The sequence below is a fragment of the Falco cherrug genome, chromosome Z (genome assembly GCF_023634085.1).
Source record: "Falco cherrug isolate bFalChe1 chromosome Z, bFalChe1.pri, whole genome shotgun sequence".
Taxonomy (NCBI): domain Eukaryota; kingdom Metazoa; phylum Chordata; class Aves; order Falconiformes; family Falconidae; genus Falco; species Falco cherrug.
In genome coordinates this window covers 56,620,146-56,692,234 of record NC_073720.1, presented here as the reverse complement: position 1 = coordinate 56,692,234, position 72,089 = coordinate 56,620,146, and the positions used below count along the sequence as shown (strand labels likewise).

The 72,089-nt window shown below is 38.5% G+C and overlaps 1 protein-coding gene and 1 long non-coding RNA gene across 3 annotated transcripts; one reads left to right on the top strand and one right to left on the bottom strand.

Moving 5' to 3' along the window:
- Positions 1-41,646: 41,646 nt before the first annotated feature.
- LOC114018019 (uncharacterized) lies at positions 41,647-49,174 on the bottom strand. The gene is made up of 4 exons (XR_003563389.2): positions 49,141-49,174; positions 48,912-49,030; positions 46,211-46,322; positions 41,647-44,933 (listed from the first exon to the last, which is right to left on the bottom strand). It is a non-coding gene; the product is annotated as an uncharacterized LOC114018019 (long non-coding RNA).
- A 7,533-nt stretch (positions 49,175-56,707) lies between these two features.
- RIOK2 (RIO kinase 2) lies at positions 56,708-71,489 on the top strand. Of its 2 annotated transcripts, none has more exons than XM_005446855.4 (10): positions 56,708-57,124; positions 57,940-58,078; positions 58,995-59,111; positions 60,058-60,233; positions 61,892-61,980; positions 63,596-63,787; positions 64,192-64,284; positions 65,199-65,735; positions 66,710-66,794; positions 71,167-71,489. In XM_005446855.4, exons 1-10 carry the CDS (start codon positions 57,059-57,061, stop codon positions 71,326-71,328), a joined length of 1,656 nt encoding a protein of 551 aa, XP_005446912.2. In that variant the 5' UTR covers positions 56,708-57,058; the 3' UTR covers positions 71,329-71,489. The 2 variants fall into 2 exon arrangements, with proteins under 2 accessions (XP_005446912.2, XP_027671974.2); XM_027816173.2 differs by having other exon boundaries at positions 56,710-57,124; positions 65,199-65,726.
- Positions 71,490-72,089: the final 600 nt, after the last annotated feature.

Below are 72,089 nucleotides of genomic sequence, written 5' to 3'. Positions count from 1 at the left end.
GCAAAATGCTCTGCTGAGATGATGTATTAGTTCTAAAATGCCGAAACCTGAATGCTGGGCCAAAGCAGCAGACTTTAATATCACTTTAAAAGTAAATTGGAAAGGATTGTTCTTCAGAGAACATTGTGAAAATAATGAATAAAACAGATGCGAAATTGGAAAGGAGTACCACATTTTTTGTTTGTTTGTTTTCTCTTTGCTTCTTAAAAAGAGTTTGGAAAAATGGAACTTCAGCTGAAGACTAATTTAAATCAGCAACATTTCCTTGCCAAAAAGGGTAGGAAAATTAGAATATAGACCTTTGTATGCCTCTGTCTCAGTCATTGTAACCATTCTACCAGGTTCAAGTGCTAGGAAAAGTAGGAGAAAGAGAGGCTAGCATAATTTTTTTATTTATTTATTTTTTAAAGAAGTTTTATGTTTGTACATTTATGCTCTCTGATAGCTCATAGAGCTGGCAATTAGAGCACTCTGCCTTGCCCAGATTTCTTTCTTGAGCTTAGTCTCTTGTAAAATGACTCCTAGTCATTAGACTAGTGAAGTACAGGAAAAGAAAGAAGCGGGGAAAGATATTATTTTTTTTATTTATTTTCATTACTAAAATGTCTATTATAAAAAGAATCAAACAAATATATTTTTGACAAGGATCAAGATTGCTCCATGCAAGTCAGTAGACATTGCAAGACATCTAAAAGATCCTGTAGGAAAATTCAGTTAAAAGTCTGGGGACTAAAAGCAGACAGGGAGTAACTTGAGTGACCTGAAACTTATTGATACAGTGCACAGCTACACTTGTCAAAATGTACTGTGGGAAGTAAATTAATTTTTAAAATTCACTTTATAAGCATATTTTTGGTCATTTTTGCTTTGGTAGTTCAGAACTTATTTTCTCTCTGGTTTTGACCAGGTCTCTCTTTCTGTTCCGCCTTCCTTTTAATATTGTTTCTTCATTTTTAGCTTTGCCCCTTTCTATTCAAGAACTCTTAACAGTTAAATAGTTGTGTATTTTTATCATCCAAATGTTAAGGTTTGTTGAGTTTTTATTACTGTATTTATAAAATAAATTTCCCAGATCAGTTACAAGCATGGGGTTGTTTACATTTATTTGCTATTAGATATCAGATGTGACCACAGCAAGCTTTTCCTACTAGTCTGGAACTGATAAAGAGCTTTTATGAGAAGACAGAAGACATGGTCATACTCAAGTGTGAGAGCTAAACTGTATAAAAAATTCTCCTTTTCTCTTACCTAGAATTAAAGTCTTCTAATATCTTTTTTAAATATCTTACCTATAAATAGTAATTGAACACCTTAAAGAAGTAAAAATAAGCCCATTTATGTAGAAAGCACAAAAATGTAATATTTTCAGATCAACTTTTCTACACCAAGAAGTAAGACCTCAAACAAATAGAAGTACTACTTTCATCACCCAGAATGTGATTAGGACATCATGTGGGACAAAACTGCCTATTTAGCAGTATATGGGTAGAGGTAAAATATCTTCTCAAAGTGATGGTATCCTCTCATAACACAGTCTAACAAACTGAAGTGTGATTGACCCTTCTTGTTCCAGAACGCACTTGCTGGCATAGTTATTCCATGGATGTTCTTATTATAACCTCCATTTACACCTACATTGAAAGCTTGAATGTTCTTTTATTGTTAATGTGATTTCATATATTAAATATTTTGATACATGCAAATAACTTTTCTGAGACAGATATTGGTTAGAAATATATATCATGAATACTAAAATCTTTTAGGGGTAAATAAAAATTAAACAGTTGGTGATTCACCTTCTGTATTAACAAATTAACAGTGACTGTATAGAATTAAAATATGCTTCACTGTCTTCAGCCTATTCTTACAAACAGACCTGTCAAATAATTATTTGAGTCTTTTTGGATAGTATTCAGGTCTTTTATTGCTGAGTAGAGATCAACATCAGAGATCAGAATAGAGATCAGAGATTATCTAAAACTTTGAGAGATAGGTAATTTTGTCTGAGTAAACTGCGGCACGGATTAAGATAAATTAATTGTAACTTTTTGAACTTTAGACATTTGAAAAGTCACTATGATTTTTTTAATTAATTGACGTGGCTTCCAGAGTTACTGAAGTTCTATTTAACTGAAATAGTCTGGACCTGCAGAAAAGCTACCTAAATTGAGTTGTAATCAAAATAAAATTAAAAAAATAAATTCTAGACATATATATATATTTGTCATACATGCAAGTAATTCCTTTTGTTCCAAAATTACAGCTGGCTTTTTTTTTCCCCTCCACATTGATATAAGTTTTCAAAAAACAAAACATATTCATAACCACATTTGTTTGTATTTTAATGGATTTTAATTGTCTTTCAAAAAAGGTAATAAGAATACCAAGAATTCTACAACTTTGCCATGCAACTGAATAAAAAGCCAGAAGTGTGTGTGTGCAGCAGGTGACCTTACCAGTGACAATATCCAGACTGGCTTTCTTTGGACTGTCAGCCCTTGTCATCTTCTTTTACATTGTCACCAGAGCTTTTTGATTCCAAAAGACTGAACAAAAATTTGTCAAACTTCAGCAGACCTGTTGTGTTTGTGGTCTTCACATGAGCTCATTAAATGTTTTTATTCATTTCTTATGAGCTGTAACAGCTCTATTGAGAATTGAAATTTTTGTCAAATTTATCAGACATTTCTGACATTATACTGACAGCTGTGCTGACAGAAAATAATGTGTTTTTCTGGTAACTGAGGTTAAGTTAACTTGGACAGGCCATGAAGGAGGCACACACTACATTGCCTGCCCAGTGTCTCTTTTTTTTTTTTTTTTTTCACTAGACAATTACAAATTGTGTACTTGGCCTCAGTTACTAGAAAATTTACTAGAAAAGTGACTGTGCTGTTTAGACTTCAGTTGATGAGTCTGTTTATTCTGCAGCACTTTGGATGCAATGCCAGGGTTATTGCTTTTCTAATAACTTATGTCAGTCAACAGACATAGCCCGAAGACATGAGAGAAATAGTGGCAAGTATGGAGGAGTTGTCTCAGAAGACTACTTCTTACTAGTTATTCCTCCAGTTTTCAGGAGCCTACTTTACAGCTGTCATGAGTTGCAGTTGCAATTTGCCAGACCTTCTGCTACATTTGAAATTATTATCTAAGGCAGAACACATTTTTAATAGCCCCAGGACCACAGCAGCCCAGAATGGAGAGGCTTCCTTGCTTGTGTCTTTTCAGAAACACTGCTGTTCATTTGGCAGTTGAAGTGAGAGGAACTGATACAATAAATTGCCTGCAGACTGTCCCAGTTATCCATATTGTAGTATAAATCCTAGGTCTGTGCACTAAAATGGAACACTGTCAGTTTAGGAAAGATTCATTATAGGCAGTGACAAACTATTATGATCACCCTGTACTTCCCATTATTGCCTGGTGCTTCTTATAAAAAAAACTGTCTCTGTAACTATTTGATAAAAGTTGGTTGAATAGAAAATATTTGTCATTGGTGCTGTTCTCAGACGGAGCTCTTTCTGAGGAGCTCCGCGAAAGGTGACTTAGTCATCCCATGGCAGGGGGTTAAGGAGGGAATGAGGAAAACAGATTTCCACAACACAGATAAAAATCTTACAGTGGTTTAATTCAGAAAATTCTGTGCCTTTGTGCTTTTAGTAAGAATATAAAATTTGACACAGAACGAGGCAAAAGTCAATGGAAAAAAATATGTGGTCATGTAAGTTAAGACTTTCAGAGTGTGTATGTAAAAGGAGAGTAGAAAGCTGAGCTTCTGGCATCATTTATTTCCAATTGTTTAAATATATGGCTTTGACTTTCATTAGAAGTAGTTTTGTACTGCAGAACCTGGAAAAAGAGACAATAGTAAGTGTCCTTTAGCCTTGTTCCAACCCAGCCTAAAGCAGTTCAGTAAAAGTATCCCAACAAGCACCTAGTGATCTGTTAAGTTTTTGATGTTGAAGCCTGCTGTTAAGAAATATACTGTAGTATAAAGAAGCCTGTTGAATTTTCTCTTATCATGTCTGGATCCTAAGGACCTGGCTCTTCTGAATATTAGCAATTTTATTCATTTTTTTTTCAGTTTTTAGTGTTACTTTTCTCATGACTGCCTTATTTTTTAAAATTATGACAACAGTCATAGTGAATGCATTTTGCTATTATTTTTTTTCAAATAAATGAAGATAACTTTTCTTGATTCTGTGAGGTGATCTTGAAAAAAGACCTTTTCAAAATCAATGCATGTTCCCAGTTCAGCAGTCAGTTGCACGAGATGAACAGATCTACAGCTGTTTCCCAAAGATCATTTGGTCAAATTTATAAAAGACGTTGTGTAACCAAAATTCAGTGCTTCCAGACCTCAACCTAATGTCTCTTCTATGACCATCTATTATATCCTAATAGATATATAATATTATAAGGTAGCAATGAAGAAGGGGTTATCAGGACTCTTTTTTGTAGACAAGTTTTGTAGGATTTAAAAAAAACAGCAGAGTGAATTTCTTTAGTGCCAGCTGCCAATGAATGCAATTTAGCATAATGTGCAACCAGAGTAGCACTACTCTGCTGCTACTGCTCAGTGAAACTTGACTTGAAACCTTAGAAAGGATAATGCAGTATGTAGAGAAGACAGAGAATTCTTAAAATGCATAATAATATTGACATAAGTCAGGCTTTGCTAGTGAAAAAGGAAGTAATGACAAACTTTAGCCTAAACTACTTCCCACTGTATAAAGCAAAGCAATTGCCACCTACATCTAGAACAAATTATTTCTATTTTGGACTGTTTTTCTTTAAAACACATGCATATGTAGTGAGTACACTCACATGCAAACATGGATGTGGCATGTCATGCATTGGTGTATCCCTAAAGAAGACAACAATGCAGGAAATGGTTATGTTCATGTAAAACATACACTGGGAAGCAGTACAAAAAAAGAATGGTAGCAGAAAACATGTCAGATCCATCAACCCAGGAGAAGGCAAGGCTGCTACATCTCCATACCCCAGATAAAACCAGTGGTGAGGCTAAAGATGTATTCCCATGCACAGGGGACAAACATATACACCACGTACATACATGACAAAATGTGCCAGGGACAACATTTCTTTCTGAACAGTGAAACATCTTATCATTTGCTGTCACCTTAAGGACATACTGATTGGAAAACTGGATCCTTATGAATTTATTTGTTGTTTTGGTGTTGAAAAGTTGTGAATTATGCAATAAAAATAAACTGAATTGTAAACTGAATGAAGAAAACATGCAAATGAGTCACATATGCTACCTTCAGCTGCCAGTGGAGCAGGAGAGAGGATATTTTCTGTTGACATAGCTTGCACTGACAAGGGAAACTGTAGATGAACCTTAAATAAATCAAACTTTTAGATTAATCCCAAAGCTGAACAGAAACTTGAACATATTACAATTGTGTTGTTTCAAGTTGTAAGAAGCAGTGAGTGTAACGGTGCATTTAAATGCTAGAGACCATTTCTGAGGGGAAATACAGAAGAAGATTTGATGATACTTTTGATTCAGATTAGGCGATACTTTAGGGAAAGTCCTTCTAGCTTTACTAGGGTTTTCTGCTGTGATATACAGACATGTAGAATATACTGTATGGCACAGAACAAACCTTTGGAATTATGTTGTATTTCTATTCCTTTTAATGTTTACTGCAGTATCTCATAATATATATTTTAAGTTATTTATTACTTATTATACTGTGCAACAGTCTCAGTAACTGAATGATCATCTGATACCAAGTACTGATCCGTATCCAACTACTGAATTGATCATCATATGGGAAACTCACTGTTGCGTTTTCTCTGCTCATGTTATAATTTAGGTGTCATCATCCTAAATACACTTTATGTAAAAATAGAAACTTAATTTCCTTTATCTTTTACTGACTTTCGTAGAACCTGATCTTATTGCAATATTTTAAAGGGGGTTTTGCCTTTCTACTTTCTGTTTCACTGACTTGCTACCATAAAACTGTATAGAAAGGCAGTCTGGCAGAAAACTGTTAGAATATATCTTGGTATTCATGTGAATAAGCAGCATGGAGAGTTCTTTCCAGATTTCAGAGGACAGGTGTATTTATAAAGCCATAGACAACAACACGTCCTCAGTTATTTTACAAATTGGTATAATCTATCAACACGTACTGTCATACTGTCGGTCACAAATTGGAAAACAGATGCTGTTGTTGTGTATAAAGACATAAGTCAGGTTTAATAAGAAACATTTGTCTCTTCTAACTTAAAATGTTTAGCCTATGATTGCATAGCTAAAAGAATAATTAGCACAATGCAAATATTTTATTGGAAACATACTGTGAAGTTGAAAAATTGTTAAGTAAGTGGGACTGTGCTAGCCTGTTAAACGCTGTCATGAACTTTATTGAGCCCTTATGTCCTCAGAAAAAAATGTTCCTCATTCAACTCCTGGATTCATTATACTGCCAGCCATTTCAGCAATGGTAATGCAACCTTACGATTTCCAGTGTGAATGCAAAACAAAGCACAGGTAGTCAGTCCTATGTGCTGCTAAAGCAGCAATATTTTACCATTTATGCTTGCAATATCCATAATAAAATGCCTTTTTCCACATTTGGTTTCCCATGTTATTCTAAAAGTAAGAAAAAGTTCATTATGAATATGTACAATTTATTCTTTGCTAATGTAAATTAGGAAGCTGTTGCATAAATAAGTGTGGAAACTGTCTGATGATAATGAATTGCAGGAGAAAGCTCATGGTGAAGAGCTCTCTATGGTAACCTAATATCATATTAATTATGCCAGAGCTCTTTTTGTTTGTTCATTTGCTTTAGTTTTGCTGTGAAGTTGTGGGGGTGTTTTAAGAAAACAAAGAGGGCCATAATCTAAGAAACACTGGCTTGAAGAACAAAAGCAAGACAAAAAGATAAGGCATTGAGAATGAATGTCAGAATGAAAGCAAGATTTGGAGTACATGGCTGTAAATTCTAAATGGATATCTATGTACTGCTATGATTCAAGTGAGATTAAGCAAGTGTCCTTTCTCTCATTTGCAAAAGGTGTTTTCCCTGGATGAGGTTTTACATCAGCTCTCTCTTTTCTGTTGGTTGTTTCTTTTCACAATTTGTTTTTAATGTGTGTTATTCAATTTGCATTGTGATGCACGTAGCGGCATGCTCTGAAATATTAAATAATACTTTCAGGGCTTTTCTCCACACACAGGCAATCAGTTAGAAGACTCTGTATGTACAATTTTGTTATAAAAATACCTTGCAGGTCACTGGTGAAGGCAATTGATAGACCTTAGGGACCAAGGATATATTACCCAGCAACAGCTGAGGAACCTGAGGGTGTGTAAGTCCATAGGACCTGATGAGATACTTCCGTGGATCCTGAGGGAATTGGAATGGAACCTGATGGAAGCTAGGACTGACAAAATCCAAGAAATATTTTTGCTCCTTGGTTAAAGTTGTCCTGTATGCTAGTCTTAACCTATAGGATTTCTTCACAGCTGACCCAGGTATTGTCTAGCCATCTGAAAAATGAAGCTAAGGCATATGACAGTGATGTTGGTGCAGAAATGTGTATCAACTAGAGCTTATCATTGCTGTAATCTTAATCACTGTGAACAAACCCAAGCTGTTGACTGTTGGCTTGCTGCCTTTCACCTGCAGAATATGGCAAATGACCACCTGGGCAGTGCTACTGCCCTGGCATTAGGATGTCTCCTTCTCTGTCTGCAAGCTAGAGAACACTTGTGTCCAAACTGTTGCAGCTCTTCCACCTGCAAGAGGGAGAAGATGTAGGGTTTACAGCAGAAAACCATGAGATCTGAGGAGGTTCCAAGACCAGGAGTCAATCCTCACAGATCAAGGACTGAACTGTTCTTGTTCAACCCAAGAAACTGCAGAATTCACTTCACTGGTTTCGTAGTCGACCAGCTTGCAGATATGTGGCTAACAGAAGGCCAGTCTGTTATTTAACTTGAAATTTAGACAAAACATGTATATCCATAGTGAAGAACAGGAGAGAGTCTGAAAAACAGAGGATGTTACAGACAGTGAAACATGGCCTTGGAGGAAGGAATAGACACCATAAATACATCAAGCTGGGGCACAACACTGAGAAGCTCAAGGAGAACCAAGTAATTAATGGGACCATTAACAGAAAATTACTTGAACTATGTGTCAGCTATCCTAATTAGCACATTAAGAGATCTACCCTCGAGCAAAGTAAGCCCCCTACTAAGACCCCTCCTCGAAGAACATGCACAGTGAAAAAAAGAACACTGCATGTTCTCCTTCAAATGGACACGAGACTCTAGGAATCAATGAGAATCAAGTGTGAGTAAATGTAACTGTAAACAATTGTTCAATGGGTATAAAGTGTTCTACCATGTGTTAGGGGGTGAGATATCTTTGTGGATTTACTACCTACCATGTGTTAGGGGGTGAGATATCTTTGTGGATTTACTACCTAGCACCCATCTCTGAGCAGACATGCAATAAATGAGATCTCTGCCCTGTGTGAGATTGGCTTTTTCCACACCAGGTAATTAACTCCATTTGTCAGACATTTTAATTTTTCTGATTTATATAAATATCTAGTCTTTTAAAAAAAAAAAAAAAACAACAACAAACCAACAACTTTGGCCCAGATGAAGACAGTCATTCACTACTTGCATTTTTCAAATTACTTGTAATTTTAAAATAGAAACACTATTTTTAGACATATCCATAATATCAAGTAAAGAGTCTTTTTCACTCACCTTTCTGTAAACTCCTCTCATATACCTTTTTTTTCTTTTTTTCTTTCCTGTTGAATGGTATTCCTGAGAAAGCTTCTGGTCTCCCAGTTTGCTGGAGTGCTGATGCAGTACCTTAGAGATTCAGACAGCATTTCATTAGTGTATACATTACACTAAACTTATATCTTCTTTTAAGTGAATGACAGTTCTGACACGTATTTTTTTTCAGGATCATTCTTCAGTTATATTATCCACAGCTGAACAAGCCTGAAAACGCTTGAGAGTGTTTCCCAGTGCAGAGACTAATGGCAAATGTTGAGGCTGATGACAGCTTCTTGGAACAGCACAGACTAGTGGAATGAAGGATTGATGAGCTGGTAAGAAGAGTTTCGCATAATTCAGCAGCAGGAAAGAGGAGTGGGCAGGGAGTACTGAAGCCAAGCCACTTGCTTGCAGCTGAGATCGGATGGCTCTTCCTTAGCCCAGATCCAAGCAAAGAAAGTGCTTGTAAATGTTAACTTATCTACGGTGTCTGTCTGTTTTGAATGGCGTTGCACAGGTGTGACAAGAAAATTGTCAATTGTCAATCCCCTGCTCATTTAGAGAAAGCTTTAAAACGTTGGGTTTTTTTTAATTTTTCATTAAAATGTTTTGATATACAAAGCCTTCATAAGGAAATTTCCAAAGGCTTTTTGCATCTTATGTCATGTTCTTGTCTGAAAACAGCTAGCACCTTTTCTACTCTGATTTAGGAAAATGTACTTAATCAGGTATGTCACGCTGAAAAGGTCTATTATTTCCTTGCAAGAAATGAATGAAAATCAAACATGTTTTTAAACACCTGGAGCTTAGATCTCATCACATGGCTCAGGAAAGATTTAATTTAGGTTGTTCTGGAGACTTTGTTATGGCTGAGTTCTCCTAAACAACTTGCTGCACAGCCATGGATTTGGTGGAACTTCCTAATTATATAGGTTTGAATTTTGTAATTTCCTGTTAAGTCCCAAACTACTGCTTACAATATGGCCAACTACTTAAAAGTCCTAACGCTAATGATTCTTCACAGGTATTCAGTGACTGTGCAAGTGAAGGTGTTAAAAAGACAGCTGATAATTCACTGATCAGTAAGGCTGCATTGCCTTGGAGATTTGGTGCTGAACTTTGGGCATCTTCCTGTTCATGTGGTAGTCTCATGCCCTTGGTTTCTTGTTTTGCATGACCACATTGAGATCTCTATTTGCACCTGCTGAGCAGGGCTCACAGGTGTTGTGTATAGTTTCTGGCATTCCCTCTGTACTCCAGTGCAACTGGGAATGATTCAGCCATCAACAAAAATCTACTCCTCACACAAGCCACCAGTAGGTGGCAATTTGATGCCCATAAAACCAGGATATATGCAGAAATCTGAGCAGTATTACCAACTAGAAGATGGTATCATCTAGAAGTTGATAATGCTGGTCTGGACAACACAACTGACACACAGTTAACTCCTCTCTTTCCCTACTCAGGCACAATATCTGAGGTTCATCCCCATAACAGTCTCTTTCATCATCCTTCCTTATCTCCACGGGCAGGAAGGGAAAGAAAATGGTCTCTTATGGTCCTACTTTTAGAAGATTTGACACTTTCTGACATTATGACTAACTAAGGTAGCTGTAGGCTTCACATCCACAACCTTGCCCACTCTCCTGTCTCTTTAATCAGCACATCCCACTTTGCAATAGTTTGGTGGTAGAAAGATGGAATGCTACCATATAACCAGTTTTCTCTTTGCAGGAGACCTATGAGGTTATCCTTTTCTTTTTACAGGGAATCCACTCTGTAGAGGAGCAGGTGTTTTTCTCTTAAATGTCTGGGTTATGTTTACTGGGTGGAGCAGGGAAGTGAGGGAACCATGCCCCCATTTTCTTTCCAGCTGAAGGAGGTGTGGTCTAGGTTTCTTTTGCGTTAAACTGGGTTTGTACATGGAAGTAAATTATTAAACCAGAGTGGACTGGTACTGGGGGACAAAAAATCAGAACTTGCCAAAGAGTCTGTATTTGAAGCTCAGGGAAGCAGAACTTTTTTCTGCTGTCCCCTCAATGAGCTGGAGAAATCACTGAAGAGCTGCAAGTAAACTTATATTTGCTCTCAGCACTAAAGAAAGAAGAAATGTGGGGCTTTTTTTCTTTCTTTCTTTTGGGAGTTAAATTAGATAATCCTACCTGAAGAGGGCTAAGAAAACCTGTACTACCAAGCCATAATAAAGATATTTCTGGTGTGTGAAGGTCTCTTCATTGTAAATTATTTGTTCTGTCTCTCACCTTCAGTTTGTCATTGACTTAGAAAATGCTCAGTCATTTTAACCCTGGATCTTTTCTTTCTTCCCTGACTAATAATGATTCTAATAAAGCTGCTGAGTTAGCATCATTTGTTGCCTGGCTTGTGACAATCCAGTGGGATATTGACAGTCAGTTGATGTATTCCCTAATGCTGTCCCTGAAAGGCAGGCAGTGTGGCAGTTGGGCAGCTACCAGATAAAGTATGGTATGTAGCAGAAAGCATCTCCAACAGGCTGCAGAGTAGGAAATGCTCGTCAAGTCTCTGGGGAGATGCTGCATGCTGGTCAGAGAGACATACATGTGCAAAGGCAAAAAAATTTTTTTCATTCTGTCTAGAACTTGGAAGGTCTTTGTGGTTATACAGTTTGCCAATTCAGTATGGGGAACCACAAAGTATTACAAAATATATAGATGAAACTATCAAAGAGAAGAGGCACACTGAGAATAGCTTTTTTACAGTCCTTGGGTTCAGATTAAGAACAAACTTCTCATTCCTTCGCTTATTTTTGGTGGTGTTTGTAGCTAGGGAAAACACACTGGAAGACTGACTACCTAGCATGCCGCCTGTCAGCCATGTGTGTAACTTGCAGCTGACAAGCCCTAGGCTGTGGTATTTTACAGAGGTTGGTAGCAGGAAAAATGTCTTCTCTGAACTGGCACATGCTTTTATGTTGGGAGACATCCCTGGAAGAAAATCCCATTTATCCAAAGGTAGTACAGACCATGTCTATGACAGAGCCAAGATAGTTCAAAAATGTCTTTGAAATGCAGCATTTATTTCGAACGGAAAATTTAGCAAGCCTTCCCTGCTTTGTACTACTTGGAATAGCATAATATACGCCCCAGAGAAATATGGGTGTTGATTATATTTAGATGAAAGGTATATTAAAAGGGAGACGGGGTAAGTCTACCTCTTCCCCTTTAACTTTTTACAGGTGCTTTTAAAGCATATTTTTAAGGATATATTTCCCAGGGATGTTCCATCACTTAGATATGAACACCTTCAAGTTCATAAGTCCATGGGACCTGATGACATGCATCCACAGGTCCCGAGGAAACTAGTGGATGAAATGGCTAAGTCATTGTTCATCACATTTGAGAAGTCATGGCAGTCTGGTGAAGTTGCCATGGACTGGAAAAGGAGAAATGTAACCTCTGTTTTTAAAAAGGGAAATAAGGAAGACCTGGAAAACTACAGTGAATCAGTCTCACCTCTGTGCCCAGCAAGATCATGGAGCAGATTCTCCTGGAAATTATTTTAAGTGCATGGAAAATAAAGAGGTGATTGGTGACATCCAACATGGCTTCACTAAGGGTAAATCATGCCTGACAAGTTTGGTGGCCTTCTACAATGGGGTTACAGTGTTGTTGGATAAGGGAAGAGTGACTGACATCATCTACCTGCACTAGTACAAAGCTTTTGACACTGTCCCACATGACATCCTTGTCTCTAAACTGGGGAGACGTGGATTTGACAGGTGGACCATTCAGTGGATAAGGAATAGGTTGGATGGCCATACTCGAAGAGTTGTGATCAATGGCTCAATGTCCAAGTAGAGACCAGTAATGACTGGCATTCCTCAGGGATCCACACTGGGACTACTGCTGTTCAACATCTTTTTTGGCAACACAGACAGTGAGAATCAAGTGCACCATCTTGCACCATCAGCAAGGTTCCTGATGACACCAAGCTGTGTGCTATCGTCAACACACTGGAGGGAAGGAACGCTATCCAGAGAGACCTTGACAGGCTTGAGAAGCAGGCCCATGCAAACCTCATGAAGTTCAATAAGACCAAGTGCAAGGTTCTGCACTTGTATCAGGGCAACGCCCAATATCAGTACAAGCTGGGCAGAGAATGGATTGAGAGCAGCCTTGAGGACCTGCTGGTTGATGAGGAGCTCAACATGACCTGACGATATGCTTGCAGCCCAGAAGGCCAACTGTATTCTGGGCTGCATTAAAATAAGCATGGCCAGCAGGTTGAGGAAGGTGATTCTCCCACTCTTCTCTGCTCTTGTAAGACCCGATCTGGAGTAGTATCCAGTTCTGCAGTCCTCAAGATAAGAGGGACATGGACCTGTTGGAACGAGTCCAGAGGAGGGTCACAAAGATGATCAGAGGGTCAGAGCACCTTTCCTACAAAAACACGATGAGAGAGTTGGGGTTGTTCAGCCTGGAGAAGTGAAAGTTTGGGGGAGACCTTATAGCAGCCTTCCAGTACGTAAAGGGGGCTTTACTGTGAGGGAAATTCTTTACTGTGGTAGTGAGATACTGGAACAGGTTTCCCAGAGACTCTGTGGATGTCCCATTCCTGCAAGTATTCAAGGCCAAGCTGGATGGTGTTTTGAGAAGCCAGGTCTAGTGGAAGGTACCCCTGCCTATGGCAGGGATGTAGAACTAGATGATCTTTAATGTCCCTTCCAACCCAAACCATTCTATGATTCCATGATTTTTGTTGGGTGGTTAGTATACGTAGGTTTCTTATATTCAAAGTCTCTTGATCTGTATCCCAGAAGGGATGTTTACTATAGAGGATGCAAACTGGACTAGCAGCCACCCTCATACAGTGAAAATGTTGAAATGCAGCACCATAGATAGACTTGGCAAGAAAGGGAAGAATTCTGTCAAAGATAGATGAGAACATGCAGAAAAAATATGTAGTAAAGTTCAAGTAGAGTGGAGGGCAAATGTAGTTCTGAGGTAAGAAATGTATCTTTTCTGAAAGAATGTTACAAAGAGAGGACTATAAAATGGGACCCTTCTGTTTAATTTGCACTCAATGTAGTAGATGTTCTGTGGCTTGATTTTATATTATGAACTAACAATTTCAGCCAACAAATTTGAAAAGGACATGATGATACTTTTTGTTATGTTCATACACTTGCTTCATTTCCTTCTTCCATATATAGCCATGATTATACTCTGCTGTACTTCTAAGGCCTTAGCCCTCCCTTGAATAATCAGACAAGGGAATGATTCCCAAATGGCTAATGTACGTTATTCAATTGATCAGACCCCAAACCATTGCCTTCCAAAGCAAATGATTTATTTATTAAGCTTGTAATCAGAGTCAATGAAACAAACATCAAAAATTAGTTCCTTTTTCCTGGACTTAACATCTGTTAGTATGAGCAAGAGTGGGGCGCTAACTCATTAAGAAGAAACTAGTAGTGCTGCATTTTATGTCAGATTAATTTCACTAAGTTAATATTTCACTATAAGTTCTGATTTTACCCTTTAAAACTCCAAGACAAAATATGCAAACCCAAATCTGCGGTGAAGTTTCATAATATGCCTCCTGACCGGTCCAATAAAGTTGCTATATATGTATAAGAGGACATTCGCTTAATTTAAGAGGGTTTGAGCTAAACAGTTATGACACAAACCTGATTTTATTTCTGTCACTGCACAACTAAGGGCTAAGGTCAGTGTACTGGGTCTGGCTGTGGTAGGATTAACTTTCTTCCTAGCAGCCTGTATGCCGCTGTGCTCTGCATTTGTGACTAAACCAGTGTTGATAGCACACTATGTGTTCTGGCTATTGCTGATCAGTGCTTGCACAGAGTCAAGGCACATTCTCTTCCCCTGGCTCTTTGTTACCTGCCCAAGGCTGGGGGTGGGCAAGAGGTTGGGAGGGTACATAGCTGGGACAGCTGACCCCAAGTGACTGAAGGGCTATCCCATACCACATTGTGCTCAGCCATAAAAGCTTAGGAAAAGGAAGGGAGGACATTCATAGTTTAGGCTTTGTCTTCCCAATCAACCATTATGCCTGTAGTGAATTAATTTCTCCTTCGAGTTTCTTTGAGTGCAGAGCTTTTGCTTCCCTTATTAAACTGCAGCTTTCTCAACCCACCAGTCTTTTCACCTTCCTTCTATTTTCTCCCCATTCCTTGGGAGAGGGGAGTGAGCAAGATGGTTGGTTGGCTGCTAGCTAGGGTTATTCCATTACAGTCAGATACCAAGATTTTTTTTTAGTACAGAGTTTAACCTATTCGAATATCATCAGATACTAACTGAACCAGAACTTGGATTCTGACAACCTTTGAATGCTTCCTTATCAGGAAAGCAATGGAACAGTGGGCTAGGAGTTCTGATCCAAACTCATTTTAATATATGGGCATGCAGATTCTTCTGTCCCATGTACTCACCTTGTCAGCTGAAAGTTTTGCTTAGTATTTAAATGATCTGTTTTAAGGAGCTTGCTCCCAGTGTTTACGGCAGCCAATGGCACTCAAAAGCCTCCTGTGGACCAACACTGTTCATTTTAATATGCTGCTAACTGGCTGAAATTATCTACATTTTAGCATAAAAAGGTGTAGGATTTAGGAAGATTAATGGCATATCAAGGCCTTTATATCATCATCTGTAAGAAGACGAGGGGAAAAAGGCTTAAGGACATCTCAGGGAACATAACTTGTTATCTGGAATACAAATGCATGTCACTGTAGATTCAGGCCAGAAAATTAGTTTCTTGTGGTGAAACTTGTAAATTACCAGTATTGCAAGAAGATGGTCTCAGACAATTTCCTTACAAAACACTTTTCTCCCTTTCAGTAGACTGATTTAAGTAAGACAAGTGAGAAAGAAGTGACAGAGAATAAACGACCTAAATAAATAAAAGCCTTTTTATCTCCCATGGAACTTCCAAGAACTAAGTGCTGTATCAAATATGCTACACATTTTTCATCTCAGGTGTTCCTGCATAATGGAAATATATCAAGTCTATATCTCTTCCAAAAAAAGGGCAAATTAATTGGAATTTCATTTCTCCCAAGGGTAAAAAAACCAAACAGCTTGATCCATGCAAAGTTTAGCAGCAGCTGTATGTTATATGCAAACACCCTGCCCCATTCCTCCTCTGCCTCCATTTTACAAATAAACTTGCCAATTACCATCCTCAACAATGTCTTTGACAGATGAGGCAGATCTTCCTATGTTTAGTGCTGTCCGAAGTAACAGGCATGTGTCTTTTGCAGTCACATGTTTAAATTACAGTTGTCCAACGACAGCTTATATAGCATACATCTGAATATTTAATACAAGTAAAGGGAAAGACTGTTATTTGAGAGCAAGATATGTGTAATGATCACCTAAAAGAATGTTAAGATTCACATAATTTATACTTCACATAGACCTTTTTTTTTTTTTTAATTTATAGTATATATTGTGAAGGATGGAATAATTTTATATTGAAAAACTAATTTTGCTTCCAATTTGATTAAAAACAGTCTGGCAACCCAAAACACTTTATCTCCTCCACTACTCTTCCTTATGAATTTTGGTATCTTTTGCTTCTAGTAAGAACAAAGCCAAATTTTAGTGCTCTAAAATCCTATATGAAATGGAACTTCTATCCTTAGCACAGCTGCTTTTGTCACCCAAATGTGTAGGTATTTTATCACAAGCCATAACATCAATGCAAAGCCTGAGTACAAGTAGTTTAATTTATATCTCTGCAAAGTAAACAAAAGCACTTGAAGACTCAGTTCAGTAAGAGCACAGAAGCATCTGCCTCGCTGTAGCGCAGCTTTAAAAATATTTTTATTAGTGTCAAAACCAGTGCAGTATATTCTTTAACAAGCATTTCAACTAAAGTGGTTATTTCATTGGTTATTTTATTTTACACACCATTCCCTCCAGATCTGCTGAAACACTTGAGCAATTATGAAACCCAGTGGCAGACACACTAAGCAGTGCAGCACTATCCTGAGCACTTTCTCAGCCACCAAGGTGCACAAGGAACAATAATGCATTGCAAGGAGAGCCAAAAAACCCACCTGAATATTGCAGTTTGTACAAGAAGCCAAGGACACAGGCAGAAGAGCAGCGGTCTCTTGGCATAACGATAAAATTTAAGGAGCAAAACTAAGGTTTTATGTTTTGAACCTTGTCAGAGGTTTATGTATACCATCTGAACCAAAGCCTGTTGGGCACTGCAGAAAGACTTGTATTGACAAGCTGTCAATACTTTGCCTGAAGCCTTTTACTGCGTGGAGTGCAGTCTGACTCTCTCTTTGCTGCCAGCATATGAGCTCAAATACAAAAAGTAAGGGACAATACATCAGAGCAAAAAACTTGCGGATTTCCAGAAGACAAAAGGCAAAATATAAGGAACACACTGACCACACTCCTCAGCAGAACTATATCCCACAGATACATTGCACAGAAGGAGCAGGGCAACATACTGTGGAAGTGCTTATTTATCCTGTTTCCCTCCTTTCCTCCTCCTTTTTTTTTTTTTTTTTTTTTTTTTAAAGTTTATACCATGCATAAAATAAGAGGAATGCTTCCTTTCTAGCCACCATCACTGTAACACAAGCACATGTCAGACTTCAAGTCTACAGGAGGACTTACAAGAATGCAAGTTACAAGCTCTCTTGAAAGGAGGACAATCCTCTGTCAGAAGCTTTTAGGCATGCATCTACTTGACCACATCAGACTCATGCTCAAATTCTCAGCGTCTTCAGTGACATACTGCCTATAGCACACATACCACCATCTTTCCTCAGAGAGACTACACACTTGTTGCATTCATTCACCATCAGGAAGAGCATTTACAGGATGCAGCAGTAGATGAAAAGTCAAAATGCCCAACTTACGCACAGTGGCTTCCCAGCTGTAGAGCTTGCCTTTGACAGAGTGCCAAGGGGCTACGCATGGAAGATGGCTTCTTTTCTATCCAAGGGAAGCTGAATAGGCTTTTCACCAATGAGCATCTTCATGTGGGACAGGATCAGAGGGCAGAAAAGGGATACAGACTCTTTTTTCTCTCTCCCTGGGCCACACCAAAATGGTTGCAGGATCTCAGGCACAGTAATCAGGAGCCTGCTTCTAAGACCTCCCACAGCCCACTCCTGGTCCCTGTGCCTAGACAGCATCCCCAGAATCTTCTCCACATACCTTGCTTTCCCCAGCCTTTTCTAACACCTCTTTGTTTCAAGTTTTTCCTCAGAAAAGGAAAAGAGAGGGAGCACAAGTACTGCATTGCCCTGTCCCCACAGGCAGCCTTGTCACCCTCACCTGGCTGGGCCACTGAGGATTTGCAGGTAGGCCACCAACTGATCCCCTCCTCCTGCTTTGGCTTGTCCTGCCCTGCCATGGAGCTCTGCCCAGCCACAGACTCACACCCAGGTGTTATTTCTTGCTTGGGCTGGGTCTTTCTGGCCTAGCAGCAGTCAGTGAATACAACTAGAGATACCTGCAGAGTACCCCATGGGGAGGGCAGTTCTAAATTCCCCTAGTTCCAGCACCTCCCCCTCATGCAGGGTTCCCTTTAAGGAAGCTTTCTTTCCTTGAACAGAATTGTCGTTGCTCTCAGCATAAATGTGGGAGAGAGGATACATACATTAACCTTTGAAGGTATGAAATTGCAGTGACAATTCACATAAAAATGCTTAGACAAGAAAGGACAGAAAGAACAACAGGGTTTTTCTTTGGCTTGAAAGATCCACCATACTGTCAGCACAGTGAGTTTTGAATGTCTTTCAGGAAAGTCTTCCACTGACAGCCAACCAGCATTCACAGAAGCTTGAAAAATTTCCATTAATATTCTTTGTTGACACAAGTGATTTTCAACAGGCAGCTGGGCTAAGTGGACAAGGTGAATACAGCATTAATTTCTTGTTCTCCTGTTCTTTCAGAAAAAAGTGCAACTGAAGAGCATATCCAGATCATATGCATTCCAGTCATACCCAGGTCACAGTTCTTCTCTACATTTCTGTGACCTGAAAGTCCAATGAAAACAGACAGCATGTAAATCCAGACTCTAAAACTTAAGCATATTTTCTCTTTCAATGTAGCATACGACACAGAAGTATTCTAGAAGCAATTATTTTCTTGACACTTCTGTACTCAAGTCTAATAAATGGATTCAATTTGAAAAGCTAATCAAATTTGGTAGATCTATGGGGAAAACATGAGAATTGATAATGGAATATTAGTAATAGCAAGGATCTGTCCTCCCACGTAACTAAGACAAAGGAATCCAGGCTCAAAATCTCTTTTCAAAGGAATTGAGCCACAAAACCTTTTTTACTATGACTGAGGGAATGTGAATCTACATACTGTAATACTTTTGGGAGGATCACCCACATTGTCTCTCTGGAATGTGGTCTAATATATCCTTACTGTTGCTCACATGCAGTTTACACTCTTGAAGAAAGAAATTACAGGAAATACAAGAGAAAACGACCACCCATAGTTACATTATCCCTCTTTCTGCCATCACAAAATTGTTCTCAGCCATTGGACTGACTACCTTATCCAGACAGGCAGACAGACAGCAGGTCAGATAACTAGGAGCCAGATAATAGGCTTAATTATATTGTTTAGTACTAAAAGCACAAGTGAAGGGTTCTTTCATTGCTACCACAAATCACCATCACAATCTGAATTAAATTTGTAGGTTTACTGCAGGCCAAATCTATAGCATGCTCTTCAACTCATGCATCCTGTTAACAGCTCCAAGACTTTGAATCTTCTCAAAGATACCAGCTGTATTTAATTTTTCCTCTGGAGAGTTCCAGCTCTCAAGCTGAAGTAATTTATTAGCTTGGGCATGGATTCGAATAATAATAACAACAGCTACATTGTTACATAGAGAGTACACTTGAATCTGAACATATCTGACCCCTCTACTGCTTTTGTATTGAGGTATATTTTCCCCAGTACAGAATAGTTAGCATGTAAGTCTCAGTACTCCTCTCCTATTAGATGGGTTAGCATAATCTATTTTATTCACCCTGTAACTAGTGCATTCAAAGGCAGAACTGCTGTGCTAAGAAATCAATCCCAACAGCTAAATAAATAAGGAGATGCTGAAAAAACCCCAAATTGTATTGTTTTCTATTAGATGAGATAGCATAGCTGGCGTAGGGAACAGCATTTTATCTTACTCAGAATTTGAGTAGTCCCCTTCTTTCTTACACATATATACAATATTTTTTAAAAAATGTAAAACAAGCTGAACATTATTTAGACACTAGTTCTAACTTCAGTAAGCCATAAATTCTCTCTGTCTATTAGCCATCAAAATTCATGCCTTCCTAATAGTATGTATTCTCAAATTTCGTAGACACTAACAAGAAAGATAGCCGTTGTCTTTCTGAATGAATGGCTTCCCCTTGGAATTCTTTTTCAGCAAGGTCTTTGACTCATTTTCATCACTTCTTCCTGCTAAAAAAAATGGTTTATTCATTTATTACATTTGTGGGGGTTTTGTTAATTTATTACTAATGAAATACATCGTGATTAACTATTAGGATGTTAGGCAATAGCAACAAAGAGCAAAATGCATCTCCAATGCTCTGCAGCATGTACAGGCATTTGAAATGCATACATAACCATTTCATAGAATGTTACAGTGTTCTAGCACCAAAATACAAAAAAAAAAAAAAAAAAAAAGATGGTGAAGGAAAGGCCTGAAAAAATGAAGGGAGAAAGAGAAAAAGAGAGAAAGAGTGATGGGTGATTTTTCCCTCACATCCCTAAAATTTCTTAATACATTACTCATTCAGTTGTCAATATCATTGTTAATTGTTTATGGCTATACGAATGAGATTCCTAGTAGTAAACACACTAGTCCATACATGATGAACATTCTCAACCAGAAGGGATATGATGAACACCTATTTTATGCAGCAGGGGTTCCCAGTGAACACTGTAAAATTACTAACACTGCCATTTTCATCATTCATAACTCTCTTAGATACTGCCTATCAGGGCCAATAATTTCCATGGTGGGCCCTTGCGTGAAGGTTACTAATTTAATCTTTTGATGCATTTGTGACCTATAAAAGAATGATCCTGTCTCCAAAATTATTTTCTGGTCTGCTTGTTGGATTTTGGGGAGGTTGGTTTTATATGATTTGTTTTCATAAGATGTTATATTCACAGTTTAGTAGTGGGAAAACCTGACAGACAGAGGTAGTATCTTCTCTTTGGACACAAAAAAAGAATTCGGATGCATGTTGATAAGACAGCTCAAGATCTTAACCTCTTAACTTATACTATGTTGAGACAGGCTTCTAATTGAATATGAGAATAAAAGAACCTTGAAATAAAGTAGTTTTTTCCTTTTTGGGTGGTTATTTTTTTGGCATTTCACCTTAGCTACAGCTACTGAGAATTTAGGTATAGTCATGCAAGAGTTAGGAGCAACAAAAGTGTTAACAATACAGCATTTCACCTTGTACTCCATTCTGCTCTTATAAAAGAAAAATCTCCACCTGCCAAAATGTTGGGTGTTGTATCAAGGTACTTGGTAGAATGTCAGCAATAACAATGCATTTCCATAAGAGTAGAAGCTTTGGTTAGACCTTTAACACAAACAAAAATGTGAATATCATTCCTGGACTTGCTTCAGAAAAAAATAAGCATGCTTCAAAACAAAAACCCAGTTTGTCTTTCTGTGAAATGCATGCAAGCTTTTTATGAATTTCTTCAAAGAAAACAATTTTTGTGTTTTGAAAATTAATGTTTTATAAAATAAATACTTAGTGATCAAACACATTTCCAACTTATAGAATCATAAAATCATAGAATTGTTTACTTTGGAAAAGACCTTTAAAATCATCGAGTCCACCTGTAAACCTAACACAAACAAGTACATATTAAACCTTGTCCCTAAGCACCACATCTATATGTCTTTTAAATACCTCCAGGGGCGGTGGCTCAACCAACTCCCTGGGCAGCCTGTTCCAGTGCTTGACAATTCTCTCGACTCGACCCCACCCCCCGACTCGACCCCACCCCCCGACTCGACCCCACCCCCCGACTCGTGAAGAAATCTTTCCTAATATCAAATCTAAACCTCCCCTGGTGCAACTTGAGTTTGTTTCCTCTAGTCTGATCGTTTCTTACTTGGGAAAAGAGACCGACACCCACCTCACTACAACCTTTCTTTCAGGTAGCTGTAGAGAGTGATAAGGTTGCCCTTGAGTCTCCTTTTCTCCAGTTCCCTCAGCTGCTCCTCATAGGACTTGTTTTCTAGACACTGCACCAGCTTCATTGCTCTTCTGTGGACACACTCTCACATCTCAGTGTAGTGAGGGGCCCAAAACCAAACACAGTATTTGAGGTGTGCTGTCACCAGGGCTGAGTACAAAGGGGTGATCGCTTCCTTGGTCCTGCTGACCATACTGTTTTGGACACAAGCCAGGATGCTATTTGTCTTCTTGGCCACATGGGCACACTGATGGCTCATGTACAAGCATCTGTGAAGCAACACCCCCAGGTCCTTTTCTACTGGGCATCTTTCCAGCTATGCTTCCCCAAGCCCATAGCATTGCATGGTGTTGTTACAACCCAAGTACAGGACCTTGCACTTAGCCTTACTGAATCTCATACAATTGGCCTCAGCCTATCAATCCAGCCTGTCCAGATCCCTCTGCAGACCCATCCTACCCTCAGGCAGATCAACACAGATATACCCAACACAGTGTCACCTGCAAACTCACTGAGGGTGCTCTCAGCCCCCTCATCCAGACCATTGATAAAGATATTAAACAAAACTGGTCCCAACACCACTTGTGACTTGCAGCCAACTGGATTTAACTCCAGTCACCACAACTCTTTGGCTTGGCCATGCAGCCACTTTTTTTACCCAGCAAACAGTACAGCCATCCAAGCCATGAGCAGCCAGATTGTCCAGGAGAATGCTGTGGGAAATGGTGTCAAAGGCTTTACTAAGGTCCAGGTAAAAAACATCCACAGCCTTTCCCTCATCCAGTAGGTGGGTCAGCTGTCATAGAAGGAGATCAGGTTTTTCAAGCAGGACCTGCCTTTCATAAACCCATGCTGGCTGGGCCTGATTACCTGGCTGTCCTGTACATGTCATATGATGGCACTCAGGATGATCTGGTCCATAACCTTCCCCAGCACTAAGGTCACATTGACAGGCCTGTAGTTCCCTGAATCCCCATTCCAGGAGGTACCCTGAGAACAACGGTCTTACTATTAAAGACTGAAGCAAAGAAGGCATGAAGTATCTCAGCCTTTTCCTCATCCTTTGTCACTATGTTTCCCCTTGATTCTGATAAAGGATGGGATTCTCCTTCACCCTCCTTTTGCTGTCAGTTTATGGAAACATTTTTGATTGTCTTCTACAGCAGTAGCCAAATCAAGTGCCATTTAGGCTTTGGCCCTTCTAATTTTCCCCTTGCATAACCTCATGGCATCTTCGTAAGCCCTCCAGAGCTGCCAGACCCTTCTTCTAGAGGTCATAAACTCTCTTTTTATCCTGAGTTCCAGCCAAAGCTCTCTGTTCAGTCAGGCTGGCCTTCTTCCCCACTGGCTCATCTTCCAGTGCACAGGGCCTTTAACATTTCTTTTTTGAAGAATTTCCAGCCTTCCTGGACTCCTTTGTCCTTCAGGACTGCTTCCCAAGGGACTTTGCCAACCAGGCCTCTAAACATGCTAAAGTCTGCCCTCAGGAAGTCCAAGGAAGCAGTTCTGCTAACACTCCTCCTTACTTACCTGACAATCAAGTATATTTTTTGAGTATCATGTTTGAAAGGAATTGCTGTTCAACATCTGGTCACCATCATACCCGCCAGTACCCTTCCTCTAACGCAGGGGTCCTCAAACTACAGCCCACGGGCTGGATACAGCCCCCCAGGGTCCTCAATCCAGCCCCCGGTATTTACAGACCCCTCGCCGGGGGTTCGGGGGGAAACCAAGCAGATGCAGATGGCTGCCTTCCACTGCATCCGCGCTGGCCCCCTGGTTAAAAAGTTTGAGGACCCCTGCTCTAACCCCACCTACTATGCAGTTACACAGCTGGCAAATCTGCAGATTCTGTAAAAAACTGTCATCATATTTTCACCTAAAAAATTATGAACCGACTTCCACTAGTCTCTTTGACCTTTAGATGAAACAGACCTGATAGTCAGTATTCTGAATTTACATACTACCCTGTCACAATTTAGTCTGATATTAAAAACTTATGTATTTTCCAGTATCCTCTTCCATTCAGCTACCAACATATTTTCATCCATGGGAACATCTGGCAAATCACACACACACACACAAAATACAAGAGTGCCTTAACTGGAAATACTTTAAATGTTAGGTAAATCCCTGCAAAATGAGATCAAGAGATTATGAACAAAGAGGAACTCAATATTAGCTAGTTAGTGAAGTAATCCATTCATGGTATATATAAGATTAACATATAGCTGAATTATTGCACAAGGGAAGAAAACAGTATTTGAGATAAACTACAGCTACTGAATTCAAACAGTTTATGACATTATCACTTTCTTTTTCTTTGCTCAGGACTGATGGAACTAGAAGTCATTAACATCATCAAAGAACCAATCCATCCTAATGATTTAACGAGTAGTTTTCATTCTTTTTTGACTCTGTGGAATCAAGGTGCTTGTGGTTAAGAAACTTGAGCCTATTTGTAACATACTTGGTTTTTCCTATTTAAGATCCCTTATAAGCTCTTCAAGAGCCCACAGATCACTAGTTTCCATAAGATTTATATTTATCTACTAAAAAAATATAAAAGAATTAATGATGCTATTATGCTTAATATATACATTTTTATTTTACTTTGCCTGTTCTCCAAGCATGACTTGATTGCTAAAACTTAGAGCTGAACAACTCAACATATTAGCTATTAAAAGTCAAAAAAATAGAACACACACTGACATCACCTGTTTGAATTGCCATATACCCATCACAACATATTATGCGATTTACTTATGATGTGTTTGTACCCTCAGTCAGTTACTTTCAATCTGAATCTGAAGCCTTACTACAAATTTTTTTGTTTTAAACCATGTGTTGCAGTGCAGCGCTTTTGAAAAGTCTATGGATTTCAAACATTGTACATAAAAATTGGATGGACATCCTTTTGTTTCATGTGGTCTCATCTACATAAATACCAATGCTTTTATTAGGATGCTCATGCAACAATGAAATGAGAAAGCCAAAGGAAACTGACAAACACAAACCACGTTATAGATCAAGTTTTTCAACATGTTTCCAATCTTGACTATGAGGACAACTAAATGCTTTTGTACTGAATGACACTTACAAACAGTATTATATGCATTTCTTAGGCTAGGCTTATTCTGGTTGGTTCACCCTGGCTGGCTGCCAGACCCCCACCCAGCTACTCTCTCACTCCCCCTCCTCAACAGGACAAGGCAACAAAATAAGACGGAAAAGCTTGTGAGTTGAGATAAAGACAAAGACAGGGAGATCACTTACCAATTACTGTCATGTGCAAAACAGGCTCCATTTGCGTAAAATTAATTTTGGTAATTGACTAGGAGGTAAAAAGCAATACCACCTTCCCACCCCACACCCACCCTTCTTCCTAGGCTCAACACCACTTCTTCACTCCCAGCTCTTCTACCTCCTCCTCCCTCACCACATCCACGTGGTGCAGGGGCACAGGGAATAGGGGTTGCTGTCAGTTCATAACAGTTCCTCTCCATTGCTTCTTCCTTCTCACATGTTTCTGCTGCTTCATCAGGTCCCTTCCACAGGTTACAGTCCTTCATTAACCAATGCACATCCTCCACAAGCTGTAGATACCTGCTCTAGTATGGTCCTCTTCACCGGCTATGGGGCAATACCTGGTCTCCTCCATGGACTGCAGTGGGATTGCTTCTCCAACACCTGCAGCACATTCACCTCCTCTCTCTCCTCTCACTTTAGCACTTGCAGGGCTTTTTCGCACATTTTTTTAACCCACTTGTCTCTCTCAGAGCTGCTGCTTAGTGTTTCTTTACCCTTTCTGAAGGATAACATTCTCACACAAGTGCTCCATTTGTGGGTGAGGGGCTCAGCTGTGCTCTGCAGTGGGTCTGCTGGACCTGCCTGGAACCAGTGGTGTCCAGCAGCCCAGAGCAGCCCTGGCCTCTCCTCACAGAGGCTGCCACCCGCTGCCAGCACCTGCAAACCCATTACATTCATACGTATTATTTGTTTCTTTATGGTAGAGAGAGTGAAAATAATGAGTAAAATCTGATTGTCAAAACTCACAACAGACTTGGAAAAACCCTGCATTGAAATTTACTAAAAATATTTTCCAAAACATTTGTAAATGTTTCAACATAAGGATGTCTAGGATCATTAGGATTTCTGAATTTTATTTTAAATAAGGGATTTTACAGTATTATTAGTTATTTTTACTAATTAATTGCTATCACTAAAATTCTTTGGAATCAAATTTAAAGTGAATAGTATTCTGGTCCTGAATCTTATGACAACAGTCACCAGTCATCAGTTAAATTACAGCAGGCACTCTTAAAATGTCACAGAGCTGCCCTGAAATCTGATTAATCCAATTGGCAGTCTCTTTCATTCCAGCACTCACCAAAAATGACTTTAAAACACCTTGGCAGACCATGAAGTTCTGACAGTCTTAATTCTGACAAAAAAATATTGCTAAATATAAGTATAGCCAATTTCTGGATTATTAGTATTATCAAAATTCTAATAATAATTTGAACTGATTTTATTATAATGTTATTACATAAAATATAAGGTAACTTCAACCACCACTCAATCATTTCACCAATAAAAAATTTTGACTGTCAAGATGCAAGTGAAGTGTGAAATGGCTGAATCTGAAGTGAGACATCTCCAAAAACGCTCCAGTAACTGCAAAATAAACACTTTTTTCAGAGAGTAAGCAATCTTTCTAAAAGTCTTTTACAGATACTAAACAAGATAAAAAGGAATTCTGCCTCATTAATGATTAAAAGTCTTCATTAAATGACTAAAAGACTTTGAAGTGAAGTCTCGAGTGATCAGAAACTGCTTACATTGTTCAAAGAAAAATGAAACTTGACCAGCCAGTAGATTCTTCTCTTCCCATTATGTCTATATATATCTAAAACCTGTGTAGATACTTCCAACAAAGGTATTTTCATGAACACCACAGGTTTCAGGAGATTTTAGTGACAAACTTCTGTTAACATCGAGGGTTTTAATTGTACCAGCACATGATTATTTTTTTTTTGTTTAGGAAAACTGAGATTACATGAGCCAACAATGTGCCCATGCAGCAAAGAAGGCTAATGGTATGCTGGGCTGCATTAGGAGCAGTGCTGCCAGAACATCATGGGAGGTGATACTTTGCTTCTACTCAACGCTAGTGAGCACAAGAGAGACGTAATGGAAAGAGTCCAATGAAGGGCCACAGAAATAATGAAGAGACTGGAGCCTGTCTCCTATGAGGAAAGACTGAGAGCACTGGGACTGTTCAGCCTGGAGAAGAGAAGGGTCAGGGGGGATCTCATCAATGTACATAAATACCTGAAGGGAGGGTGCAAAGAGGACAGAGCCAGGCCTTTCTCAGTGATGTCCAGTGACAGGACAACACCCAATGGGCACAAACTGAAACACAAGAGGGTCTCTCTGAACATAGGAAACACTTCTTTCACTGTGAGGGTGACTAAGCACTGGCACAGGTTGCCCAAAGAAGTTGTAGGCTCTCCTGCCTCAGAGAAATTCAAAAGTCATCTGGACATGGTCCTGGACAGCCAGCTTTGGGTGGCCCTGCTCAAGCAGTGAGGTTGGACCAGGTGACCACTGGAGGTCATGTCCAATCTCAACCATTCTGTGATTCTGTGAGATGTGAAACAAAGTAGATAGACTAGAAAAAACCAAGTCCAATTTGGCAGGAACTTTGGATAACCCTATACTTTCAAAGAGAGCACAACAACTCCTTACCATAAGTCATCAGCTCCACGCCAGTTTTGCAACTCAGGCAATGAACAATAGAAAGTGGATTTGTAGGTGATTTTATGGCTTTGTCCTATCACTGCCTATGACTAGAGCCAATTTACATTCATGAACAACAGAAGAAGGATCAATAGTAAGAGGGGCTCGTGTTTGGTGTGGTTTTTAATTTTGTCACCGGTAACAATTTACTGAGATCATAGAGAAGGGAACTGAGGGACAGGTGGTTCTGATTTTTAAGCAGCACAAAGTAACACCAAAACACTGGATAGTATTACTTACAAAATGTCTGGCTGTTCACACCAATATCAAGACCACAACAGAACATTCACATGTGATACTGCACATAGTGTTACAAGCAGCACCTAGTTCAGGTACAGTCTCAAAGAACACTTAAAAAGTTTAATACCCTTTACCCAGGATCTTTATTGCATTGTTGTTATATGTTACCAGTACATAAGCATAAATGGTTCTTACTCTCAATATCCACAGCAACAGCAGGCACAGAAGACTTAATTCTTTCAGACAAGAAATTAGTAACTGCTACTTCTCCTTAGCTAAATGCTCTAATTTTAACAGATTTGTTTTAAAGGAAAAGTCTAAATGGATGTGTGTCTGTTGAGAAGCCTGACCTCAAATTTCTTTTTTTTTTTTGAGTCTGTTATTGCAGAGGTGGAACTGAACGGTTTGTTACTTCCAACCTTACTGAATTCCACCAGTTTACAAGGTAAATACTTTGACTTTTTTCTTTCTGGATGAAAAACATTACTCTGTTTATGACGTGTAAACAGTCTGCAAGACTCCTTCAGATCAGTGGGAGTGAGATATTTAACTTCCCTTCCCCACAAGTCTGTCTTGTATGAACTTAAAGCTGCCTTTTATTCCCAGTTCTTTTTTTCTTTTCAAAATTTCCAGGCATAAACATCTGCTGAAACAAAATGTGACAGAATATTCAAAGGCTGTGATTTTGCAGGTTCAAGTTATGATGTAGGTAATGCTAATGTCAATTCAAAATAATTTAATTAATTTTGACTAATAGCAAAAAGTTTTACCTCTCAGATCTCAGACCACATTTATACTCAAGACACCTTTGAAACAACATTTATGTATTCTTAAAAAGAGATATTTTACTTAGTTGAAAGAAATCTTAGTGTACACCAATAAAAGCAGACTAAATGTGACACTATGGATTTGTGAAGTTTGCTTGGGATTCACAGTTACTGTCACTGGAATTTAAAATATATGTGGTATTTCACAACTAGTACAAAAGATAAAAGACCATGCGCTATACTGGGAAAATTTGCATTTATTATTTATTTTAGAAAATAGCTTTGTCTGTTTTTTCATCATTCCTATTGATACATTTTACACAAACAACAGCAGAGAATCATGAGGTAAGAATTGAGACCAAATATTTAGGCATGTCTCCAAATAAAACCAATTAGCCTTGATTTTGTTCTTATGTCATGTATGAAATGCTGGCTCACATGGGAATGAGATCCATTATACTGACATAAAAAGAGAGGGGAAAGTCCTTTAATTTTGAAGAAATTAACAACAGTGTGTCATGTTTCTACTTGCTTAAAATCTTTGTAGGACACTGACTTTAATCAGAATGTTTTGTCTGAAATTTTCAGATACTTTTAAGACATACAGCTGAGTGACAGAAAAAAACACTCAATCTGTAAGATCACTACTTATAATATACAAAAAGAAAGCCTAAATATAGACTTGAGTACCAACAACCAGATGTCTTGAATCAAGAAATTTCTCAAATTTGTACATCAGTTTTCAGCTTGATCAGTGTAAAACAGCTCCTAGCTGGTACAAAAGTACAGATATATGAGCTTGCTTTAACTACTGGCAGTCAGAATAACAGTGACAGAATTACTAAGCACTCCTTCGTTTCGGAGCTCATTCTTAGCCAGAAAGAAAAATACTTTTTTTACTAATATATTGAACCATTTGTGATATTAATATATTAATGTGGGAAAAGCATCAATTTTAGCTGTAGTTTCAAACTGAACATGGGTGTAGGGAAGAGGAAATAGATATTCTTTGTGTTTTTATGATAAGATTAATCACCTAAACTAGAAAAAAAACCCAAACTGTAACTAACCCAAACAGTTTTAGAAATCTTTGAAAATGCAGCAGATAAACCAGTCTGTCTGGATGAATCTTTACATGAATTTGTACACGTGCTTTCATGTCACCACTATCATCATCAGGCTGTTAGCAACAGGTCAAAGTTTTGATATGGACAGCTACTGATTGAATTCATTGAGATGCTTCCTTTTCAACTTACATACTCTCTTGTGTTAAGAAGAGCCAGTTAACGGCATGCCATTTGACACCTAGAAAGTAGTCCTTTGGTAAACATATAAGACACCATGCCAAATGAATGAATGAATGAATGAGGGAATGAGTGAATGAATAAATGAACCAACAAACAAATGAATAAATAAATACTAGTACATTTGGACAGTACTTTGCTATGAGTTTATTTTCAAGGCCATGTTACTTGATCAAATATTAAAATCTTGGCTAGGTTGAAGGATCTGAATAAGGATAATCACCATATTCTAGGAGCCCCCTCCCCCTCCACATTATGAGTTTTTCCAAAAAGTATTAGATCCTTTTGAATTTCCTCTCCATTATGGTGCCAATCATAAGGCAGTAATAAATATTTAATCTCAGCTACCTACTATCAGTGCATCTATAAGCCAAGGCACTGTATGTCCTTGTTTACTAGCACCATAAATAACAGAGCATAGCGCTCTAGGGAAGGTGGATGGTTGTTTTCAGGATATATTTTCAAAGAACAGATTACAGATAATCATATGTGCATTTATCTTTATTAATTATTCATTAATCATTATTCATTTTTATGTCCCCTCTTGGTTTAGCCAGCAAAGCACTACAGTTCTGAAGACAGCCTCATTGCAAGTTAGCTGCGAGCAAACTAAAAGCTTACACTCCATCTTTTAAGAAACAGACACATCATTCATTGTTTTAACCTAAATATCTCCTAATTCAAAGTGTTCTACTGCACCAGAGTTTCATCTCAAACTGCAAAATGCACAAAACTGAAATAGGAATGTGTCCAAAATATACACACCTTTCTGAGACTTAATAAAAGAAAATATCAACACACCTGTAAGCACACAAAAACTAGCCATAAAAAAATCACTTGTTACAGAAATCTGAAAGAGACAAGCAAAAGAATCAGTAAAATTTTGTAAGATTATCGTAACAGTCCAAAGCTAGTTTACTGCAGAGAACAGACCTTCCAGGTAATGTTGAAAAGGAATGAAAAGAAGCAAAGTGGAAAGGTACATTTAAAGTATGGCTGCCTTTTTATTTCATGCAAAGAAAAGGCTTTCTTAAAAGCCATTATTACTAGAAATGAGCAAAGAAAAGGGAAGAATTCCTTTATATCAATCCCACAGATGGTTGTGCCATGGAATCTCCACAAGTTCCAAGTCTGACTGACAGCAGCAATGAAGATCAGCCTCAAAGAACTGCACCAGCCGAGACCTGGGATAGCCCCCAAAAATGTTAAGGTGCTTCAGCAAATCATTAGCCAGTTCACTGCTCTGCCATTTCTTATCAAAAGAATGTGACAAGATTTCACTGGTAAATATTCTTCCATCTACTTCAAGGATAACAAGCATTTTAAAAATAACCTGGTCTTCATCACTAAAACCCTATGAAAAATCTGCAAGTTAACTTTACCAGGAAATCATAGCTGCTGCCAATAAAGTTTAAGAGATAAAATGTAGACACTGACATTTATATTTAATACTCTATAAAAATACCAGGGAATCCTGCATAACAGTTTACGTAAAAATGAAGAAACAATTAAATCAGAAAGCAAAATACTGACATATAGTGGATGACATGAGATTAGAATAACTACAATAATGAATAATGTTCCAAGCAAGGAGGGAATGGTGATGAGTTCATTTGTGTGTTACATCTTTGTCTCAATGCACCAAAAAAAAAAAATAATCACTGAGCAAACACAGCCTTTTAACAGTGCAGTGACAGTTCGCAAAGTTCCTAGATGAACTGTTCCCTCAGCAGCAATTAATGTAGTAAAAATTATGATCCGTAAAACAAAGCAAGTACAAAACCGATATCAGTAAGCATTGCACATGACTGGAAAAGTAGATTAAGTAAAAAATGACAGCAAGAAGTCAGTTATACATCATTTCAAGGAGCAAGGGTAGAGCATGAATTTTACACATTACATCAGACAAGTTACAACCATGCATACAGGGCAGCTAATCACTCTACAGTAAATGAAAGATGTCTCTTTTCATGGAAGCTACCATGAATACTTTTTAGTTCTGATGAAGTAATAACACACACAGATGTCAGCTGGGAATATCATACAGCAGACACAAACATGTCCCAGAAATTTCTGAAGTATTATGAAGGTAACTTCTTGGTGCAGATACTACGGGAGCTGATTAGAAGAGATGCCCTCCTAGATCTGTTGCTTGTAAACACAGAGGGATTCAGCGAAGTGGTGGTTGGTGGCTGTCTCGGTCACAGTGATCACAAAGCAGCTGAGTTTCAAATAGCTGGTGACTGAAAAACTGCCAGCAAAACTCCCTGGATATGGGCAGAGCAGACTTCAGGCTGCTGAAGGAACTAGTTAGAAAGGTCCCCTGAGGATCTGCTTTTGAAGGTATTGGCGCCCATGAATGCTGGTCACTTTTTAAGAGCCATCTCTCAAGAGCGCAAGAGCAGGCAATTCCAAAGTGTCAGAAGCAAGTGGAGCAGAAGGTCAACCTATGTGAGTAGTGACCTTCTAGAACTTAGGTGAAAAAGGAAAGTGTACAGACATTGGAAGCAAGGACAAGTAACATGGGAGGACTTTCAGAGATGCTGTTTGCCACCGTAGGGAGAAAACTCATGGGGGGAAAGCTCTGTTACAGTTCAAGCTGGCCAGTACTGTAAAGGGCAACAAAAAGAGCTTTTTAAAATATGTCAATGGGAAAAGAGAGCCAACAGAGAGAACACTGGTCCATTACTTGATGAGGTTCTTTACGTAATGAGGTCCATCACCTCACAATAGGGATGCAGACAAAGCAGAAACATTTAATGCCTTCTTTGCCTCTATCTTTAGTACTGATGATTGGCCCTGGGACGCTCTGAGCCCTATGCTGGAAGACAGAGACCCGGCAGATAAGCTCACAGCCAACTCTGAAGTTGTTCAAAACCAGCTGTTCTAGATGGATACACATAAGTCTATGGGGCCTGATGGGATTCAACCCAGGGTACTGAAAGAACTGGCTGATGCCATTGCAGGACCTCTCTTCATTATTTTTCAATGGTCTTGGGAATCTGGAGAGGTCCAGTTGACTGGAAGCTGGCAAAGGTTGTCCCAGTTTTAAGAAGTGTAAGAAGAAAGACCCTGGTAACTACAGGCCTGTCAGTCTCGCTTCAATGCTGGTAAAATTATAGAGAAGGTTATTCTGGGCGTTATGGAAAAACATATGGAAAAACAATGACAAAGTAGTCATTGGTCATAGCTTACATGGGTTCATTACCCTTAATAAAGTCCTGTTTAACTAACTTAATTTCCTTTTATGACAAGGTCACCCATCTAATTTACCAAGGGAAGCGAGCAGATGTGGGGGCAGTTATTTTAGCACAGCTACTCTCACAGTATCCTTCTGGAAAAAATGTCCAGCATACAGCTACACAGGTCCATAGTACCTTGGGTGAACAATTGGCTTACAGGTCAGGCTCAAAGAGTTATATTAAATGGAGTTATATCAAGCTGGAAACCAGTCACTAGTGGGGTTCAGCAGGGCTCAAGTTTAGGGCCAGTGCTCTTTAAAGTTTTTATAAATGATCTGGATGCAGGAGTTGAGTTTACATTAAGTAAATTTGCCAGCGACACTGAATTAAGAGGAGCTGTGGACTCTCTTGAGGGTAAAGAGGCCTTCCAGAGAGATTGAGATAGGTAGAGACCTGGGCAATCACCAAGCATATTAAATTAAACAAGAACAAGCACCAGATTCTCCACCTGGGATGGGGTAATCCTGGTTGTATGTACAAACTGGGGGACAGGAGGCAGGAGAGTAGCCCCATGAAAAGAGATCTGGAGGCTGAGTTGATGGCAAGTTGAACATGAGTCAACAGTGCGTCCTGGCAGCCAAAAGGGCCATCTGTGTCCTGGGGTGCATCAAACACAGCACAGCTGGCTGGTCAAGGGAGATGATTGTCTCTCTCTATACTGTGCTGGTGTGGCCCCACCACCGAGTACCATGTGCAGTTCTGGGCACCTCAATATAAGGACATCACACTACTAGAGTGTGCCCAAAGAAGGATGACCAAGATGACAAAATGTTTCGAGAGCAAGACCTAAGAGGAGCAGCTGAGGTCACTTCTTTTTTTCAGCTTAGAGAAGGCTGAAGGGTGGCCTCATTACAGTCTACAACTACCTTAAGAGGGGCCGTGGAGGGGGAGGTGCTGCTCTCCTTGGTTTGGTGACCAGTGATACATGAGATTGTATGAAGCTGCATCAGGGGAAGTTCAGATTGGACATTAGGAAAAAGATTCTTCACTGCGAGGGTGGTCAATCACTGGAAAAGGCTCGCCAGGGAAGTGGTCATGGCATGAAGCCTGTCAGAGTCAAAGTATCTGGACAATGCTTAGTCATATGGTTCAGTTTTAGGTAGTCCTGCAAGGAGCAGGGAGTTGGAGAGATCCTGCAGAGATCAGGGAGCTGAAACAGAGAGATCCAAAGTCTGTCACACAGTATTGGGTTTATGAGGCAAGGTTTTGGCACTGAAAGAGCTGCATGGGTGGAAGAGACCAGGGGTAGCTTGTTCCAGCTGGAAGCTGAGTCCATCAGTGAAGCTGGTGGTGTCTCTGTGAAAACATTTAAGAAAATATGAAGAAATTCTGCCCAACAGCTGTGAGAGAGAGGAATGAGAAAAAAATGTGCTAAAAATGATCCTGTAGACACTAAGGTAAATGAAGGAAGAGCAGAAGTAGGTCCTCCAGGCGTTGGAGCAGATGTGCCCCTGACATCCATAGAGGACCATGCTGGAGTAAATAACCACACTGCAGCCCACAAAGGACCTCATGCTGCAGCCTATGTTGAGAGGATGCTCTGAAGGAAGCTGCAGCCCACAGAGAACCCACATTGGTGCTGCAGCCTGTGGAGAGGAGCCCACAGAGGAGTAGGTTTCCTGGCTGGAGCTGTGGCCCATGGGGGACCCATGTGTGAGCATTCTGTTCCTGAAGGGCTGCACTCCATGGAGAAGGATCCAAGTTGGAGTAGTTTGTGAAGAACTGTAACACCTGGGAGTGACCACACACTGGAGCTGGAGAACAGTGTGAGCAGGAAAAAGCAGCCGAGGGGAACTCTTATGGACTGTCTACAACTCCCATTTCCCCATCATCCCTGTGCCACTCAGAGTAGGGAAGAAGGTGGACAAGTCAGGACTAAAGGAGTGAAGCTGAACCTGGGAAGAAGGGTGGGAGTGAGACAGAAGGTATTTTTAAGTTTTCTACTATCCTATTCTGGTTTTAATTGGTAATAAATTAAATAGATTTTTCCCAAGTGCAGTCTGTTTTGCCCATGACAATAATTGGTAAATGATCTCCCTGTCTTTATCTTGAACCAGGAGCTGTTTCTACCCCTGTTCTGTTGCAGAGGGGGAGTGAGAGAGCAGTTAAATGGGCATCTGGCAGCTGCTACACCAACCCAGATTTGGATACCATGAAAGGACTTGCATCCAAACACAGGGGGTGGGAAAAGAAAAATATGAGAAAGGTCCACTTATTTTAATTGCTTTAAAATACTCAGAATATACTGAATATAGGAAATAATATTCAGAGTATACTTGAGTGAACCCCAAAGATCCACTCCAGAATATATAGCCAAGTCTGTATTTCCATGAAAAACGTATGCCAAAACAAGCACATTTTTAAAATCTTACCCCCTATGTAGAAACATACCTATTTCTAAATGGAAGGAGGAAAAAAAAAAAAGAATTAAGTCAAATGAAATATTCGCCGTGCTAGTAATCATAACAGCAAAATGTCATACATATCCTGAATTAATTATATTGTGTACAGACTTTATATTTACTGCAAGGTTACATTTCTATAGAAGTTAAAAATAAAAATGGATCCCAAAATCGGAGAAGAATTACCAGCACAGAAGACTACTGGCTCCGAATTTCTATCTAAGAATTACACAAGTACCAATATATGATGGGTTTGAACTGCAGACTGGGCCCTGGTTAGGCAGAACACTTTTTTTTTTTTTTTTTTTTTTTTTTTTTTGAGTGGAATAATCAATGCATATTCCAATAGCTCCCTTTCCACCTATTAATTACTTCAAAAATTTTGTAAAGACTCAAATCTGTTTCTCTGCAGAAGCTATGTGTGCAGGTCTTTGCCAAGATTCTTGTCTATTATGCACCTATGAAAGCAAACATGAACGCTATTGATCCCAGTAGGAAGTCTTGCAGGCCTGACCCATCCAGTGCCAAAGAAAGGGCTCTACTTAGTGAGCAGTTCTGGTCAGGCAGTGAAGGCCTGAACCTTCCTTAAGGAATAAGGAGCTAGGCAATGTCTGAAGCCCCCAAAATAAGCTTTAGAGAATAGGGAGGGTGCACAGTGCTGCATTAAAGACACTAAAACAACAGGCACAGGTGACCAAACAGTGAACTGCAATATCCAGTCTTTGGTTCCTCTTCTTTGTCTGGATTACTAACAGAATTCATTAAGGATTGTATTGGTTGGTACAGCTATTTAAAACAAAGCAAGAGATTTGTTAAACCAGAGATAGTTAAAATTATCTCCAAACGTCAGCAATTATTCTATTCAAAGATGATGCTGGTTGACAATACTACATATTAATTTTTATCTTAACAGCATAATTATTAAAAACTCACTAGCAGTAACAGCTTTTGAAAAATAGAATTGTTCAGCCCGATCTGTAACAGATATTTCAAAACTGTTATCAAATCAAGTCATGTACTTTTAAGTATATTAATTCCTAAAGGAAATGTATCTAAATGATAAACTTAAATAGAAAATCCTTTCATAGGACTGTGTAAGCACTTATACATACAGGTGAGCCCTACATCTACATTTCTTTATGTAAGTTATCTTGGATAGATTTACTACTTTCCTCACACTGATAATTTAGAGTTCTGACAATCACAAAAATCTCATTTTAAAATACATCTAATTACATGAAGTACATAAAGGAGCTCAGACTTCTTAGAAGTTTACAGTGGCAAACCCCTGATAACAATCTCAATGAAGGAATCACACGTTAACTGTGAATAATATCAGATATGCAAAGCTCCAAAAGGGAAAAAAAAATCCAAACAATATCAATATACACAGGCATATTCTACACAATGTCAAATATGCAATAACACATTCCTAAAGCAAATTCCTCCTGTTGAAACTTTTCAAAAGACTTCTGAATATACTTTTCTGAAATAAAATGCAAATTCTAAAAAAAAAATATTAAAAGTACAAGCAAAAACTAAGAAAAGGAGGCACTTAAAGTTATATTATCTTGATTCCCAAATTGCAGTTGTCTTTTTGAAAGGAAAAATGCTTGGTCCTTGTGACATTTGTTTCATTTTCAGTGTCAAGTTGATGTTAATTTTAACTATTTGCTTTCCCTAAGTATCCTTTGTTCTTGAAGAGAAAATTATCTATGAAAAACTAAACATGATTTCAAACTGGCTTCTAAAAGCCAACAATCTTCTGCCTTTTGTTTAAAACTGATTAATCCTATTAGCCTGAAAGCCTACTATGTTTCTCTTATCACCACTATTACTACAAATGTATCCTAAAACAATTAAGATATCAACAACAAAAAAAATAGAAAAGTGTATCAGGAATTATACTAGTTTTATATGTAAAAAAAAAAAAGATTACCATGCAATAGTACATGGAGTGTCTAAGGAAATAACACCACTGAGACACAAAAGCATCATTAAAACTGAGGACAAACATATTCTTACAATATTGCTCTTCTTTCTTCCAAACCCTTACAGGGTAGAACTAAGAATAAAACTTGCAATGCATAAACAAATCCTACAAATACCTTCCTCAGAAATGTTTTTACACTGAGGGAATGCATTTTACTAATTCTATTTAAAAAAACCCGCAAAAATGAAATATAAAAAACCCAGAAAAGCAAACAAAAAAACCCCAAGCAAAGTAATCAATATTTGAATATTATCATCTGCACCAATTTCAATGAATTTACTGCCTCAACTGCAAGACACTCACACATATTCAGACATCTCTTTATAAGAAAGTTATGTAGGCACAAAGTACTTGAATTCAGCAAACCCTGGTATTGTTATTAAATGTGAAATTGTTATGAGCAAAGATGCCAAACAAGTACTTCAGCGAAAAGGAGTTGGAGAGGTGTTACAGGGAACAGAGCTCCAAGGCTGGTTTAGGGTAAGATTTCATGAAAATGAATGACAAGCCCACCCCACCTTGGTCTCACAAGAGACAAATAGTCTTCTCCTCATTCCCTGCTTGGCTGCATGACCTCAGTCTCCCGCATGGCTGTTCTTGTTAAACACACAAATGGAAGCCCTTTTCGCCCTAAAGCACTGCTGACCCAGTTTTCCATCAGCCCAGAGAGCTAAACTGGCACACCATGGGGACTGAGGAAACTGGCAAAAGAATGTAGTGAAGGGGAACCGCATTAGCAGTGGAAGTAGGTTATCTGATTAGTATTGCTGCCTTTGGAAACTTCACTCCCTTAAAAACAATATTAAATAAAAGGAGAAAATAACAAACCACAGCAGTTTTAAAAAGAACAGCATGCATCAGAACCTAGACTCTCAAACTATAACAAGCAGGGAGGTAATAGCCATCATCAAGACCAAAAGGTTTCAAAGAACCTTCCATACTACTCATACAGCTGCACATCATAAAAACAACCTGTGACTCTGTTAAAAAAAAAAAAAAAAAGAAAGTAAAAAGCTCAAAGAACTAGTGTGTTAGACAGTAGACAGAAGGAGCCTGCGAACACAAGGATAAATTTCAACATCCAAGAATGGTCCACAGAATTCTAGAGGTAACTTATCAGCTTGCCAGCCCAAGCCTGAAATCCCAGTGAAATTAATGAAAATTTTGCCTAAACAATAGCTATTAGACACAGTTTGACTATTACTTTACAAGTAAAAAAAAAAAATTGGGAAATTAACGAAAACAGCACATTCAGGATGATCCCTCTTTTCCACTCTAGTGAACTGTAACACCAACCTGCACTCCAGTGTTATTTGCAGCAATGTGTACTTTGACAGGAATAGCCATCTTAGCTGTACGAAAGTTTGGAAGTAAACATTGGATACTGATGGCTGCAATCACAACCCAAATACAATTTCATTACTTTCTTATTTTCTTCCACCTGATTGCTATTTTTTTTTTTTTTATTCAATAGATATTTTTTGAAAGCATGAAAGATTTGAAGGAAGGAGGAAACTACAGTCTGAAATGCAATACAAAATACCAATAGCGATCTAAAATCTCTCTGATAACTTGCAAGTCTGGCATGCCAAGGGTACAGCAGACTCCTTCAAAAATCTGGAAAAAATATATATATATATTTGAAAGTATGTCCTATTCTAACTGACTCCTTCAGTTTGCATTCCTAATAACAGGAAAGCATATATTGCTCCTTCTGAGAATGTGTCTCAACAATCACTTAAATTAAAGTTGATTTTGTTCACATCAAGGAATAGATGTATCTTACCTGTCAGGTTGATTGACTAGAACTACTTTTACAGGGAAAAATCAACAGCAAAAGGTCTGTGAAGTAGTCACGGGGTCTGATCAATTAAACCTACTCGAGAATCTACTCGGAAGTACTCTACAGATTACACATCACATGTGCCTTCAGAAACACTTTTGGCCGGGTCACATTTGGTCATATTTTTGGCCAGGACACCAACTACTACGAATCTATTCAAGACAACATTCAACCACAAGGAGAACTAAGAGAGAGTAACACATGGGGAATGTCACTCTACAGTAAGGACAAATATCCTGCATACATGAATACCAATTACTACGGTGGATTGGTTAAACAACTGTAGAAAATTTGGGCTCCTGATTTCAACAGCAACAGAAAAACTTCATGACTGCCTCCAGCCCCCAAGTGAACCTAAGCATACAGATTGCTACAGGCACCTTGTTCTCTTCATGGCCAAGAGAAAGAAGAAAGGAGTGGTCAAAGATCACAACCAGCATACTTTGAGTTACAAGCTTTCATTGAACTACTTAATGACAGTTGTGAGAAAGTGGTATCAAAAAACGTCACTTGGCCCGGAAAGATGCATACTTTAACATAACATCTAGAGTTTCAAAGGTTTTTATGTACTTGGCTTTTAAAAAGCTGTCTTGCTTAAGTCCATGAACCCAAAGCAATACTTGAAAGATAGACACAGCATTGAAGGCAGTTCCTTATCCCCTGCTAAAATGATATTTTCCTATCCTCTTTCAAGAGAGGAGAGAAGCATTGCCCCCTAGAGGAAATCTATTATTTTCTGAAACAGTGTTACAGCAAAATAAGGCCTAGGCCTTACTCTCCAAATACCCTTTTACCTTCAGCTGATTACAAGAAACAGAAAAGTTGCCAGTTCAAGATCTTCCTCAGTTCCTACACCCCATAACAAAACAGGTGAAACATATAAATGAAGTTTTATTGCTAATAAAAAATACTATATTTTCCAAGTACAACATGCAGTGTTTAATTTAGACTGGCTTTAGTCTGCAAAGCTGTTTGGAAGGGTTTTAACACACTTAACATATTAGTCACATACCACAGAGGTCAAAGGGACAGGAAAGGAAACCAGCTTTGACAGCGGCAAACACTTCTTCCTGCATAAAATCTGGGAAGGCATTTGGGTGACCAAAAGGGGAAACATTGCAATGTTTGTTGCAGTAATGCTCTTACAAAATTAATACAGATCATGAATTAGGATTCACAAAATTACCTGTCCAGTCAGAACAACGTAAGAAATGGAAGGCAACACCACAATTTCATAAACTAATTTCAAAAATATTTTAAAAAGACTCTAAGGATAGCCCAGGTTAAGCAAAATCACTTCAGACAGTTTGGATGATTGCATCCAGTGACTACAACTGCTGATCTACTGCACTTTCTGCTTGGGTGCCTTCTAACAGTGCTTTTAAGCAAGGAACATGAAATATGTTTTTCCCTCTTACCTTTTTGACCTAAATACCTCAAGCCCCTGTGGTACTGAAAACACAAGGTTATAAATGTTTTTGTAACACACTCCAAGAGAGATTGTACAATGAAAAGTAAGCATTCTTCAAACCCTCAAATCATATATTCAATTTTTAAGATTATCTTGACATCCTGCAGGACTGTGCATCAAGGAAAGAGATGGGTGAAAAGATGGCCATGTCAGCAAGGCCAGTTAATCCACTAATATGCATTATTAAAAACCACCAAACAAAACACAATTCTCCCACGTAAAGGAAGGAGAACAAATCCAAACTCAGTTTTGTTTTCAGCTTCAGAATTATATACAAGAGTAAAAGAAACCTGAACAATTGAGTAACATTATACATTTGACAGCTTTTCTCAGTTTGATGGCAGGTATTACAGAACAGTTATAGAACTGCCTCCTGTAAAACTACTTCTGTTGCCACTAAGACCTCTGACACACAGTTTTAAGACATTACACAGAAAAAACAAAGCATGAACCTATGATTCCTATTACATGCTTAAAGATAAAGTGATTTTAAAGAAATGCAAAGATTGATTCACAAGACAGTTACAATACCCAGCAGCCACTTTAGTTTAATCAGGTTTATATGCATATTATCAGGACAAATAGCATATTTGCAGAATCAGTGCTGCTGAGAACTAAGTATCTCATCATTCCTTGGAGAGGTCTCCTCCACCAAAAGTGCACAGAGGTATATATATAGGGTGCACTTGCATTTTCTACTCAAGCTTACATGTTCAATAGAAAATAATAACTGACTTGCAAACAGCTGCTTGTTTAGATGATATTTTTATTTCTCTTTCAGGTAAACGGGGGTGGAGGGGTAGAAATTGTCTAAACACAGATGTAACATCGTTTCTTCTTCAGCTAAGCAGTAAAGAATACAACTTCTCTGAATTTAGAAAGATGGCCAGCTACTAATTCATAGTGTAAATTTCTGTTCTGTATGGCAGAATGATTATAAGTAATATTAATAGAAAATTCAATCATTTTAGAAACATTTCCATCAGAACTGCATGAATTTGAAGGTTATTGGGTGCATCCTGACTCTCACCTAATTTTAAAACAAGAATGCAAAAAACTGTCAAGTATTAAGACAATAAAGTTCTGGAATTTCTTCATCACCGAAGTTCTACTGTTACATACTGTGTGGATTTTTAAAAGGGATTTTTGTGCTTTTTGGGTGTTTTTTGTTTTCTTTTCTTTTCTTTTCTTTAAATTACCTCAGCAGTGTGGCACTTTCAAAATTCAACCAATATATTTTAAAGTGGTTTTGTGAACAGCTTCCCAAAATACAAGTTCATTACTTTTGCAGGCATACATACCTGCAGGTGGCTGTACACTTCTATTTAACTGTATAGTTACTCTATGCAAAGTAAACCAAATTGTGACATTTATTTACCATGTGTCTCCTGTTATGATTAATGTGAGTCCTATGTGCATGCAACCAAATCAAAGTATTTGCATGTGAAAATGACCACACATTAGTTTGCTCAAATATGGACCAAATAAATAAATACAATTTTTAAAAACTCATCTGTGTTAGTTACATACACTATTCTTCATAAGCAACTTCAGAATCACTTTTACTGTAAAAAGCAATTTAATCAGTTCACATCTACCTAAGCATAATTTTTCCACATTCTTTACCAGTGCATCGCAGGCTGCAAAAAATACTTTTCACTGAACACTAATAAACAGAGATAACTGAATGCAAAGTTCTGTTTTTAAGATTCTTTAAAATAGATAAACTTATAATTACGTAAGAGGAAAGCCCCTGAACTTGTGTAAACAGGCTTTATGGTTACTGGTATGCCTAATAGTAGCTTAAGGTTTAGAATTATGACATTCATAAAAGTTTGCATAAAAATGCTTTCCATTTTGGCTCTGGCACATACCTTTCCTTATATATACTACAGATCATCGTTTATAATGTTATATTTCATTCAAATTTCTGATACACTGCCTGGGATTAAAAGACATATTTCAAACATGAATACATAATATCTCTATGCCATATCTTGCTTTCCTATTTGTCTCTGCTGACACATCAAGGAAAACAGCTTTGCAGAGAACATGTACAAATATATGGGTGTATGAGTACATGGGTATATACAAACATACATAACCTTGACTTTCCTTCTCACAGCAAATAACAAGAGACCCAAGGGTTTACTGCAACTACAAGTTTAATCCTAAAGGTATAAAAAAACAACCTCCAAATACTAGCTAGTTACACTTAAATACACATGTAACAAGCCTGTGCTGTAAACTATAACCTTCAACTAGTGAGGAATTAATAGTCTTAAATAAAACAAGCTTGCTATTTTACAGAAAAGTCCTTACTGATTGCAATATGATTAAACTGGTCACTGTGCAACTATAGCCTTTAATGACAATAAAGTTGCAACAAGACTCACTATTCTGGAAAACATACCATCCTCTACTTATGACTGTCAAATACAACTAAAATCAATCATTTTAATCACCAGTAATCACAGAAATACTGCATCTTTCTCTGTTAAGCTAGTTATGTAACCCATTTCTCCATCTGAATGTATTTTTCTGGAGGCCATACAAAATTGCCACTGAACATAAACCCTCCAAATTATGTGGAGTAACTGTAAACAGTTCAGAAGCCACCTAAAGCAAACATTTACAGGGAAGTTACTTTCCAGAGCTGCTTCTTCCATATTACTCAAGGTTTTTGGACCCTGTCTAAGAAATATGTATTATATGGTCAAACTAAAGCATGAACTGCTGTCAAGCCCTAATCAAAAGTCCATCACCCACTAGTACAATAAACATACAGACTTAATTCTCTTTTGTCTCAGAACATACTGAACAAGGCCATTTTAATTAGCAAGAGAAATCATTCTCCAAGGTGAAGAGTTCATTGGACCAATGTATAAATAAAAATTGGACCAATGTTTTGTGATTAAAAAAAAAAAGTTCCTAGATCATAATGCTGTTTAACTGAATTTACAAACTGATAATAAGAAACATTCTATCCATCTAAGTGTAACTCCTAAATACAGCAAATGAGAACCAGAATACAACTTCAATGCATAGCCATTCAAACTTTTGCAACTGTTATTAAAGATGTAACAGCATTTTAAAATGACAGACAGGAAAGCCCTCTAATCAGGTTCTTCAAAAGCTAGGTAGCATGCAGATCATGTTGAAAAAAAGGCAGACAAGGCAAATTGTTTCCAGATTGTTCTCACTGTAAGACAGAATGCTGTTAGTTAAGAATATTGTTTAAGGTGATTAATCACTTGACTACACGCTGCCACAGAAAGATTAGCTGTCAGTGACAACCACCTCAACTGAAGCAAACATCACCACATGGCAGAAGAATCTGCTGTCAAAAATTAAATCTAAGTTGTGTTACTACAAATTACAGTAAATATAAGTAAATATAGTTAATTACATCTGAAATAAGCTTTGCCAAGTCTTACTTGAACTAGCTGTCAATTTCAGCATTAGCTTGTTCCCAGCTTGCTTCAAGAACTGGAAGTTACCCAACCATTAGGCTGAATAAGAACCAAAGCTCCGTATGGGTACTATCTTTGCAGTCAAGACAGAACTGAACTGGAAAGGCAGAGACCAGGGTAGAAGGAAGACCATCGAGCAGGTGAAGAAAATGGGTATTTTAAGTGGGAATTACCCTCATAACATTAACCTGCTTAGTCAAGTACCCTGTCTCTGCAAACAGGAAAACACAATCAATTCTGTGATAGTTACTTAGTACCAAGCAAAATTTCTTTTTGAACTCCAGTAGCTTGAGGGTAAGAAAGTCATCCTGTAACTTGAAGGAAGAAGAGCTTTCAGCTGCTGTGTTCCATCTGTTGACAAGCTCCATCCCACCTGAAATACAAATGATGTTCTATTCAGAAGGAACATAAGGCTTAGGTTGCTTTTGCATTACAGTCAACAAACCTGAACTCATCTAGAGCCACAAATGCACGGCCAATTTTGCAACAGTACAAGAAGCTCCAGCTTTAGACTAGCTTTATTTCTACCTAAGTGAAAGGCTTCAGTTTGCTGCCTTCCCTGCTGATTCACCTCCCACAGAAGTGCAGCAGTTTTAAAAGAGCTGCAGGGAACAAACAATATTGGTTTTAGCCCCCCAGAGTGACACTATTTTCACAAGAAACAAAGGTGATTTCTTCCAGCAACTCCCTGAGACTGGCAGAAAGATTTCTCCCTGGATCCTGCAGCCTCCATGTCCACATAGAACAGACTTGGAACACAAAACAAGCACCAAGAAACTAGTTGTTTCCACAAATCCAGAAAGAAAAAAAAGACACATCAAAGGTTAAAAAAAAAAAAAATCTCAGAAACTTCCTGAAGAACAGAAGTAATGCAAAGGCAAGATCTGACAATACGGGACAAACTCATCATTAGGAGACTCCCAGTGACATACTCTGGCATAGCAAATACATTTAAAGATGTAATATTTGACATTTATGTTTCTAGCTTTGTGGAGAGATCTGACCCTTCACTCTTTAATCTTTGGGGATGAAGCAGATACAGTTTTCATCAGCAAGCACACCACTCCTTACATTTTTCACATCACTGAGAACATCTTCCTCAGCTAAGAGCAAAACCATCCTCTTATTTCCACAAAATAAATTTTAGCATTTTTCCTACAAGTACCTAACTTGCTACAGTCCCAGACAGCTCCTTGCTGTAAATGTAACTTACACAAAACTCTTTTGAGTATTTTATTATAATCAGAAGACCGCACTCCACAGATTTCCTTTCTGTGAAAGGATTAACACACAGCTAGCTGGCCAGAACAGAACACAGCAGAGCCAGAAAAAATATACTGCAGCACCAGAAAGTCTCATTTACACTGTGCCCAAAACTACAAAATCGATCAGATACATTTCCAGACTCTCCCTGTGAGGTAAAGACTGTATTTTATAGATATATTTAAAGATATTCTGTTCATACTTGTGGTTCATTCAATCATAAACACACTGGGTTTGTTTTATAGAGCTAAGCACCTTGATTTCCCTAAGTGAGAAGACACTTTACATCTGATCCACACAGATCCAAAAACCAGGCCAAAATTTACATACTTCTACTTTAAATGCAGTGGATTTAAAGGACAATAAAATGTAAAGAAGTAAACTGACCAAAATGTAATGCTTGCATCTTGTCCAAAACTCAAATGGCTTCCTCTAAAAAAATTCTGCTTCTTCCCTCCAACAAGAAAGTCTTGTTTTGGATTTCCAGTAACGTGACAAACTGAAGTACAGCAATAAAACAAGATGCTTAGACATGGACTCAGACATTTCAAAAACTTCCTGAAATTTATTTAAAAGACACATACATTTTTATACTCAGAATCTTGATCTGAAATTGCTACAAAATCTCTAATTTGCCATTCCTGAAGCAAGACCTCATTTGTTTTTTAAGAGCAATCTGCATATTTGAGATATTAAACTTCCTATAAGCTTTATTTTCTCCAATGAGAAACTTAATCTAGCCTTTCATTTTGAATGTGAAAGCAAAATACTTTCAAAAGGGTTATATTCCAGTATTATCTCTTCCTTGCGTATACATACTCCCATAGTGTTACAGATTCAAAACTCATTTGTTGTACTTCAAACAAACCCAGAAGCTATCCATTATAGAATGTATGACTGCCTCAGTAGTTGTTTGGGGGTTGGGGTCTTTTTAGTTTTGTTTTGAAAAAAGTTTAGTCATTAAAAAAATTATGTGTGGTGTCCTATAGTATGCAAAATAGCTATTACATAATGCACAATGGATTTGCTTACATGTAAAGTTGTATTTGTTTAACAAGAAATCATATTGCCCGTTCACTTGAAAGCAAATCAGTTGATGGCTTCTACTTTGACCTAAGAGTAGTTTATTCTTTCTGTAAGAAGTTGCTTAAAAATTGTTTTAAGAAGTCAACTGAAAGAAAACTGTCTGCAATAAGCTTCATAGCAAAATAACAAAAAGCAAACGAATATTAGAGCCTACAGTCATCTATGCATGATGTTTCTCAGATCTTAATTATAACTCCTTACATAACTGTGTATACATTCAGGTCTGCAGCACCACAGAAGAGGATCAGTTAAACCAAGAAAGCAGCCTGAACACGTAAATACAGGAATTCTCACAGAAAAGAGATGCTAAAAATTAATTTTATCCCTAGAAAACACAAAAGGGAATGTTTCAAAGTTTAAACACACAGGAAGACTGTTCAATAACAAATTAATCATTGACATCTCAACAGAGCAGTTTAAATACCGATTCCATGGTAACAGTTTGTCTAGAAATTGTAAAAAGGCAAGCAAAACTAGTTTTCTAATCAAAACTAGTTATGCAGTTATCTCAAATTTCCAATTTCTGTTTCACTCTGGTGGAGGATCTGATATGAGGGACACTTACTGCTCCTTCTACCAAGAAGAATAAAGGGCAATTTTTACATGAAGTTTCTGAGAAATATAATTTAGAGGTACCTACACATTGTCTAATTGCTCACTCGCTCACTAAGTGAGAGGCGTATACAATGCACAGATATATCCATGTCACCAGCTGAAGAAGTTTAAGCCTGGCACCTCAACTAGACACCAGAGCTCACAGTGCCACCAGATAATTGAAATTCTTGATGCCAAGAGTCTGCCCAAACTAATTTTCATTTGTTTTTCATCTATTGTCACAAATGTAGTTAGCAGAAAATACTGCCTTGCTCTCTGAATCTCTGTTAAGAATTTAAAGACTATCCATAGGCACTTCCATGATTTGAACAGAACTTAAAAGTTGCGGGGTAGGAAAGGAAGGAAAAGCAGAAATGATGAAAAGGAAAATGTGTCATTTTAATGTCTGGAAATATTCAAACTAATTTGAGCAGAAGGTTAAGAACTAATTAAAAAAAAAATGTTTCTACAGATTCAGCAGATTTTTCTCACAAATTACCACTCTTTAAGTACTTTGATTCACTCCATCTACAGTGACTATCATCCATCCCACGGCAACTGGGCTGCCTTGCACACCGCTGTCTCAGGAGAAGAAACCAAAACTCTGAAGAAATTACTTCCCTCCAGCATAGCAGCAGTCTCCATGTCATGCTCCAGCAATACAGAGGGAGAAGAGAGATATCTGTATGGCAGATGTGTGCATCAGTCAGCACCAGGAATTTCTTATTCCTCAATCAAGGATTGAGCCAAGGTGATGGAGAGATACAAGCAAGGTGGGATAAAACAGTTATAGGATTGGGGTAGACAATAATGAGAACTGGGAGAAACACAGACAGCTAGATTTTCCACAAAGACTAAATCCCAGACCAAACAAGCCCTGGCACAGCACTGAGTTTCTGAGACTCTTTACTTGCTCCTAGTAAGAAATTTTATGAAAAATGACTGAGTTGCATTAGCTGAAACACAGATGAAAATTAGTTTGGATGGACTCGTCGCATGGAGGATTTAAATTATGTGGAGGCTCTGTTGACTTCACGAGGAGCTTCAGTGCCTAGTTCAAACAGCAAGAATAATATTTGCATTTCACATTTGCATTTGGTAGTGACACCGAGATCCCCTGTTGCACTCTACTTTGTGATTCTACATGTCTACCTCATTATAAACATACATGCATACACACAATTGATTTTAAATTTTTATTTAAACTACATTACAGTAAGTCAGGCAAAGCTAAAAAGTGAAATAAAATTGAGCTGCTTTAGCCACCTGGACTCAGCCTCTGTGTGTATTTTTACTACAATGGCCTTGTTACCTGACCTTGTATTACTATTTTTTACTTTGGGTAAGGTAAGGTCTGCAGATGAAACCTTCAGGTTCTGTATACTAAACCAGACAGTAATATTCCCACCTCATTGCCACAGAAGGTGAAACGTGTGCAGGGAAATCAAAGGAAACCACAGAAGGAAAGAGGATGATCTTGTGAAACAGCATCCATATTCCTTGATACAAAGCAGAAACTCCTCAAATCTTTTAAAACAAAGGGAAAAGGGAACAAACTGTTTATGTGACTGAAGTGAGTTCAGGGCTGCAAGAAACCAAGGCCCTGACTCCATGCTAAAGCCCACAATGTAACTGACCTGAAAAGGCTTCTGAGATCTGTCAGAATGGGATGTTCTTAATGTTTGATTTCCCAGACTTCAGTTTACTTGAGCACTGCAATTAGCAACAGCAGCTAGGGCTTGGGCATCCCAACTCGGTGGCATGCATCAAGCAGCGAACACCACTGTTCATACAGTTCTTTGGAATACTTTGCATAATCTGGTAAGGTACACAGAGTTTGAGGACATCTTACTGTAGAATAATTTAAGAACTTCACACAACAAAACCTCCCATAGACGGTATTCTGAGACAAAATAATTCACAATTACTTCACCTGATAAAAACAATTATTAGGAAAATTAAATACATCTGAGCTGTTACATCAAATTTGTAATATTTGCATCTCACTTTGTATTTTAATAGATGCCCTTCTACCTTTTTTAACATTCCATACACTGTAGAAAGTATTGAAAATGAGAATAGTAAGTACTTCCTGTAAACTGTTAGCAAATCTCTAGCCTAAGATATACGATTCAAAGGAGCTTAAAGTTGGCATCACACCTTCACAAAATAAATACTGAAGAATTATGATTTCGTAAATATACTTAGAACCTTTTTCACCTAAAATCTGGAGAAAAAATAGGGATAATAAAGCTTTGGCCTCTGAATATAATCCTCTGTTATTGAAGGGCAAGGAAAATATCCTCTCTCTTCCCCCATCCTATCATTGTAAATAAAGGAAAGAATATTCAAGGTGATAATCATTATAATTTTTAATGAAAGCCACCATGTCTTTCAAATATAAAAAATATCCTGCTGTGCTTATTTAAAGTCTATTCCATATAGGCTAGAATAAAAAAAAGTATCTGTAGAACTAAGCAACACAGCACACAAATTTTCAGCATACTACATAACAAACACAAAGAACTCATAATTTAGTGTTTATAAAATGAACATAGAAGACATACATAAAGGAAAAATAATCAATTGCATGGGACAGTACCAGAATGTGGACTTGAAACAGTACATTTCCTGTGCAACCCAGACAGTTGCCTTATCTTCCGTGTGCCTAACCCCAACCTAAAAACTGCCATTTTTTTAGGATAACCAGATGGAAGTTTATATGTGTTAAATGTTGGAAACGAAGAAGCCAAAACTGTACTTTTGTAAATAAAATCATATTATACAGCTTGCTGCTTCACTGTTCTGATCTAACTGCTAACCATCCACAGCAACCTCATTACCTGCATGCAAAGAGTATTTTGCTTTGGTTTTGTTTAAATACCTCTGGTTATCTATCCAGTAGCCTTAGTAAATAACTAGGTTTTTAGGGGGAAAAAAATACAATCAATATCCTCTTAAGAAATAAGCACTATGATTCTGGCCACGCAAATTGTTGGGATTTTGAATAAACATAGAAGTCATTAGTGAGAATCATTTGGAGCCCTAAAGTCGCAAAAAGTATTTTTCTTCTTTTACTTTCTGATGGTTTAGCATTATCAGGAGCCCCTAAAGACTAAGAAAGCATTAATAACACTGATTAAAGAAGAGGAAGGGAGGAGGGTAGCCATGGCTCTGAAATTATTTGTTATTAAAATGTACTGGGAAAAAAAATAAAGATTCATAAGAGCTTCTGAAATCTACCATTTCTGCTAATGTTATTATGTATTCTGATGTATTTAAAGTCTCCTTATGATTCTTCATTAAGACAATAAAGTGTGTTTTCCCTACACTCATTCTTTCTTAAAACGCTCTGGTTGGTGTTTGTAGATGCAGCTCATGTATTATGTATTGCCTTCTACATATATTAGTAAGATTGCACCAAAAAAGCAGGGAATAAATTAGGAAACTAAAAGACAAGCTACAGTCAACACGAACTGTCAGGGAAAATGAAAATGGCCAAGCTTTACAGCACAGATTAGCTGTTATTGCCTGACAAAAAAAGTATTCAAGCAGATAGTGTTATCGATTTGTTAATAAGTTAAGATTGATTGACTTTATTTGTTTGATTATTTGATTTTATAGATTTTATAGAATAGAAATATAGAAGGATAAAAATATATTTTGAGGAAACTTACAATTGTTTAGTAAAAGCTGCTATGAGACCCTCTGTACATCCTGTACCAAGGCCAGAAAAATGGGCTGGAATCATTGTTGAAACTTAGGTAATAATTTAGGGTTTGAGAGGTTTCTTTGTATCTGACCAGTCTTCTGTATGTAGAAAGTGTATTGAGATGTCGGAATATGAGATTAATGGAAATTGGGAAGAGTCGACTGGAACAGCTTGTAGTTGCCTGCCAAGAAACCGTGAACTTTTAGTAAAAGGTAATTCCGGCAGGGGGAGATCACGACCACTGACTCATGTACCACCTACCCAAATCGTACCCCAGACCCATTTCTGGAGCTTTCTAAGCTCTACTGCGCAGAATTGGATATGGGAGGAGAATATGTTAATGATTTATGGAAAATATTATGATTATGTATGAATATTTAATGAATATGTATGAATAAGTTCTATATATGGTATCTGATTTTGAAGCTTGGTGTGCGTTGATCGTGAGAGGACTCGCTCACGCACCCGGCCATTAATAAAGAAGTGTCTGCTTATCTACATCACATTGGTGTCGATAAGTTTTTCATTCCGAGATTTCGGTAACAATAGTATCTGTAACAAGGTTAGAGTCCAAGATATATCGTCAACAGTACATAAGTAACAAATGAAACCAGAATCTTTTCTAACTAAAACTAAGTCCTTACTGCTTCCAAAATACACTGCTAGGCTCCATTGAGATTAAATACTGCCTCTCTGGAAATCTACTTAGGGTCTAGAAAGAAACTCTTTTTTTAAGTATTTTATCCAACCTCTAACAACTTCATCAGTAGGCAGGCAGGGAACCTGCAAACCAAAGAATTACAGCTTCCAGTTTAAGTTTTCACAATAAGTTTTTCAGAGTTCTCATTCCATCACAGCCTGCCACTTCGCCATGTCCAGGAGAGAGCTCTACTCCCTTTCTTCCTTTGCTTTCTTCCTTTGGTTTTATTCCAACTCTGAACAAAAATGCACTAGCTTGAAATTCTCCCCTCACTTTGATCAAACAAGGAAAGTAGTATTAAGGATTATTCCAACGTTTCCCCTTTAATTCATACACCAAAGCTCTTAACAAGGGAGTCTTAGAGACTAGCTTCCTCAACACCCATGTGTACTGCAGGATAGCCATTCAAATCAGGAAAAGGCTCCTTCCTTTTCAGAACGACAAGCAGGGATTTCAATGACAAAGAAAATTCTCTCCTAAAGAATCGTCAGATGATTTCATCATTTTGCTTACAGAACCACAGAAAACAGTCCATGACTGGACTGCATCAATTTGTACCTAGCTCTGACTGCTACACACCTTAAGTTAGCACCATCCAGTCTGCAGTAAGCTCCGCTAAGGGGCTGCTGCCTGCAAAAGGGAGACTGCATTTTAACGCTTCTAAACATACTATTATATCTAAGACTTGTTAGAAGAAATTTCTCAGCAAACACCAGAAACTAGTTCAGAAAGTGAGCCAAGCTTTCAGATGTCAAGCTTATCCCTGTGACTTAGATCAGTATCACCATAATTAGGCAGAACAGGGAAGCTTGGACTCCTGTGGAAAGAAACCCTCACCAAGATACTTCATGAGCACTAAGCTTCACACACTACTTGCCATAAGCTTTAAAATAATGGTGTGATTTTTCAGCCCTACAGATTTAACAATGAAGAGCCTGAATAGCTGACTAAATAGATACTTTGGGAAAGATTTAAGAGTATTAAACATTCTACATCATTCAATTAGAACTGAAAAGCCCCTGTATTATCTTTTCTGAAAACATACATTGCCCTGCTTTAACAGTGTTTCAGGAGGCTATTCTCAGCCATCAGCAAGGAATGGATCACAGCTAGACCTCACACATACTGGATATGCTACAACTCTGATGCAAAGTGAGCTGTTTGACCACCAACTAAGGTTCATGAAGTGACCAAACACTTGCTTAACAAGTGCCAAATGCTGATCTGAAATTCCAGCTATATACATGTAGGTAAAACACAGCCATCACTGTGGGCTCCTTACGCATACATTAATCGCTTTTTCTCTTTATAGTAATTCAGACATATTGGCATTATCTAAACCAGAAACTGTAACACTACCACAATCTATCCCCTAAAGAGTTATTGCTAATTTTCATTTGAAAAGGGACACCTGCAGCAATAAACTCATAAGCATTCATATCTGTCTTGTGAACAGTAGTTTTCCAAAACTGCTATGAAAGAGTCTACTATATGAACTGCACTGTTCAAATGTTGCATTTAACTAGAGCTTTTGGGGATTTGTAAAACTACCTTCAGAAAGGAATGTGCAGAATTTGTACACCTGGCATAAACTCTGCTATTCATTAGAGAAGTTTTGAAAAATACCAGGTTGGTTTTTTTCTACCCCCACACTGATCATTCATACACATATACACACAAATATAAGTTAAAGTTAAAAAGATTAAAAAAGGCAACATGATCTTAGAAATATATTGACCAGCCAAAAATAACTGTATTTTTACAGTCCTCATTAATTTTGTTACATCAGTGCAGGCTTGTAGAGAACATTCTTTTTTCATGGTTATGAACTTGAGCTCACAAGCAATTTCTAAGAAAGATTCTTTTTTTTAACTGTTTATCCTGAAAATTTAACATCTCAGTTTACAAGTTCAACTTTCAAGGGGCCTCCTTTTAAGTCCAGAACACATTTGTGCTATAAAGAAGTGATTCTATATTAAGAATATGCAACAAGATCTGCTGCAGTTAGAATCTAAAGCATAGTAGCAGTGGGTCATGCTAGAGACAGCCTGGAGGAAAAATTTTAAAGCTACTATTCCTTGTTAAAGGCCATGAATATGAAGTTCTGCATGGGAGTATTATTAGTATTATTATTATAATACTATATTCAAACAGCTGGTCTCTTAATTAATTAATTGTACAGTGGTTTAATGTCCTCTTCTTTTTGTCTCGAGATAGCTCATTTGGAAACTCACCTTCCAGTCACATGTTCCTGGTGTTTCTAGCATACAGATTTTATAGAACTACCTCATCTTCCAAGGCTTGCCAGCAAACTTTGTAGAAGAAATGCCAAACAGGAAATCAGGATACACTATTCTTCATCATGTCATATGAGAACATGGATGAAATAATACTAAAAAAACACCCAAAAAACCCTGAGTCAAAGCAAAACATACAGGCCCTCCCCCCAAAAAAACCCAAAACCTCCACACTGAAATGCGTTACTGACATTCATTAACGGCCAACAAATCATAGAATCCTAGACTCATTTAGGTAGGGAAAGACCCTTAAGATCAAGTCCATCCATAAACCTAACACTGCCAAGTCCACCACTGAACTGTGTCCTTAAGCACCACATCTACCCATATTTTAAATACTTCCAGGGATGGTGAGTCAACCACTTCCCTGGGCAGCCTGTTCCAGTGCTTGACAACCCTTTTAGTGAAGAATTTTTTCCTCATAGCAAATCTAAGTCTTCCCTGGCACAACTTGAGACCATTTCCTCTTGTCCTATCACTTGTTATCACATGTTGAAGAGACTGACACCCACCTCACCACAATCTCAGGTGAGTGTGCTCTTCTCCACACCAAGAAACTCCAGTTCCATCTACTGCTCCTTATAAGACTTGTTCCCTAGACCCTTCACCAGCCTCTTATGCTTTTTCAATGTTTTCCTGAAAGTGTACTACTAATATTGAGGAAACAAATATACTGAATGTGTCCTCTTTACACTGTGTTTCACTGAGTGCTAACCTAAAACATTGAGAATGGTTAGGTGTCCCACACGTTGATTATATTACTCCTGTTTATTCCTCCACAGACTCCTTATAGCAGGAAAGCCTAACCTACATGAGAGATCACAGAAGAACACTTCTGCCATAACACCTGGCACTGGTGCAGGAGGAGTTCGGTTTTGCCTCTTCTTTTCCACAGCCCAACCACCATGAGCAGCAGCTTGTGGTCGGGAGCCATGGATCCAGGTAGCGCACGATGCTATCAAGCAGTCCTGACTACCTGAGCACTGCCAGGCTCTACCTTGTAGCTGACAGCTCTGCACGCCTGCATGCTGGCCAAGCCCTGCAAGCAAGGTGGCACAGTGACAGCAGTAACAGAGACAAAGAACAAAAAGTCTTTGAGACATGGAATGAATAAAGTACAACAACCCCAAATAATTCTGTTTGAATGCAGGTACAGAACAACAGCTGATCAACTGTAAGTATTTACCACCTCTCTCCATCAGAAACTATAAAGTAACTGCTGCAGGGCTCATTAGATGTTGAGCAACAGTGAACTGACTCCTCCAGAGGTACCTGAAACGTGCAGCTGATTAGCAGAACTAACTACTTATTCCATGGTAAAATATAATACTTTGAAAGGTACAGATAACACAAGTGAAGTAGATATGTGGATATGGAACCGGGGTTTGTGGAGGTTAGAGAGATGAGGATACTCTAGCAGAAAGTTAGAATCAGGCTCTGGTTTCAGTAGAGGTAATAGTGATCAGGAGTCTGGTGGAAGGCCCATACCCACTCGATGAGGCTAAAGTACCCATCAGACTGCTGTACAGAATTTCGACACACCACATGCCGTTCCTCCGCATGATCTGTCGTCCTCAGCACCCTGAGAGCACCGTGTCACAGGCCAGCACATTGCATGCAGAAATTATTTCACATCTTTATATAGGATTTCTGCTTGTACTTCTGGCAACTCACTGCAAGGAAAACAGACAAAAACACATAGATCCTCTAGCATTGTGAAAACTTTTCTTAAGGATACTTGAATAGTAACATCTTTCTAACTGGCCATTTCAGAAATGTCTAAAAAGAAAAAAAAAAAAAAAGGGGGGGGGGGGCGGCAGTGCATATTTGATAGCAGTTACAGACAGCTTAAGTTCTGAAAGTAAAAAAAAGTATCAAGGGTTTACTGGTTTAAGACAACAGAAAGATACCCTTTCCACCAAACACCTTGAGAAAAAATCTGACAAATGTAGTAGGCGAGTTCACCAGGGGCATTTTCATCACACGTAACTACATGACAAAGCGACTGAGGAAAGCGTGTCTCGTTCCTCCGTACTGCTACCGAATACAATTAATTAACCCTCCCTCTGCAGCCCGGTACACATTACGGTGCAGGTACCGACAAGGCTGTGGAAGCGTTTCCTTCCCCAGGCAGGAAACGCGAGCTCGGACCGCCGACTCCCCCTCGGAGGGGCTGCGACGGGGCAGGACCACCCGCACCGGCCAGCGAGGGGCTACGGGCCTCCTCGGTCCGAGCACCCCCGCGCCTCCCGCGGCCCCGCCCCCACGCACAGCGCCGCGCGCACGGCGCAGGCGCACACCGAGCGGCCGCCGCGCGCCGCCCGACCCGCCGGCAGCTCCCCGCCCGCCGAGCCCGGACGTGCGCAGGCGCAGCTGCGGCCGCACCTTGCGGACGGCGGCGGGGCCGGAGGGGCCGAAGGGGCCGGAGGGGCGTGGCGCGGGTCCCGCTCCGCGGCTGGGCCGGCCAGGGACGCGCCGCGGGCGGCTTTGGCTGCGCGGCTTCGGGTGTCGCTTCTGTTTCTGGGGAGCCGGTCTTGGCAGATGCACAGGGCACCCAACTAATTCACAGCAGAGAGGGAGGACAAGGCAGTGTCGGACTAAAGGCTTGCTCTGACTCCACTGTCAGTCCGTAATGACTCGGGCACGAATGAGGCACGCAAAGGTTCAGCCGAGGCAGCTGCCAGGACCCAAGCACGCCGCACCCCGGCCCGGCGGGGCTGGCCGCCGCCGTGCGAGTTCCGCGCATGCGCCGGGGTGGTGCGGCGGGCGGGCGCGTTCCTGCGCGGCCCCGCTCTCCGGGCGAACCGGGCTGTCGGCGCCGCTAGCGTGTGCCGGCCGCAGCCGTCATGGGGAAGCTGAACGTGGTGATGCTTCGGTACCTCTCCAAGGAGCACTTCAGGGTCCTGACAGCGGTGAGCCGGCGGAGAGGCCTGGCTGGGAGGACGGGCGAGCGGGGGGAGGGGAGGCGGCCTGCCTGGCCCAGCCCTGCCCGTGGAGTTCCGCGTGGCCGGTTGGCTAGGGCGGGTCGGGCGCACTCCGGGCGCGGATGGGAGACCGGGTCGTTTGCGTCGCAGACGGCAGCGGAAGAAAGGCTGCGGGGGAATGGGGCCGGTTTGCGTTACCGCCGCCTCCCCTGGGGTCCGATGTTGGTGTTTGCCGCAGGGTGGGCCCAGCTCGCGTTCTCCCCTTCGGCCGGCCGGCTCGGGATAGCTGACGGCGGAGCGGTCGCTGGGGCTGCCCAGATGGTGGCCGCCCGGCAAGGTACGGTCGCCAGTTTCTCTGCACGTGCTGGTGGCTTTTGGCCCCTTGTCTAAGGAGGAGGGAGCAGAGGTTTGCCAGTGCGCGGCCTGGTGCCTTGCCTAGCTGCGTGGCCGCACCCGCTGGGCTGTCTTGCCTGTCCCGGCAGCGGGGTCCTGGCAGGAGGGCGAAGGGAGCGTGGCCGTTTGAGTGCGAGAAAATCATCTGGTCTGAGAAAAGCAGACCTGTGCGTTCATCTGCTGCTGCAACCGAACTCTAATCGGCCATTCATTTTCGGGCCGGTACTATAGAAGTTTCAAGGCAGAATTATACAAGGGACAGCAAGGGGCAGTGGTGTGTATTAAAAAGTTTGGGTAAGTCACAGAAAAAGTAATAGTGCATCCATAAAAAGTGATTTTAGTCTCAAGTGGGATCTTACTTCATTGTTGAACACAGGGGCTAACGAAGCTATTTTTATTTGGTCTTTTAGGTGGAAATGGGCATGAAGAACCATGAAATAGTTCCTGCTAGCTTAATTGCTTCCATTGCCAGCCTTAAACATGGTGGTTGTAATAAAATTTTGAGGGAGTTGGTGAAGCACAGACTTCTAGCTTATGAACGAACTAAAAGTGAGTTTGAATTTTATGTTGGGCTCTCACTCTCATTCTGTCCCCAATGCCCTCACAGTGGTACTTGCAGAAGTACCACAGCTTGGCACGTATGAGCAGCCAGAGCACTTACTAGCTTTGTGTTCTCTTGAACCTGCCCTGGGAATATGGATTTGTGCAGACCAAATGTTGTAGCTGTCTGCTGAATTCTCATGTCTATGAAGATGACAGGCAGAAAAGAGATGAACAGTTAATTTTCTGTATTGCTTAGTCACAAAAACTGTGAAAAATGAAAGAAACATCAGTTAAGGCAATATTCAAATGCATACAGGAATCAACCCAAATTAGTTACAGTCATGTAGTACACAAACTGGACCAGACTGCAAACACTTTGTATGTTTCACCCCCACCAAACAACTACTCAAGTAGCTTTTATTCCCTGTCATGTGACAGGTAGTAGTTGTGCAGGCTTTTCCCCATTTCCTTCAGCCTTTTAGTTGTATCTAGCTTTGCAAACATACTGTACAAGTTTGCAGGAAATTCATATCCTTTTTGTCTCCGTTCTTCATAGCATTAAGAGTTGCTGTAGATTACCACAACAATCCTATGTCCCTGATGCATCTCCTATATGTGTATCTTCCAAAATGCTCCTTGGGTTTTCCCAGGCTATTTAAAATACTGCCATTGCCTCTATTAGAGGGGCTAAGAGCATGTCTTGTCTTTTGCCCAGTTGTCAATTTTCATAAAACTTACAGGAGTTCAAACATCTTTACCATTCTTTCCTGTCGGGCTGATATTAGCCGATGGGTGAAATACTACTTGAGTGCTGTGTACTGTAAGCTGAAACAAGACTAAATTGAGACTTACTTTAAATGCAGTATAATTAATTAATTTAATTAATGAGGAATTAAATGTTTTGTATTTTATTCTTGACTAGCTGTCCAGGGTTATCGGTTAACAAATGCAGGATATGATTACCTTGCTTTGAAAACTCTGTCTTCCCGACAAGTTATACATTCTGTTGGAAACCAGATGGGTGTTGGCAAAGAATCAGGTAACTAAAACCCCCCATTTTTAATAATTTCTTTAAGCAAACACAGCTGTAATGCTGCACATGTTTTGCTAGAAACTAGTTAAGTTTTCTTCTGGATGGTCACATCAGTTAATCTGTCAAACACCAAGATTTATGTTTCACTTGTTCAAATGTTGTGTGAGGCTTCTGGCTGCATTTGAATGTTTCTTCACAAGAGTGTCATTCTACTTTGACAGTTTTGTTGATTCTTAGTTCATCGCTTAAAAAGTTGCTTTGCAGGCAGATGCTATTTGTCCCATGCTTTGTAGAGTTTTGAACCATTTTAGCAAAAAGATAATTTCAGTTTTTTCATCCCACTTTATGGTAAAGTAAAATAGGGTCAAAACTATTGGAGTGCTGTGTTGGTTCCTCTTATGTTCATGTAGATTGTAATGTGACGCAGCACATAACTTGTGAAATTGGATAGTGAGAAGGGGTTTATTGGAACAAATGGTAGAAATGAAACACGAGCTGTCTGTTAACACTGTTTAAAGTGAGAGGCTGGTCCCTTTGAGTTGTCTATCCACACAATAGAAAGAAGGCGGCTCTTCCAGATTGTGATTAATAAGAACACCAGCATCTGCCTTAGATTTCGCTCAAGGATAGCTTATATTTGTTCTTTGCTGTGCAGATAGCCTGGGGATGTTAACCTGAGCATAGGAACCTTAAGATCTCCTAATCTGACAGATGTTTCAGATCACATCAGTATTTCTTCTAGTGGAGTACCATAATCTCTAACAATAATTTCTTCTTTTTATGATCTCTTAGTATGCAATATGTTAATTTAGCTGTCTTTACTAACTGTAGGAGAACTTGCCATGCCAGATACAGTAATTGTGAGAAGTGAAGTAACAGACCTTAATGCTGCAGTTTTCATCAGATCCTACCTAGCTTGTTAGATTTAGAGCTATGCTATTATGTCTTCTAGATATTTACATTGTTGCAAATGAAGAGGAGCAACAGTTTGCATTGAAATTACATAGGCTTGGAAGAACTTCTTTTCGCAGTCTGAAAAATAAACGTGACTACCACAAGCACAGACATAAAATGTCATGGCTGTATTTATCCCGGCTGGCAGCAATGAAGGAGTTTGCATATATGAAGGTGGGTGACCATTCACACACTAGCAGCAATGGTGTAATAGACTGAAGATACTTTCCAGACTGTCTTTTGATTATTTCATATTTACAGTAGTGGTAGGATTTACACTTCTTTTGTTTGTTTTTTTTCCTCCCCTAACAGACTTACAGTATTATGTTTCAGAGAATTTCAATGCTATGTATTTTGTATGCTTTTTAGTGGCAAAATGAAGCTTTGCCTTGGAAGTCCCTTGCAACAGAAACAGGTGCCATGAGAGAAATTCAAATTATTTTTTTTATTTATGGATAGATAATTTATGTATCACCAGTGCTGCTGTTTTTCCTTCAAAATCTATTGCATAAGCTTGCAGAAACACCTTAAAAAGTAAGGAAATTTACAGTTTCTTGTCAGAATAACTCTTTCCAGAATTACTCTTGTCAGAATTATTATTACCCAGCTGTCATTTTTAAAAAATAATTTACTTATTTTTTAATTTACCATGCTTTCAGTTGTTGCTGTGCTGTTGAAGCAAATCTTTCTGTCCAGACTGGTGTTCAGACCTGAAAACGCACATTTTGTTCTATACTGTGCAAGAAGATTTCATTTCCAAGTATATATTGCTACTCTGAGTACTAGATTTTTTGACCTTTAAAAAAATGCAGATGTTATAAAGTAATTAAAAGTTGACAGTGGAAAACTAGTCATTTACAAAAAACTAGTTTTCCCTTCTCCTTTTGTGCTATTTAACAGTACCATATACATTAAATATTATTTTCTTGTTTCTCTTAAAAAAACTCAGTGGGTTCTACCAGTGGCCTCCACAGAGGGAGAAGGAACTATTACCATCATTTAGAACCTCTGTATTGGTCCAGTTGTTCTAACTGGTAAAGCATGATGTGGTCAGAATTTGAAGGAATATGATCATGGGGGCTAATTTCCTTGAAAAGAGAGTTGAGAGAGCATTAATTGCATTCTGAAAAGCGATGATAGTTTAATTTTAAAGTAACAAAAGCTATATTTATGTTGCCTTAACTTAGACCTCTATCTAAGAAAAAATCACTAGTAACAGAAGAATGAGTAAAAAGTGAATGAACCCATAAAGAAGTTGAGTGGATCAAGTGAATGACTAAATTTGAGTTGGAAAAGGCGAACAGTAGAGCTTCAAAATATTCTCCCTTTGGTTAATCTTTAATTGGTGTAATACTGGTTTTTAATATTTAAGAATGAACTATCGTCTTACAGCAACTGATTGTAGAGTAACTAGTTAGGCAGAACTATATTGGCAGCAGCTTAGTGTGGAGTATTTTTCTAATTCCTGACAACCTGTTTCCAGTTACCTGCTATTGGTTACTTGGGCTAGCAGACCAAGTATGATTCTGCCACTCTTCATTCTGCTGTGTTTTTCTTCCAGGTGCACAATAATTAAACTGTTGACAATATAGCAGTGCACTTACTGTTTAAACTTACAGATTTTATTTGTCTTCGCAGTCAGAGTTATGTTACGTATATGTTATGACATATTCCTTCATAAGCATGTGATTTGAAGTTTCCAGTTAGCATTTGAGTAATGTATGCTGCTTCCATGGTAATATTTATTGCTTATATTTGACGGGAATTTGTCAATATAGTAATGTTTTCTTAACTATTTAATTTCAATTTTTCAACGTATTGTCTGTTTCCAGGCTTTGCATGACAGAAAATTTCCTGTTCCAAAACCTGTGGACTACAACAGGCATGCAGTTGTTATGGAGCTCATTGATGGCTATCCTTTGTAAGTACTGTTGCCTGAATTCCCTACGTTGTAGAAATCCTAACAATGTTAGGTTCAGTAAGGTTAAAGGATTAGGGTTTTTCCTTGTCATGTAAGTGAATTCTGACTTCACCATGCTGCATAATGCTCTCTAGCCCACAATCACTAGCACTCTACTTAATAAGATAAGCAAGGTTATAATTTATTTATACAGAGAAATGAGTTTTTTTCTTAGTCCAAAGAAACTGGTGAAATAGACTGATTTTTTTTAAGTAAGGAATACACCAAAAGAGCAGTGTGACAAAAGGTAGTAATGCAACTGTTTTCTGCACAGAAATCACATATTTGATATGTTATTGGTTATATACAGTATTGAATACAGTATCATTCATGTTCTGAGCTTCAGTTTTTGATCCTTACAGTGGTGATTCTGGTAAGATTATAACTATTTTAGAACTTCTGCTCAGTTTACATTGAAAACTGTGTGTCCTGGTCTCATCTGGGACAGAGTTAGTTTTCTTCTTAGTAGCTACTGCAGTGCAGTGGTTTGGATTTGGTGTGAGACTTCAGTTCCTCAGGCCTTGTTAGCCAAAAGGATGGAGGGACACAAGGAACTGGGAGGGGACACAGCCAGGACAGCTGACTTGAACTAGCCAAAGAGGTATTCCATACCATGGGATGTCACGCCCGGTATATATGCCTGGGGGGCTGGCCGGGGTGGGTGGGTCATTGCTCCGGGACTGGGGACTGGCTGGGCATCGGTCGGCGGGTGCTGAGCAGGTGCATTGTGTGCCACGTGTTCCTTTCTACCTTCCCCTCTGGATTTTATTCTTTCCCTTTCCCTTTTCATTATAACTGTTACTGTCATCATTGTTATTATTGTTCTTTCATTTTTATTCTGTTTCAATTATTAAATTGTTCTTATCTCAACCCTCAGGTTTTGCATTCCTTTCCAACTCTCCTCCCCATCCCTCCGGGTGAGGGGGGAGTGAGCGAGGGTTAAACCACAACACTGCTTTTTTACTTGTTTTGTTTCTAAAGGCCAGATGATTTGTATTTTGCCACTTAAGGTACATTGCTTTCTCAGGTATATGTTCAGGAATGCTTTAAGCTTTTTTTTTTTAAAATTTCTTTTTTCCTAACAGTGTAGAAAATAAGAATTTCTAAAAGAAAATGTCATGAGGCATCTGAATTTGAATACAGGAAGACCTAGTTCCTACTGAGACCATAAAATTACCTAAACCAGGAGAAGCATAAAAATTTATGGATCTGTTATTTAAATTATGTATTACGATATGGTTCCTGCTGGCAGACAGTAAGCATAAATTGAGATTTAGCCTTATAAGGAGACATTTTGTCCCATTGAGGACAGTGAGGCAGTGGTACAGGGTACTTGGAGAGGGTTGCACAGGCTCTCTTCATCCCTAGAATTTTTCAAGCCCGAACTATATAAAGCCCTGAGTCATCTGATCTGATCTCAAAGTTGACTGAGCTTGGAGGAGAGTATTGGACTAGAGACTTGAGGACCTTTTTAACTTTAATTACTCTGGCATTCTGTCACATGTATTTCATATACTTTGCTTGTATTTCTAAATTAAGTTTTTCAATGTTCAGGATATTTTATTTATATTTTCAGGTGCCAGGTGCACCACGTGGAAGATCCTGCCTCTGTCTACAGTGAATTAATGGATCTGATTGTAAATCTTGCCAATCATGGTTTGATTCATGGTGATTTCAATGAATTTAATCTCATATTGGATAATGATGACCATGTCACTATGATTGATTTCCCTCAGATGGTATCAACATCACATGCAAATGCTGAATGGTAGGTTCAAATTTAAAGATTTTTGTCAAAGTAAATCTGACAAGTGCTGATGACAGCAAATAGTCAACTATGACTGTTTCCATAGTCCTGTTTCTGATTCTTTTTCTACCATTGTTGTCATGCAGCACAAAAAAATGTTCCAAATGTAATTTGATTTATGAATGAGTAGAAATGTCTCTTTAGGCTAAATATGTAATTAATTCCTTCTGAGAGAGAATGACATTAAGAAGTGCTTGGAAGTATACTGCATGCAATTTGTCTCCCTAGCTTTTGCCTTGTGATCACTAATAGGAATGATTTTAAAATAAAATCAGCAAAAGACAAGATACAGGGTAAAAGTTTGTCACTGCAGTAGAATTCATTACCTTGATTTTATGTCTTTACACTTCTGTATTTCTTTACAGGTATTTTGACAGAGATGTTAACTGTATTAAGGAGTTCTTTAAGAAACGTTTCAACTATGAGAGTGAGGTCTTCCCAGCATTCAAAGACATCAGGTAGAAACTGCCAGATAAATTTGAGTTGTCCTGTTTATACTGGTGTTGTGAGAAAAATGGATGCCTGTGAAAAGTGGCTGTAGAAGAACTAAAAAAAAAAATAGGCCCAACTATGCAATTTTAAATTATATTTTTGTCATTTCTATTGTGTTTTATTCAACCAAAGTTACTGTAAGTGGTTTCCAAAAGCTAAAGTGTGCTTTAAAATACAGTACTGCCTCCTTTGTCTTTCTTCTTGCTGCTGAGGAAGAGAGACCAGTCTAAAAGCTTGATTTGAATGGTAAATATCTAGGAAATTTTAGCAGGGATGCAGAATTAGTTTCTTCTACTTCTGGAAGCCCATTTTATAGTTCTAGTATATCAAGAATTAATTTGGGTTTCAATTTTAAATTTATTTTTAAAATGCTGGTAAATATGGTGACTGCCTCTTCAAGCATTATTATGCTGAAAGTTTTCTTCCTAATTTTTTTGTCCCTTTTGAAAAACAAAGTAAGTTTTCACTTAAGACTGAAGCTGTTGCAATGAAAAGGACCTTGTTTCATTCCGATCCCTGTTCCAAAGGGCTACCACACTTGAATCAGTCTCTCTGTGTCATATGTACCCTTTATTCTTCTGTTTGCTCAACATAATCTGAGCTTAAAGCCAAACTGTATTCCTGCAAAAATAAAATACTGGTTATGGAGATGGAATCATCTATTGTAGTCGTTTGCTTTTGTGATGTCACATTCTGTTAATACTTTTTTCTGAAGCTCAGCTCTACCATGTGGTGTTCTGTGTGTTTCACAAGAGTATATCCTCTTTGTTAATAGTATGGGTAATTACAGTCCAGCTTGATTAGTATTTTTAATCCAAAATGTAGAATATTGGTAGCTTGATGATTTAGCATATTAAAACAAAATGCAATTCTTTCACAGGAGAGAGTGTTCTCTTGATAGAGAGATCGCTGCCAGCGGCTATACAAAAGAAATGCTAGAAGATGATGACCTGCTTTACCCACCAGGTTCTGATGAGGATGATAATACAACAGAGATATCAGAATTTGTAGAAGATGCTGAGAATAAGCTCAACTTCTTCACCAAAGATAAAGACAGCTATGAAGACTTCATGTCTGAAATGGGTTATTTGTCTGAAAGCAGAACCTGTGACAACTTTATGTATGTCAATGAGGAGGCTGATACAACTGAAAGTAGTGAAAATACACAAAGGCTGAGTATGTCAAAGTTGAGTTCAGCCTTAGAAGAAGTTGAAGGGCAAGCTATGCTTCAGAAATCTGGTGAAGATGCAGAGAGTTCTGCAATTGCTTTTTTTAAGGGCAAAAGCATAACTGAAAACGCTGCTGAAGTCAAAAATCACACAGGACAAGAGGAGTGCTGTAATGATGAGGAGAATGAAGACAAATGCCCTGATCTGGTTGACTTGTCAACTTTAAATGAGAAATTCAGGCATTACAGGTAAAGGTTCATATTTCCTATCTAGGAGTGTGATTCCTCCCCTCTCCCCAGTAAATGTGAATCTTTCAAGTAGACTGAAAAGGACCTCTTCAGCTACCCTTGTTTAAATTGAATACTAAAAATTCAATTTATTTTGAAAACATTGCCGTGAATATCTTTCCTCTTGGTCTTAATGGTAGATAACGTGTTGATTGGTACTATATATGTAAAGCTTCACATGTAATGTGCAACAAATCTTAAACAGCTAGACAACTGAAGTATCTGATGGGGTAACTGGTCTTGGATTTAATTCGTAGAGCAACCTATTTTCTGTGGTGGATTTTTTTTCTTTTTCTCTATTTCAGTTAGTATTAGTAGTGAAGGAGTTCTTGACAGTAAGATACTGCTTCTAAATAACTTTTATGAGTAAGTTTGTAATTTGAATATCTCAAAGCCAAATTATTCTGCTGCTCACTCTGCTGAAATTAGCAAGAACAAGCTCCTTGGAATATATTGTTCCAATATATTGTACTCTGTGGTGTTCTAGCCTTTAATTCCTTTCCTGAAATACTTAGAAATTCCTGCTTACCTTCAGGCTAGCCCCTTGTACATGAAAATTTGCCAGCCCAGCACACACCTGGAGGCATATACCAAGCTCATACTCGTCCTCATCTGCTTTTGCTTTGTAGTGAAATGACATGTCAAAACATTTTGTAGAATCTGAAGTATTTTTTTTTTTTTAGTGTTCTGAAGCTTCTTTTCATGTGCTTGGTATACACGCGGCTGTTGTGCAACGAATTCTTCCTTTGATAAAAAGCTGGTTTTAAACAACTAATGTTGATATTCAGAACATAAATGTTTTGTAGTATTTGCATGTTTTGTTGTGAGTTTTCAGGTTATATATAAAATATGGTGCTTATAGAGGCAAAAGATGTTTGTTTTGCTAGTGGAATAAAGAATAAGTAAAGAATAAAAAATTGATTTACGTATTTCAGAAGTGAAGAGAGTGCTGAGCACAGAACAAGGACTAAAAGTATCTCATCGGTCAGAAGTGCTGGGAGCTGTTCAACCATTCCACCGGTAAATATTATTGTTACTATGTTACTATCTAGTCTGTTCAGACCATGTTAACTTGCACATAGCTGTTAGTATGTATTTGTAAAAATGTTCTCTAGTCTCTGTAAGAAGACTTGTTACCATGTACCTCTCTAGTTTCCATGTCTACAGAAAAATAGGACTGATACTTCTGGAATTGTTTACAGGTAATGATTTCCAGCACTTCCTTTCATGTGCTGCTCTTTGTTCTTTCACCAAAGCTCCACATCATATTAAAAGCTCTCATTTAGCCAAAGCAGGCTAATGTATGTTAATGTGTGTTAACACACAACATATAATCAATTAATTCATTTCAGTTGCTAGCCATAATTAATATTTTTTATTTTAAAATCGGATGCTTGAGGCAAGATTTAATTTGGCCTTTTTCACCTGTCATCTTAGAGATTTCTTCGTACTCTTTTCTGAAATATTTATATGAACTCACTTCAGTAGTTATTTCTTTGGCAACATGAATAAATTTTACTTTCTGCATTATTGTCTTACTCTTCAACCCAGCACTGCTCATTAGTCGGTGTGGCTACCTCTGTCATATTTTTTAAAGTGCCTTTTCCTTTTAAAGGGAAGAAAGTCCAGTGTTCTTCATTAATTCTTGTACAAAACAGGTAGAAACTTCTTTCAGCTGACAGCTGATCCATGAGGCATTTTTTTAATTAGGGTAGACTACATACTTGACCTTGTGAATACATGCCTATGTTCAGTCTCATTTTCATTTGCAGTGAGGAGCAGAACTCCGAAAAATCTTGTTTGGGGAATGTGTTGGTGTAGTTTCAACTCTTTCATGATAAATATGTACTTTTCCAATTTGTACCTTTTCAAAGCATTTCTATTGCCTAATTAGAGCATTTGCCCTAGAAATACTGCATCTGAAATGTCTAGTGCTGGCAAGTGTGTTTTGTTTGGGTTTTTTTTTCCCTTGTTAGACTTTTATCTTCCTAATTTACAGTCTTTTCAGTCTACTACTTATTGCTTTGGTACTCTTCTAACAAAGGCTTTGCTACTGGCCTGTTAGATGATGTGTTATTTTGTGAATCAGCCTTGTTTTACACAAGGTACCTGTCAGTGGCTGTAATATTCATGGAACAGTTGACTGCTTTACTCTTTCATGTTTGGATTATATTTTGTTTTTTAAGATAAGTATTTTAAAGATACACCAATAACCAATAAAGTTACATGTGTAAATAAATGTGAAGGAACAGCATGTTTAAATCTCTTCTAAGTCATTTTTTTACAGGACTTTATGCAAGAAAAAAGCCTCAACTTTGACCTTTGTCATCACAGTTCTTATTCTAGGGGATGATGCTGTGTTTTCTTAAGGAGACAAAGAGTTAGGTTAAAACTGTGGAATGAAGTAAACAAGAGCCAGGATGACCTGCAGGAATTCCTAGTTTCTGGTCCATGCTTTTTTTTTTTTTTTTGAGTTTGCTAATTTAAGTGTACAAGATTTGGAAGAAAAAAAAAAATTAGTGCTGCTGAGTCCTACAAAGGAAATTACTTGAAACTGTACTCCTGTACCCCACTGAGTGGTATCAGTGGCTGTTACGTGGATATAGAAACCTTTTAGAGTATTTAGAGAATGTGTGTTTATTCCGTAGACAGACACGGAATGTGTTAAAAATTTGTAAATTATGTGTGCATACTTAATTTTCTATTGTAAAAGTAAGATAAAAACACTTTAGCAGAAAAGGTTTCAAGAGGTTCAGCCACACAAAAAACTTTATCCTGCATCAATTTACCTTGCATAATGATCACTTACATGTTTTCATGCTGAGTAAAGTAACATTTCTGACAATTGCTGAATCTTCATTTTGAGTGTTAGAACTAGTGAAGTGATACCTGTAATGAGCTGTTTGTAACAGAAAATAATTACAAAACTAAAAATGCAAAATAATGTCACTGTAGTAAGATCCACTGGGCTGCTTAGAGCTGATGCCTCTTATTGCTGCTAGCATTTATCTGTTGTTTGTGCAGCTTGCTTTCTGTTTGTTGGAGAAAACATACTAAAACATTAGCAGATTTTAAAATTAATCACACAAATTCATATAGGCATATATAAACAATTGTGGCAATAGTAGTAGGTACAGTCATAACTTGGGAGACTGTGCCAGAAAGTCATGAATGTTGGAAAATCAGCTATTCCGCATAAAGTAAGGTATCTTTCTGTGCTTGTACAAAGCTTTATATGCATTGTTGTAATTTAATTAGAGGAAACAATTGAATGATGAAAAATTTAAATAATAAAAATGTAAATTTGTTTACTCTGAAGCATTTCTCAGTATTCCTGTTACGATGATGGAAAGATTAGTGAGTCTTTCAATCATGTGCTGTGGTTAAGTAATAGAATTTGGTGAATTTACATTATGGTTACATGTCAAAGACTTCTGGTACCATCTTGCAAAATTTCTTCTAGCAAGTTTTGTATAAACTAGTCATCTGTCCTGGACCAGAGTAGAAGTAGAGAAGCCTTCTTTCAGGTTCTGCCTATAGAAAAGACAGAATGGCAGGTGCTTTACTGGCAAAAGAAAGACATCAGTGCAACAGTGTAAATTAGTTCTAATAAGTATTTTATTCAGAATAATTAAAAGATAATCTATGCTTTTTATTTCAAGGTGCTCGTGGAAGGACGTATCATACCCAGCTGGGGTTTTTTACCCACATTTTGGCAGTTAGCCTGCCTGCTATGTAACTTAGGAAACTACTGTTCAGGTGGTTCCTCAATTATTACAGGATTTCTGCTGAAGTCAGGATTGAGTAATTGGATTCACGCATTACTTGTGTTACTTTAATTGTATTAGTCACAGCAGTTCTTAAAGAGCATATCTTGCCACAATTATGCTTTCTGGTTCCTGATTTACTCCTACCAACGTAGTATGTCATATGTCACAGTGAAGTTCAATTGATAGTACAATCAACAAAGCTCAACAAGGCAACTGAAATTGGGGTACCTGTAAAGGAAATGTAATTAGATATTTTTCCTCTTGTCCAGTTATTTGGAAATCAGATCTTTTTATTAAGGACAGATTTGTTCCTTTATATGATTTTTTTTAATGCTTTATTAATTAGAGTAAAAATAAGACACTCCTTAGAGATTTTCAACAAGATATGATTCTGTCATGATTAAATAGTCAGAAAGGTGAAAATAATTTGATTTCTTTTTCTTCCAAGACATGATATGTAAGTATGCGGTCAATACCAGTGCAGCAGTTTGATCTGGGATCATTTTCCAAATGACAAAATCACAGCCACAATCTACTAAATCATGTCTTCATTTTTATTATGGATAGCTATTGCCATTGTTACAGAGACCAGAACTCTGATTGAAAACATGGGTGTAAATAACAGATGAACTGTTCCAGTACTTTTGCTGTAGAGGCATGAGACAGTTCTGACCTTCCAGATATTAACAGGAGAGTGCCTCACCACAACAGGGGAAAACTGGAGGAATTGTAAATCACTCCTGGCCTTTGTTCTTAGCCACATTTGTGGTAAAGTGTTGTTTTCTGTTATAGTCATACTCAGATCTTTGTAATCCAAACTTTTTTCAGAAAAAACAGGGTGCTGAAAGTAATATAGGCATGAACCAAATAATTACTGCAGGACATGAAATGTTCTATTGGTCCTTTTATTTTTTTAAAACTTAAAATAGGACAGTATGTTATCAGCTTTTACATTTTTGAAGAAGACGTGTTTTGCACTGAGAGTGCTGGTCCTTTATGATCCCCATAAGAAAGACACAACTCCATAAGGTATGGTTTAAAATACTATTTACTGTAACTAAGACCATCAGAAGAGAACAGCATAGATAATCCCACACCTCTTAAGATGCTGGGAGCCCTGAGGGTGTTGCATTGAACAGGACTCCCGACACATATGCAGCACACCATAAGACCTTACCCATGGCAGAGAATCTCTCTTTTTAGTCTGTCGAGCTATTTTATGATTTTCTTACAAGGAGACAATTCTGTTCATTATTTCTGTGGTCAGGCTGAACTAAGGTTCACATGAGAACTTCTCGCTGCACTTTTAGATAGAGGCAGGGCCACACAGGTGTGTTTGCCAGTACTGAGCAGGAGCTGACTTGGTTTATCTTACTGGCAGCAGATCTGTGCAGCACAGCACAGCCCTGACGACAACCCTGTACATGCAGCTTACAGCAATACAGCACAGACGGGGCTTGCTTACATAACTGCTGTGTAGATCACTAACTTCTCAATGTACAGAGGCCTTCTGGTTAGGGTTGTGCATGTTCATGTTAGCACTGAAAATGTGCTATCGTGCCATGTATCAGTACTAAATGATCTCCAAAAAGTCTGATGCTGAATTTTTTGTTTATTTATAGGAACTGGTGAAACAGAAGATAAAACGTCAGCTGACCAAACATCAAAAGTCTGTTCTGAGACATCGGCTGCAAAAAGGAGAGGCAAATATTTATACCAAACAACGTCGAGAAAATATGCACAACATTAAGTCTAGCTTGGATGCAGCTAGTTTCTGGGGATAATTTGTTAAAGCTTCTATAGAATATGAGAAAACTCATAATGCATACAGTTGAAAGAATTAATGTTAATAACAAATAATCCTTTTATGTAATGGAGCAATCTCTTCTGCACAACCAGATGTTTTTCTGGAAGTTAATAAACCTCATTCTGCTGGTTCCTGTGATTTTGGTTGGAAGATTTTGGTTTGTGTTTCTGGTTAAAGCCATTGACTGTAACTGAAATTACTCAGTAGTACTGGCTGAAATAATTTTCCAGTAGTATCTTGTTGTAAATCAATTGTATTGTGTTCATTTAGATTAAGAATCTTCTGTTGTGCAGAGGATTCCTTTTAAGAAGGAAGGAAAGGAAAATTTTAAAACCAATTTTTGCAATGAAATCAAATTTAAATTTAGAGTGTTGCCCTCATGTTAGCGATTTGTTTAGTTTAATTAAAAATAAAAATATTAATCTGATGGCCGTTAGTACTCTTTAAGATTTCTCTTCTACCTATATAAACATGAGCAATCCACATGATTAATGTGCATTCTTTGAAGCCAGCAGTTCTTTTCCTTCACTGCAAAATCTCACATACAAGTCTCGCCCTGAAGAATGCGTGATAATAACAGTGCTGTACTGACCTGCAAGCACGCAGATTTTTAGTGTGCCCACACAATTACCAATAAATTTAATTCCTTTATATCTAATAACTTACATGAAGTAATGAGGATTCTGCAACTTCTCTTTTCAGAAATATTACGCTGACTTTTACTATGCTGTATCTTTG

Excerpts from the sequence above, each read along its gene's own strand:
- RIOK2 (XM_005446855.4), top strand. The coding sequence starts at position 57,059 with ATGGGGAAGCTGAACGTGGTGATGCTTCGGTACCTCTCCAAGGAGCAC. Across the intron at positions 57,125-57,939 it reads ACTTCAGGGTCCTGACAGCG|GTGGAAATGGGCATGAAGAA; the intron begins GTGAGCCGGCGG and ends TTGGTCTTTTAG. Across the intron at positions 65,736-66,709 it reads GAGAAATTCAGGCATTACAG|AAGTGAAGAGAGTGCTGAGC; the intron begins GTAAAGGTTCAT and ends TACGTATTTCAG.